Genomic DNA, 61925 nt, shown 5'->3' with positions numbered 1-61925 from the left:
GGGATGTGGGTGCTGGTGGTGGGGGGTGTCAGAGTTCAGTGGTGTCTGGGGCAAGGTGGGGTGGGGGGGTCAGGAGGGAGTTCAGATTCCTGACAGCCTGATGAATGAAGAAACTGTGTGACGGGTGAGTGGGATCACCTGTTGTGCAGAGGGTTTTGCAGGTGAGAAGGGTTCTATAAATGTCCTGGAGTGAGAGGAGAGAGACTCAGCTGCTCTCACTATGCGTTGAAGAGTATGTATGAAGCACCTTCAAAATATGACGGTGCACATGATGGGGGCTGAGGATCTGATTCTTCTCAGTTTGTGGAGGAAGTAGAGATGCTGCTGTGCTTTATTGGCCAGTGCTGCTATGTTTTCAGTCCACGAGAGATCCTCTGTGATGTGCACACCCAGTAACTTGGTGCTGTTCACTCTCTCCACAGTCACACCGTTGATGGTCAGAGGAACATGTTGAGTGTGCACTCTCCTGAAGTCAACAACAATATCCTTCATCTTCTCCACGTTCAGAGAGAGATTGTTGTAATGTCATCACCTGGCTTGGCAGCTCACCTTGCTTCTGTAGTTTGTCTCTACTCTGTTGCTAATGAGACCCACTACAGTTGTGCCATCCGCATATTCAAAACGTGGTAGGCAATTTGTCTGCTACAATGAGTGAATTTCCTCTCACTCCACGTTGATATGGATTCTAGAAATGAACAATTTGGAGTGAAGCGTCACCACGGACCGAAAGAACGTGTGAACTGTGAGTCCTCATTGACTGCACACCTTGATTGCAAGTGTTATTGCCTAAATAATATCTGTCGAAATGTGCTTTGATTATGAATGAACGTTTAATGAGCATCATAAAGAATATTATCATGGTCATTGCCATGATTTTACCTTGTCACCTTACCTTGAAGTTCCTGGATGCAAGTGGTGTTCATTAATTCTTAAAGGCAGGTGTGATTGGCAGAGCTGATCCCCTTATCAGTACTCTGTGTGCAGATGTATGTTTCCATATTTGAGAAGCTGTGCACATCCCCATGCCCAGAAACAATTCCAATCTTCATATAAAAATATGAAGTCTAATATGCACTTATAAAATATAAATAGAAAATATAATTTAAAAAATAATTTGATGGTCACTAAGATTAAAGTCCTAAAAAAACAAGTACCTTGGTTTCATTTTTGTATTTAGATAGAATATGAAGGTGTTTAACTTTATTAATTAATAAAAAATATTCACTGTTGTGTCTATTCAAGTGTGTAACATAGCATGTCCTTGAAATGGTTTTCTAAGTAGCAGTTCCGTTTTTGTTTTTTGCCATCTTTGCAGTTTTTCTACTCACTCTACCTCATTGGTCAAACTGATAGTCAGCCTTTGTGGTTCCATGTGTTTGGATTTGTGGAATTGACTCATGAAGTATAAGGAAGGTTGATGAAGGAAGGCAACTTTCACTTCTTTTTTTGTCTGGAGTTACATAATCATTCATTTCTGTCTTTTGCTTCACACAGTTACAAACACATCAGTTTTTATGTCCTCTGTGGTGATTTTGCAGGGTGAGAACACTCAGAGGAGAGTGAGTAAGAGAAGAAGTGGGGAACCTTCCTAACTGGCATTGATGATCTGTTTGTGGTGGTTAAATGTATTGCACAATGTCAACAGGATAGTGTGTATGTTAGTCTGACCTCACGGTTGCTCAATTTATTATAAGAATTACAAAAAAAAAAAAAAAATCAAACTCTGGACTGCAACTGAATTGGATTCCAGAATCTGAGTACGTTAAGGTAAGTTTTTACCTATTTTATATCACCTATTTTATATTCACTACTTCATTTAGTTTTCATTTTTTAAAGTTGAAATATTCCGTATTTTCTCTACATTAATATGGTCATACAATTGCATGTATTACAATAATTATATTTTTTATAATTATATTATTCATTCATATGTTATAATTATTATTCTTCACTTATCTATCTATCTATCTATCTATCTATCTATCTATCTATCTATCTATCTATCTATCTATCTATCTATCTATCTATCTATCTATCTATCTATCTATCTATCTATCTATCTTATAGAAAAGAACTGTTGGTTGTAGTTTTTTTCCAAATCAAACCAGTTGTGGTGAATTTGACAGCAATTACAACATGTGAATTTTCAGCATCATTACTCCAGTTTTTTTATTATTATTATTATTATTGTTACTATTATCATTATCCCAAATATATAAATTAATTTTTTTATTTTGCAAGGATTCTTTAAATTGATCAAGTGTGACAAAGACATTTATAATAAAATATTTCTATTTCACATAAATTTTGTTCTTCTGAACCTTCTATCAAAGAAACCTGAAAAAATCTACTTATCTACTTATATGTTTTCAACATAATAATAATAATGATAATATATATATATATATATATATATATATATATATATATATATATATATATATATATATATATATATATATATATATATATATATATATATATATATTTTTTTTTTTTTTTTTTTTTTTTTTTTAACAACAAGTCAGAATATTAAAATAATTTCTGAAGATAATGTGTCACTGAAGACTGGAGTAATGATGATGAAAATTCAGCTTTGCATCACAGGAATAAATGACATTCAAGTAGAGAGCAGTTATTTTAAATTGAAAAATATTTCAAAATGTTCCTGTTTTTGCTGTACTTTGGATCAAATAAATGCAGGTTTGGTGAGCAGAAGAGACTTTTAAAAAAACATTACAAATCTTATGGTTCAAAATCTTTTGACTGGTAGTGTATATATAATATATTTAAAACCCCAGTTTATTTTAATAGAATGATGAAAAAGTTGTTTAAATCACTGATTCAACGACTCACTCATAAACCTACTACACTTGTTTCATTACTGGATGAATCAGCGTTTTTGAACAATTCTCTTGAATTAAAAATTCATTCATTGACAAATAATTTTTTAAGACACTGATAATATAAATGACTGTAAGACCGAAATAATACTGTGTATTGACAGTTTGTGAAGATGTTTCTTAACCAAACATGCTGCTCTCTCTGTGTCAGCGGCAGGGCGAGCACAGATTTGAATGATCCGGTAAGACTTTGTCAAAGGTTTAACAGACTTGGGGAATCGTTGTCATTTAGAAATGAGATCGAGAGGGTGTCTGAATCGAGATCCCGATCTTTTAATGATTAATCGTGCAGCTCTACTCAACAGCTCATTCACAAACTGGTCCAGCTGGGGCTCAATACTTCACTGTGCAACTGGCAGTTGGACTTTCTTACTGGTAGACCTCAGGCAGTTTGGTTTGGCAGCAACACATCCAGCAAGATCACACAGAAAACTGGGGCACCCCAAGGATGTGTGCTGAGCCCCCTCCTCTTCACTCTGCTGACCCACGACTGCACACCGTCACACAACTCCAACCTCTTTATTAAGTTTGCAGATGACACAACTGTAGTGGGTCTCATTAGCAACAGTGATGAGACAAACTACAGGGGTGAGGTAAACCACCTGGCCAGGTGGTGGCATGACAACAATCTCTCTCTGAACATGGAGAAGATGAAGGACATTGTTGTTGACTTCAGGAGAGTGCAAATAACAGAGGATCTCTCGTGGACTGAAAACACAGCAGCACTGGCCACAGCAGCATCTCTACTTCCTCCACAAACTGAGAAGAACCAGATCCCCGGCTCCCATCATGTGCATTTTCTACAGGGGCACCATCGAGAGCATTCTGACTAGCTGCATCACTGTGTGGTATGGTGTCTGCAAGTCGTCCTGACGGAAGACTCTTCAATGCATAGTGAGAGCAGCTGAGAAGATCAATGGTGTCTCTGTCCGCTCCCTCCAGGACATTTATAGAACCCTTCTCACCCACAAAGCCCCCTGCACCACAGGTGATCCCACCCACCCGTCACACAGCTTCTTCAGTCTGCTGCCATCAGGGTCTCCAGGCCAGGACCAGCAGACTGAAGGACAGCTTCATTCATCAGGCTGTCAGGAAGCTGTACTCCCTTCCAACCTTGCTCCCCTCCCCTCTTTTTCCCCATGCACCACTGAACTCTGAACCTTGATTTTAGGCTAGACTCACCCAATTTTCTCTGGGCCCACCCACATTGTAATTCCTGGCTATGCTAGTGCTGGACACAGTCCTAGCAGGGCTCTAATACAAAAATGCACACTATGAATGGAAACTGTAGAAAACAAAAGCCGAATCCTGGACATTTTGGGTGATTTTGAAATTTTTTAAGGTGACATGTCCGGTAAAAAGAGGACATATGGTCACACTATTTTAACGTGCCAAGGAGCTTAAGACTAGCCAAAGGTTACTATTAGTTATCTTTAAAGATTCCCTTTTGTTTCCTTCCAGACATATTACTTAGGTGAGACTATCAAGTAACTAGTGCTGCTTGCTCAATACCTCTGTAGTATATGTTGAAATCACACCTGTACAAAGGTTTTTTTTTTTTTTTTTTTACTTGTATCTAATTTAATGCAACTTATGCATGAATTAAAGCATTTTAACCTTTTAGCACACGATGCATTCATTCTTTCCAAGTGAAGACTATTGATGTAATTATGACAATACTAGAGAAAAGTTCACTCTGCTTTTATGATTAGTGCAGTAAAACATAATGTCATGGAGTACAGCAGGTCTCAAAATTACAGAGAGGCTGTTATCATGACCATTTTAACAAATGAAACAAATGTTTGCTCTGCAGGATTTATCTTACTTTGTGAAATATTAGAACTTTAGCATATAAATAGCATAAATTAAGGATTTTACTCATCAGAGAACTTAGAGGAAACCATAAGAACCAATTCTCGACAGCCATTGGAATGCCATTAGTACCGACTGTAATACTGCTGTACAGTGTGCTTTTTTATCTGGCTTCAGGAAGTAATAAAAAGCTGACAGGTGAAAAGCTGCATTTGAGGTTGTTGAGTCCACTGAACTTTAAAGCACATTGATAAGCATCCCTCATTATAAATGATCTAGATAAGGAATGATCTCTAGTCTCTGCAACTTGTTCCACTGGCTCCACAAGAGACAATCGGAGGAACAGTAGCTTATTGAGAACCTCTTCGTCCAAGTTCTCTTCAAAATGAGAGGACTGTTTCTGCTGCTGCTTGGTAAGAGGTGTTTTTGTTTTATTTAAATTTCGATAAAATAGATTGGTGTAAAGGTCAGGAAGGTCATCGGGGCCATCCACATTCTTTAATGATTGTTTCCCCTTATAAATGTGTGGATTTTATGAAATCCTTTCCTTAAGGTTCCATTCAAAAATCTGGATATGCCTGTTTGAATTTGTGTTTCATTAAGGAATCATTTAAATTATCTCAGTGCTTAAATGAACTGGATAAGATGAGATCGAAAAATGCAAAGAGTTTGCAGATGAGTTATCAGTTGCTGCATAATTCCCACCCTGAATAATTTAATGCTTTTGAAGACTTCTCTATTAGAATTTAGAGATAATAAATAATGCTTATGTTATGTGCATCTAAATGTTTATATGTGCATAGAATTTTATCTAACACTTTACCACTCTAAATTTTAATGCAATAGAATTCTTAAAATGCAGAATGCACAATTTACTTTCTTTTTTTTCCACTGCTATACATTTTGCATTTTATAAGGAGCTTCAATGGGCTTGGCCTCCTGTCCTGATGGACAGTTCCAATGTGCTCATTCTCAAGTCTGTGTTTCCATGGAGCAAGTGTGTGATTTCCACCCCGACTGTGCAGATGGATCAGATGAAGAGTTCTGTGGTAGTTACTGTATTATATCATACACCCTTATTCTCATCCCATCAGATTATATTTTCCCTTGCTGATCACACATAGGCTACATCTTTAATATGAAAATTACAAAAATAGAATCCTGTATAACAGTGGCATTGCTTTGTGGTATTGCATTCAAATAAATGGAAAATGATAGCTTTACAATGTAATGCTAAATTCACAATATAATAAATATCCTTCCTCTCAGGCTCTTGTGACTTTGAGGAACATGCATGCGGATGGAATGATTCCAGTTATGATGAATTCAAATGGCGACGGGAGATGGCAAATGTCAGTTCTATCCCTGGTGTGGACCATACCACAGGATCACCATGGGGTAGGCCTTTGGACTAGGACAATCATTGGACTTGATTTGAAATCATGTGAAGTTTTATATTTAGACTTATGTATTATTTATAGGTGGAATTATGCATTTAGAAGGTGATAATCCAGGTATATGGTCACAAGCTGTTTTGGAGCACACACTTCCCCAGCCCACTGCACTCGGATGCAAGATAAGGTGCAAAGGCAACGCAAACAATTAGTTTTAACTCTAGGCTTCACTGCATGTTTATCTGTATATACTATAAGAATGAGAGTACAGCTTTGCGACTTTACATTTTAGCTTTTGGTATCATCTCCATGATGCTGCAAGTACCTCTTCCAAATTTTCCCTAAGTTTGATCCGCAACACTTCACCTGAAGAGTTATGGTCAATTAAAAAGGGCCAGACTGACGGTTGGGAAAATGCTTCGTTGTTAATTGGTAATCTTTTTTCGGGCTCGAAGGTAATGCACTGCATGCACAGTCATCGTAATCATGATCATTTTTTAGATGCTCTAATTGGGAGATTTGTTTGCATATACTGTTCTTCACTTGTTAATGATTTCTTATTCAATTTCAAAAACACAGCTTGCATTTTCTGTGGATCCTGTATACATTGGAAATCAGGATATCATGCTGGATGACATTACACTGACAGACTGTGCAGAGGGAGACATTCCTGCAGGTTCAGACCAGCTCAGCTGTGACTTCGAGAAAGATGACTGTTCCTGGTACCACGACCAGTCAGCTGACCTCAAATGGAAAAGAGAATACGGACAGAACCCTTCCTTTGATTATCAGGGACCTACACATGATCACACCACTGGCTCTGGTACATATACATATAATACTTTATATATTTACAGACATATGTTCATGAAAGCACCATTTATTTAATCAGAAATATAGTAAAAACAGTTGCATTGTGAAAATAACTGTTTTCTTTAATATATTTTAAAATGACATTTAGTCTTGTGAAAGTTTTGTTGCCATTACTCCAGTTTTCAATGTTACATGATCCTTCAGAAATCATTCTATCATCATCATCAATCATTTGGTCAAGAAACATTTAGCTGAAAACAGTTGTGCTGTCTAATATTTTGGAAAAATCATAATTTGCCTTTTCAGGATTCTTTGATGAATATAAAAGCTAAAAGAATAACATTTATTAGAAATTTTATATTATTTATGCATTATAAATGTCTTCACTATCACTTTAAATCAGTCATGCATTACTGGTGAATACAAGTATTGATTTCTTAAAAGAAATACTGACCTTTACATCTGAAGATTAAACTATTTTTTTATGTATAATTTATTAGGCATGCTATTTGTAAAATGTTTACTTTCTGAGAGCATTAATCTCACTTTAATGTAAACTAATATATATATATATATATATTTTTTTTTTTTTCATGCAGGCTATTTCATGTATATAGCACCACAAAGGTCCTTCAAACCACCTAAAACAGCCAGATTAATCAGTTTTCCACAGCGGGCCAAATGTGTCAGCTTCTGGTATCTAATCTACGGTGGAAGCATTGGTGAGTTAAGATGGCATCTCTCATCATGCTCTTTGATGAAGGAAGTATAGAGTGGGAATTGTATATATATATATATTATTTAATGATTTCAAGTCTATGGTCCTAATTAGTCTGTACTAACAACTACTAATCTAGTAATGATGGAAATTAATACTGAACACAAATTGTTTACACATTTGCACAAATAAAGGTCTGTGCCACCTTTACTTATCAACACATAATCTTCACCAAACAAAATCTCTAACTTTTTTGTGTCGGTCGGATAGATAGCTTTTGTTTATACTATTTATGTGCACAATTCAAAACTAACCAAACATGTATTTATGTTAAAGCATGTTATTACTTACTTGCATTAGAATAATTACAGTACAGTTCTAATAGTCCTTGGTTTTTCTGTGACTGTTGAAGGTTCTCTCAGATTCATCACCGAGCATGCTAATGGAAAACAGACGCTTATATGGATAAGGACAGGAACTCAAGGCAACAGGTGGCATTTTGTGGACCTAAGTTTCGCAGACACTGAAGAACCTATTCAGGTACTGAATCAAACATACTATAGCTGCATGGATACATACAGTATGTACATGTGTTCTCATGCATTGCATACAATAGTTTATATTTGAGGGCATCCTGGAAGGCACTGATGGCTACATTGCCATAGATGACGTTCAGGTGTCAAGCAGTATAAATGGGTCCTGTCCAGCTGAGCGGGAATGCACCTTCCAAGGCTCTCTGTGTGGCCTGAAGCCTGACCCAACAACAGATTTTGACTGGAACCGAACCAATGGAGAACTGGCCATCGGCACTCCCAGCCCTGCAGTGGACCATACTTTAGAAACCAATAAAGGTCTGAATATCCACCTTTGTTACAGCATAATAATAGCAGCAATGTGATGATAATTCATGTTGTTTAATCCATAGGCTTTTACCTGAGTGCACAGCTGTGGAAGTACCCAAAAGACAGCAGAGGCAGCATGCTGATGGATGTCAATCAACCGACCTCTGAGCATGGAGAGTGTCTGATGTTCTGGTACCACATGAATGGAAAAGATGTAGGTTCTCTTAACATCTATGTCCTGGAGCTACACAGTGCCAGATCTCAAATACCTGTGTGGAGTGCAAGTGGAGATCAAGGAGAACACTGGAGACATGGCAGAGCAACGATCATAAGTCCTCACAGCCCATATAAGGTGCGAGTAGATGAGTTTAAGGATGCACTTCATTTTTTTAAATATTGCTCTGTGCTTACAGTATTTTATCACCTGGGACTTAAAGTGAAAAAAAGTGAAAAGTGACGTGACATATAGCCAAGTATGGTGACCCATACTCAAAATTCATGCTCTGCATTTAACCCATCCAAAGTGCACACACACAGAGCAGTGAACACACATTGCCATTTATGCTGCAGCACCCAGGGATCAGTTGATGGATCGATGCCTTGCTCAAGGGTACCTAAGTCATGGTATTGAAGGTGGAGAGAGCACTGTACATGCACTCCCCCCATCTACAATTCCTGCCGGCCCGAGACTCGAACTCGCAACCCTGCGTTTGCGAGTACGACTCTCTAACCATTAGGCCACGACTTCCCCGGCCACGACTTCCCCAGTTTAAATTAGACTTTAAACTGACTAATAGCAATTATCATCTAAAACAACAGTAGTTAGGTACTGATTCTAGATTTCATTGCTTTTCAAGCAGGCATACATGATTAATTTATAAAAGGAGTGAAAGTGTGTAACAATTGGGTGGTTACAACATGAAAAGTTTAATATTCAATCTCCAAATGTCAGCCTCCATGTGGTGACCAGCTCCATGTAAAATTTTACATTTTTATCAGGCTATTGATTTAACTTTAAACACTTTCTGTAATTATTTACTTTAAATAATTATTTTGTAAATGTGCTTAAGTGCTCCTTTGTAATTTTACATATTTGCTTTAAAATGGGAGGTTTTGGCCTGTTGCAGTTGGCAGAGTTTTGATCATGGTTTCTGTTTGCTTTTAACAGCACATTCTATATAAACATGAAAAGTGTCTGTGCATACACTCATACAGACATCCTGCTAATATCTCTTTTAAAGTAGAGCCATAAACACAGTATGATATGTAAAATATTAACTTGGAACATTAAAAATCAAGGTCATACAATTGGTAGAAAGTACTGGTTGCACAATAATGCTTATTGGCCAATAATCTGAGCTGCGTGTGCAGTGGTGTGTAGCTGGTCATATATGTATACCCTTTATTAAACAAACAAAATAAAAAATCACTACAGTCTTTTCTTCCGGCCACTTTTTAATTTTGACAGAATGCATGCTGTATTTTTGAATGTCTGTCAATGGAGAAAGAGGTGTTTTGCTCACATAAAGTTGTAGTTACATAGCTTCTACCAGCTGGGTCTAAGTGCTAAAGCTAACCAGCAAATCTTGAATTCTGCACACAAACAAATGTGTAACTTTCATTCATGTAATCCAGTCATGTCTCAGCCTCTGGTTTTCTGCTTGGACAACAGGTCGTATTTGAAGCAGTAGTTGGAGAGGATCAGAAGCATGACATTGCTATTGATGACTTAACAATCCTAAATGAACCGTGCCCACCTCATGGTGAGTCCTCAACTTTCATAATCACAACATTATTCCATTGCTTCGGATTTTGAACCAGTAGAGAAATTCATTATCATATATTCACCTCACAAAGCACTTGACAACAATGTGACTGTTATACCATCTAAATTAAGCAGTGAACATTATTTTCTTCAGGGTTTTGTGATTTTGAGATGGACATGTGTGGATGGTTGAATACTCGTCTCACTGTCTCCAGTGTTGACTGGAGCTGGACCTCTGGGACCAGTGATGATTTATTTACTCCTGAGGTTGACCACACCACCAACACTGCCATAGGTAAATATCAACACTGACTTAATATTGTATGTATCAGGAAAATGCTCCCTTTATGTAATTATTTAATCAAATTATTTGAATCACACTCAAAGGCACATGTCCAGCAAAGGAAAGTAAAAGGTGCCAAAGGGTTGTAATACTTGGAGTGCCACAGTTTTAAACCAGCTGCTCTTATTCAGGTCTAACAACTCTTTAAGTGGCTGCTATATGTCTTGACATCCACTGGTTCTCTTCTATCCAGGGCACTACATGGCCTTTGACTCAAAAGCCTCAACAGATCATATTGCTCATCTTCAGAGTGAGGTGATGGAGCCTGAATCTCAAGGTTGTTTGGAGTTCTGGTACCACATGAATATGTGGGGCAGTGGTGAGCATCTTTGTAGAGAGCTTGAAGTTGCTTTTAGACTTTGCAATATTTGGTCATTTAAGCACCTGATGGAATGACAAGAGTGTTCTGAAAAAAAAAAAAAAAAAAAAAATATATATATATATATATATATATATATATATATATATATATATATATATATATTAGGGGTGTAACGGTTCACAAAATTCACGGTTCGGTTCGATACGATACACTGATGTCACGGTTCGGTTCGGTTCGATACGTTTTAGATACAGCAAAATGTAAAAACATCTCAACTTTTCAGAATGCCGCAAGCGCACCGCGGGTCATGTGACAAGAACTAACCAATCAGCTTCATCCTTTCCCGTAACAACGTTGAGAGCTCAGCCAAGATGAAGGATCAGCTGATCATAGTTGTATATGGATTGCAATTTTGAAATAAATTTAGTAGCAGAGCTACTGCAAGCGATTTTTAGAGCTGCAAATCCATTTATCCTTCGCTGAAATTTCCGCGTCTCATGGAGAGAGCACGTCATTGTTGCTTAGCAAAGACAGACGCCTCATGAGCGCTTCTGCCCAAGCGCTTTGGAAAGGAGGAGAAAGACGCGCTTAGCGTTTTCCATGCGTTTTTAGGCACGATATGTGAACGGCCCCTAAGGCGCTCGCTCACTCAGCACGCGCTGAAGGCTCGTTGCAAAATGTCGAATGCCTTTAACAGACCAGAAATATAAGATCCTAAAATAACCAACAGGTCTGGTGTTTGGGTTGGATTCCCTGTAAGCTATAGTGTCTAAATGCTGCAGGGATAGTTTGCTGCGTGCATGTTTCTCCTTTTTTTCGTCTTTTCCCAGATAGTACTGACGCATATATCCCAGATATTCCCGCTGGTGTTTTTTTTTTTTTTTTTTTTATTCCCGCTGGTGTACCCTGTCATGTTGCAGATGCGACATACCGTTGTTTTTTTATCCACCACTCTCTTGCCATCACCATTATAGCTTAAAGGGAATCCAAAGTGCACCCAAACACCAGACCTGTTGGTTATTGGAGGATCTTCTCATTTCTAGTCTGTTAAACGCATTGGCTATTTTGCAACGAGCCTTCAGCGTGTACTGAGTGAGCGAGCGCCTGCTGAGTAGCCTAACATAAACATATAAGATGGTGTTTTTTTCTTCTTCGGGAGTGTCAGGGGCGTTGCCTGTTACGTTGTTTGGGTTATTGGGCTACCTTGTTGAACGCATATCATTATATTTCTCTCTCTCTCTTTTTTTTTTTTTTTCAAATATAATTAATTACTCCAACGAACCGTTCGGTATACATAATGCGTACCGCGTACCGAACCGAAAGCGTCGTACCGAACGGTTCAATACGAATACGCGTATCGTTACACCCCTAATATATATATATATATATATATATATATATATATATATATATATATATATATATATATATATATTTTTTTTTTTTTTTTTTTTGCTACAGCAGTTAACAGTTTACTTCTACAGTCTTTGTTGCTGGTCCTAATAATTGAAAGATAGAATTGAGGGTTTTTAGAATTATCTAAAACAGTGTTTCTCAACTAAGCAAACTCCTAAGGTGGCCACAAGATAACTTAAAATTATTTCAATTAATGTTAATATATTAACGTAATTCAACCCTAATCCAAAAGTAAAATGCTAAATAAATAAATAAATCAAACACATAAAATCAACATGCAAACTGAAATCATATATACTGTATATTCATTGGGGTAGTCTATTCCTATGACTAATTGAGACAGTATAAAACCATAATTTTTCTTCCATTGTATATTTTGTTTTTATTGTTTAGACAAGCTTAAACTAGCAGTTTATGTAAATGAGTCTGGTTCTCTACGCTGTCTGTGGAGTCAAATTGGCAATCAGCAGAATGTGTGGCACCATCTCACTGTTGACTACAAATCATCTGAACGACACCAGGTGAGCGGCTGATACACAAAAACATGACAGTATACAGATACTTGACAGCAAGTGACTTAAACCTCAATGTTTGCAGATTGTGTTTGAAGCCGTGCGCTCATTCTTAGACTCTGGGGTCATTGCTTTGGATGACATCTATATCAGGAGGAACACACACTGCTCTGATCTAACCCCAACAACACCTGCACCCACAACTGAGCCCACCACACCACCTGTGTCCTCGATGGACTGCAATTTTCAGGAAGGTAAGAGACGAATAAGCAACACATGGATGTGCGCTATAGGTATATACAAGTGTAAATGTGTGTTTATCATGGGCCGTTTGCTAAATATTCCAGATGTTTGCTTGTAGGACTATGTAACTGGGTCCAGGAGACAGATGATGGATTTGACTGGACCCATCAGAAGGCTGGAGAGGTGAATGAGCCATTGCTAGGACCTTTATATGACCACACCATAAAAAACAACAATGGTAAGATTCTATTATACAGATTTCACAGAGCTGATCAGTCTGTAATTTTTTGTCATACATCTTCATCTTTTCTCTTGCAGGGTTTTATCTTATTGTAAATGTGTCTGGAGAACATGAAACCGGTGAAGCAGCTGTCATTTCCACGCCAATGATAATTCAGAGCACTGACGTCTGTATTGGATTCTGGTACTACATGTTAGGAGCATCTCTTGGAAGCTTAGATCTGCTAGTCGAGACGGTATTCAACATTGAATGTCTCATTACTTTCATTGCTTATGAATCTTAAACTTGTTTGGATGATAAATAACTTTTTTTAAGTTAAACTCGTATGAATATTGCATGCAAACTATTTCCTATGTAGAAATTAAACAGAGCATTTTCAATATACTGTAGCTAGCATAACAGTATACTTTAAAATTGCTTTTTCAATAGGTAGTTTTATCATTTCTTTTAAACACAATATTGATAGTTTTTTCTAGCAAATTTTTGTTTCAAAGGAAGTTCAAACAACCTTTTCTCAAAATCCAAAAAGTTGTTTTTGTTATGTAAAAACATGAGTATTGCTGGTTTCAGAAAACAATGGAAACCATCGTATGGACGAGAAGTGGCTCCCAGACCTCTGAGTGGCTGAACACACAGGTTTCCATTAGTACTGCGGATGTTGATCGAGTAAGAATTGTCCCCTGAAATGTTGTCTAAACCTCAATCCGCAATTATACATATTTACCAAAAAGTAGAATGTGATTATCACCTTGTGCAGGTGAAGTTGTCAGTGATCAGAGCAGCAGGAGGCAGAGGCTTCATAGCCATCGATGACCTCAGAGTGACTGCAGGAGCCTGTGTAGAGCACAGTGAGTCGAAGCATTCAGAGCATCTTATCCAAATATCAGCCATTCTCAGCCATTAAACCCTCCTGTGTGATATCTCCCTCAAAGACCCGTGTGGATTCGAGTCTCCTTCACTTTGTGGCTTTGAGTCCGATGTGACTGACAGCTCTATCTGGCTCCATGTGGACGGCAGCAGTGGCCATGCAGACCATACATATAGAACTGAACTTGGTGAGTAAACAACCGTTTTTGTTGTGAAAGGATATTAGTCATGTAATAACCCATGCTATGTATTTATGTCACATGACAGGCCATTCAATGGCTGTGTTTGGAGCCAAACTTGATAAACCAGTGGTCTCAAATCTTCTGACACCAGAGTACAGCCCATCTACAGAGTCCTGCGTGCAGTTCTGGTATGCTAATAATCTTATATTTGTCCATTATGGGAGAGATTTGTAGTTAAGCGCTTTCTCAGCCTTAACAATCAGTTATTGAATATTCAGTACGTTTCAGTATGTTTTGCCTGTTTGTAGGTATTGGCTGTCTGCAGGCTCAGGTGATTCTCTGTCAGTACATGTTCTTCTGAATGGGGAGCTGGGTCCAGCTCTCTGGTCTCTTTCTGGAGCATCTTCTGATAGTTGGGAGGTGGCAGAAGTCACTGTGTCATCTCCCTCTGATTTCAGAGTGAGTTTTTTTTTTTCATGTATTTGCTTCTAAAACAAAAATTCTGCTTTTCACTGATCATTTTTATACCCACCCCAGCCGAGTAGCAATTTGTCAATTTATTATTGAATCAGATTGTTTCAATAAAAGAACTGGTCCAAATGATTTGCTTTTCTTCTGTTCTTATTTTAACTTGAGTTATTTCTGGATCATAAAGAGTCATAATTTTTTTCTTTACCTGATTCAGTCTCTCCTTCCTGTGCTTTTTTTTTTTTCAAAATATTACTTTCAGAGTAACAAACAAAATACCTAACAGATGCGGTTTCTGCATTTTAATATCTTCACTTATGAAAGAAGTATGCAGTATGGTATGTGTTTTTTCTGCATTTATTCATGCTTTTGCATTCACACACAGGTGGCATTCAGAGCAAAGCTCAGTGCAACATCTGAGTCATTTATTATTCTGGATGATGTCTCAGTTAAAACGGGAGCATGTTGCTCAAGAGGAAGTTGTGATTTTGAGTCAGGAAAGTGTACATGGGTGAATGCTGGTAATGATGTCAGAGATGGACATGACTGGATTCATGCAGACGGTCACTACAGAGGTCCTTTGGTCGATTACACTACTCACACTGCAGACGGTTAGAGTTTACTCCTTTATCTATTGTGTTTGTTGATTATTGCAAACATTTTTCACAACTTAAATGATATATGACAGCTGATTAGAGACAACACATGATGATCATTGTTTTTGGTGTCGCTCTCTCAGGCAAGTTTCTTTTGAGCCCATCTCTGAGGAACACGCAAGGCCAAAAAAGCAGTTCAGTGCTGATCTCAGAAAAGATCCAGCCAACCAGTGACTCTTGTTTTGAGTTCTGGTACCATATAGATGGAAGGTCTGCTCTTGCTTTCCCATATTTTTGCTGAAGCTAAAGAAACCCTTTCTTCTACTGTTGGACTGTCAGCTGTGATTAATGCAGTTTTTCTGGTGCACTTTTCTATTGGCAGTGACCCTGGAATCCTTAGAGTGCTATTAGATTCAGGTGCAACAGAGCAGGAACTGTTGTTTGAAACACAAATCACTGGGAGCAACTGGAAAAATGTCTCTGTCACCATAGCTGAGACCAAACCCTTTCAGGTGTGAAATACCCATCTATTATTTGGAAAGCTTTTACCATTATATTATATCCATTTGTAATCATGCCATGTAACATTTGTAAACCTTGAATATCAGATTCATATAGAGGCTCAGACGGGCAGTGAAGGCTACATCGCTGTGGATGACATTAGACTGACGAATGGGCCATGTAAAGGTAAATGGCTCAGTGTTTTCTACACAGTGAAAAAGAATAGTAGGCTATTGTATTATAAAAGCATTATTTAAGGAATGGTTAATGTTTTGTATTGATTTACATTCAGTCATCAGTGTGGAAAGTGGAGTGTTTGCTGGCTGTGACTTCGAGAAAGGCACCTGTGAATGGAAAGATATCAGTGTTGGACAGTTTGTTTGGGAAAGGGACCAGAATGGTACAACCACCGCCAACACTGGACCATCAGTGGATCACACTACTGGCACAGAGCTGGGTAAAATCTTTCAGACGACAAAGATCCCAGAATAATTCTATTACCTTTTTTTTTCTAACCATTCAAAAACTTTGGTGTAGGTGAGTTTTTTTATATGTATATTTTTTAGGAAAATTATCTTATGTTCGTCAAGGCTGCATTTATATGATCAAAAATACAGTAAAAACAGTAATATTTTGAAAAAAAATATTAGAATTCAAAGTACTGTATCTGTTGTCTTTTGAAATCTTTTTCCTGTGATGTCAAAGTTGAATTTTCTGCATTATTACTCCAGTCTTCAGAGTCACACGATCCTTTAGAAATCCTTCTTATATGCTCATATATTAATAATAATAATTATACAGTAATAATAATAATAATAATAATAATAATACATTTTATTTATATAGCACCCTTCCGGTGCTCGCTCTGGTACTGAAGAAACAGTAATATTATCGAAGTTGAAAACAGTTTGACCACTTGAAATTTTTCTGGAAACCATGTTTTTTTTTCTCTCCATAATTCTTTAACACAATGGTTCTCAAACTTTTCATGTATACCTGTATATCATCAAAAAAAAAAAAAAAAAAAAAGTAAATGAAATGAAAATAAACTTAGGTAATTTAAAACTAGCAATTTCAGTACTGCCAATTGAAAATGCAAATCCACCTAACCATAAACCTACCCATCTCCACGCCCTGGCTCAAATGGTTACAAATCTTATACATATTATTGTTACAAAATGTAGTTTTATATATCCTGTTACACATTTGTACTTGCAAAACACCATTCAGAGGGTTGTTACATGTTTGTAGTTACAAAAGTATTTTATGTGTACTTACACTGTGGTTACATACTACATAAACATGTAGTTACTTTATAAATACACAGGTATTAGGGACACTTAATATAAAGTGGGACCATACATGTTAATAAAAAACTCTATAGACTGTACACACATAAGGCTTCAGAGGAGCATTTTAGAGCATATGGAATGCCACACTGGGTTTATGGACTGCATAATGACTTAAGGAATTGCTCAATTGTTTTCTCTGTAACCAGTTCTTTGAAACGAAATGATTCAAAGGATTAAGTCAGAATTCCCCTAATATATAATGCAAAAACAGAATGTTATCAGTGTCATATAATTAATAAAAGCATGTACTTGTTTTAGGCTGGTACATGACAGTAGAAGCCAGTCGTGGTGAGCAGAACAGCTATGCTGCTCTACAGAGTCCCACCATGAAAGAGGCCAGCAATGAGTGTCTATTGGAATTCTACTACCACATGTTTGGAGAGAGTAAGACTAGATGTTTTAAGCGTAACATTGAGACTTTACAGTATTTCTGGTACTACAAAAATATTTATTCTCTAGTTTATTGATCTGCATTATCTCATCTTTGCCAGGTATTGGGGAACTGAAAGTGTTCCTTCAGGAGGGCACAAGGAGGACGCCCTTGTGGTGGATGTCTGGTAATCATGGAGATGAGTGGCACCGGGCAGAGTTAAGTGTGGGTCGCACACATCAAGTTTTCTCTCTCCTCTTCGAGGCTACCAGAACCTACAGTGAGCTCGGTGACATTGCTATAGATGACATCTCCTTCTTCAACTGCACTCTGCCAGGCAGGTCACAAACACATCCACTTAATCTGCAGCAGTCATATAACTGTAACCTTAAGGCCCAAGACATTAGTCAATCATACATTATTTCTTCTTCAGGGCCTCAAGAATCTTGTCAAGAGGGAATGTTTACATGTTCGAACAAGGTGTGTGTGGAGCCGAACAGAGTGTGTGACTACAGTGATGACTGTGGTGATGGTACAGATGAAGAGCTCTGTGGTATGACTGTGGGTTATTCATGTCTGTTTGAATTATCAAAAATACAATTCTGTCATGGTCTCTTTGTTTTGTTTTTTTTTTAGCTTTGCAGGCACTTTTGAAGTCCAACAGGACAGTTACATAGAATGAATAACTACTGTACTGTTTTGTCGGTCTAGATGTAAAGGGTTTTACCCATCGCTGCAGTTTCGAGCATGGCATGTGCTCGTGGGAAAAGAGTGACTTGAAAGCTGGTTGGATTTTGCAGAAAGGAGAACAGGCCTGGCCTAAGCATGGACCACCAAGAGATCACACCCGCAACACTGCAGCAGGTACACTTAACAAATTCCTCCTCAAATTTAAGCGCATACACTACTGTTCAAACATTTGTGGTCTGTAAGATTTTTTTTGGAAGAAATGTATGATTTTATTCAGCAAGAGCACATTCAACTTATCAAACGTGGCAACAAAGAACTTTATAATGTTACAAACATTCTCTTCTTCCTCTTCTTCATCTATAAGGGCTGTTTTGTTGATGCATGCATTTCTGGTAAGAGTGATTATTCTTCTTTACCATGGGGAACACTAATGCATTTAAGATGTGTGTGGATCCATGTCCTCATTATTTGACACCTGATGACACACACAGTCTTTACATATTTTGTTTGATTGAAGAGCACTGCTCTCAGTTGTCTCTCATTTCAAGGAGAGAGGACAGCCAACAGCTCCCCAGAGGAAAATGAACTCATGAGCTGAAAAAGGGTCTTTCCCTTTCACACTCATTGACCACTGACGAGAGTGAGCTAGTGCTAGTGAAGAAGTTGAGAATGAGTCCTCCCAATCCTCCTGCTCAATGTATGATGAGCTGCTTGCGGTTATGGATTGCGCCACAGCAAGGCTTGACTTTGCATGGAAGCGCCTCGAGGCGCCTCGTGGTCGCCTCTACGAGCGTTATCTTTCTAGCCATAGCCCTCCAACTCAAGTGAGCCTTCCACTTCTTCCCGATTTCCATGTGAAGGTTTGGAAAAATCCATTCTCATCTCACATCCATAAATTTCAGCATACTAGTTATGCCAACATTGAAGGGATGTGTGAGAATGATTAAGAGAAGATGTCCCCTGTTTAAGAGATGATGGCCTGCTATCTCTTTGTGGGGGAGACATCTTCTCTTACATCTCATTTGAATGGCACGATGTATGCGGCAGAAGGTCTGGCTGCAGCCTGGTTGCATACCATGGCAGTGTTTCAGGCTTATCAGTCTGATCTGCTCTGGATAAAGTTCAGGGTCTATCCCCTGATGAGGTGGTTGAGTTGTGTCACACCACAGATCTTGCTCTCTGTGCCACTAAGCAGGCTGCCACTGCCATTGGCAGATCCATGGCGGCTATGATGGTTATGTAGAGACATCTGTGGGTGAATCTGGTGGACATCAGGTTGAAAGAGAAGGACTTTCTTCTTGATGGACCAGATTCCCCTTGTGAGCTTTAAGTTTAAGTTTAAGAAGGTCAAGACATGCTCGGCTGCCTTTAAATCCTTCATCTACTTTACTGCTGGTTTTTGTTCTGAGTTCTGCTAGGCTGTTGGTCAAAGGTGTTACAACTCAAAGGTTACATATGAGCATGTGTATACTTAACACACTAGTCATGCCTTAAGGAATTACCCATAGCAACGTCTAGACGACGCAGTGGTTCGTTCCCTCCTCAGGGAGCCATGGTTACATACATAACCTGAGGCAATTTTTTTATTTTTGTTTTATAGCAATATATAAAATGGTTAATGTACCACTGATATTTTATTTTATCGACAACAACAGACATATAATCAATTTATATACTCCAATAAGAGTAATAAAAAATACTATTATATAATCCTGGCATCAGTTGTGCTAGGTTTGGCCCTATTCATTTGTGCTGTTGTACATTCACATGCAACTATTTTAAGAAAACTATGGATCCATAGTAAACCAATTCTGTGTTATTGCTGGGTTTTTTTTTCCAGCTGTAAAACCAACAAACAGTACTTCGTATTGAGCTTATACAGAAGCCAGAATCATCAAGAAGACATTAAATTGGCTGAACCGTGTAATCAGTTTGTAGTTAAGAGGATAAAACAAATTTTGCATGTGCCAACAAATTATTGACAATAGAACACTCCCAACACATATGAAGAAAAGTACCTGATGACACAGTATTACAGATATGGCAGTTGTAATTTGGCTGTAGTTTCATTTTGAATCTTTCATATGGACTTGTAATGTACAACTTATATTATTGTTCTCTTATAATGAAATTGCTATGGCATGTTCCAGGTCATTACATTACTCCAGCACATGATCTGAGTGAGATCCAGACAGCAGAGATCATCTCCAGCACCCTGCTGCCCAGCACTGATTGCACCGTGAGTCACTGTGCAGTCTCGTGTCAATCAAATAATGAGAAACACAGCCTCTTTCATAAGTACTGATATACCTTGTTCTTGCAGGTGACATTCTACCACTATTCTCATAGTGACAATAGCACATCCGCCAGGCTTGTAGTCATATCGAGGACGCTTCTTAATGGAGATGGTGACCGTATTCTATGGGACAAGTCTGTGACACAGATCTTCCTCTGGCACAGAGTGGAAGTCACCTTTTCTACCTCAGTTAAGAGCAAGGTAAGAGATTGTAACAGTATATGAGTTGTTTACATAATGTAATGCATTAAATAGGCTACTGTAATCATGCAAAATAAATAAATCTGACTCAATTTTATTTTCAGATTGTTTTCCAGTATGTGGGAATGGGTGAGGCTCATGTGCCACAGACAGCGGTGGACGATGTTTCCTTCTCTGTGACATGTGTTCATGATCCTGATAACAGCGAGCTGCCAGTCACACCTGAGCCAACAATGACACCAGCTACAGCAACACCAACGACTGCTGCTCCTCCAGCTTCACCAACAGTCAACCCTTGTAAGGTTAGGGCATTTCAGATGTAACTCTACTGTATTGTATACACTGACTTGTGTATGAAGATGAAGTGTCATTTTTGCTTTATTCACACTTGGTTTGTCAAATTCAGGAGAATGAGTTTCACTGCTGGCGATCAGATGGTGTAAAGTGCATTGAAACTGGTTTTCAGTGTAATTATGTCCTAGACTGCCCTCTAGGGGAAGATGAAGAAACATGCGGTGAGTCATTCATTCATTCATTTACTTTCAGATTCTTTCCATTGACATATAATTTGTTAGCATAGGACATTATTTGGCCGAGATACAACTATCTGGAATCTGAGGATGCAAAAAAAATAACTTTTAAATTTGTCCAAATGAAGTTCTTTGCTTTGCATATTAGTAATCAAAAATTACATCTTGATATTCATGGCAGGAAATGTAAAAAATATCTTCATTAAAACATAATCTTTACTTAATATCCTATTGATTTTTTGGCATAAAATAAAAAAAAATCATTTTGACCCATACAATGTATTTTTGGGCTATTGCTACAAATATACTTATTACTGGCTTTGTGGTCCAAGGTCACAAATGTAAAACATTTAATATAATTGTCAAAATGTATTATACATTTTCTCTTGATCACATAAAACTTATATATAAAATTATATATAAAATGTTAATTTATTATACAGTATATATTATATTATTAATCATTATATATTAAATATTATATAAATAGTTTTTAATTATAGATACTATTTATTATTAATAGTAGTATGATTGTTGTCATATCTCTCTAGGTCCATGCAATTTTGAGAATGGACAGTGCCAATGGAGTGATATAAGTGTAGGTCCTAACAAATGGCAACGGGTGAAGGCCTTAAACAACACAGACCTGCCCACTGACCACACCACTGGAACAGGTAATTTAATGCTAGATCAATCCATGAAGAGTACATATCAAAATAAATACAATTCATCTTTTTTCACCATTTACTTCCCCTCAGGGCACTACATGCAGACATATATCATGGATCCATCTAAGAATGAGGCAGTGTTTCAGAGCCCATCTCTGCCTATCAGCTCTACATACTGTCAACTTCTGTGAGTTCATTTGTAATGATGATGTGCAAAATGTAATTAAAAAAAAGCCAAGTAAAATATTCTTGTGAAACAAACAGTTACTTCCATTACACAATACTAAATCATGTTCCTTGTACCCAATCGTCCTCTCTTGTTTATCTCTTGGACACTAGGTTTCACTTCCACATGGGTGCAGGAAGTGTAGGCAATCTCAGTGTGATCCTGCAGAAGGGAGAGGAGGACAGGAAGCTGCTCTGGTCACGATCCAGCAGCACAGCAACTCAATGGGTTCCAGAACACTTACCACTGGGCAAACAAGAGCAGCCTTACAGGGTATGCCAATGTCAAAGCACTTACTCTAAACATGCAATCATAAGTCTGATCCTTAGAGATTAATCCTTGAGTATCCCTGTCTCATATATTCAGACAAGACATATTTTTAATTTGTACCATTTAAGATCATTTTCAGCAGCCAGACCTCACTCAGACAGGACGATTCTAGGTCTACAACTCAGACCATGGCCCTGGATGATATCTCCTTCCACAACTGTGAGAAAGACTACCAGGCTCCAGGTGGGTTATCTGCTGAGAAGTTAGATTTGAGCTGTATAATGATGTTACTTCTTTTAAATGACACAAGGTTATCATGTTTTACCTTGTTATGGAATTAAACTAGAAATGAATAGTGTAATATTTTGACTACTTCTGTACACTAATATTTTAAAGTTTCAGGTCTGTCATTTTTTCAATACTTTCATTTAACAGGAACACATCAAATTTATCAAAAGTGACAGTAAATCAATTTATAATGTTATGAAATAAATCCATTGAAATTCCATTTTTCCTGAATCCTGAAACAAATTAATTGCAGAAATATGAATCAGCTCAGCTGTTTTCAACATTGATAATAAAAGTTTCCTGGGCACCGAATCAGCAGCTGTAATAAAAATTCAGCTTTGCCAGCAGAGGAATAAATGATATTTTGAAATGTATTAAAATAGTAAACAGTAGTTTTTAAATTATACAAATATTTCACAATATTACTGTTTTTACTGTATTTTGGGTCAAAGAAATGTAGCTTTTTTTAGGTTTCTTATAACAACATAAAAAAATTACAAACTCCAAAATGTTTGGAAGGTATACTTAGCATTTTTAAATGTGTAGTTTTATTATGAGATTGTGCCTCAGTTTTCCTGTACTCCAGACTTTTCCTTGGCCACGTGCTCCTTTGAGAAGGACTTGTGTGGGTGGATCCAGGGAGCTGCAGAGGACCTAGACTGGGAGAGAAGGAGCGGACCTACTGAGACCCCAAATGCAGGTCCTCCGGGCGACCACACCAGTGGAAATGGTAAGCCAACAACCATTATCACCATATCACTATCAGCTCTATCATCACATGTCTTAATTATGTGTCTCTTGCTCTATTACAGGGTATTATTTGCACATCAAGAGCTCAAGTAACAGCAGAGCGGGAAACATGGCTCATCTGAAGTCTCCTCTGTCTCCCCCAGCTGGACCTGATGGGTATTGCTTCACGTTCTGGTATCACATGTTTGGAGCAACAGTGGGATCACTAAGAATGTCTATACATGACATTTCATCCAACCACATCACATCAGTAAGACTGACAAAAATAAAATGTTCAGGGCATTTTTATGGGTTATTCTAATTTCAGATGTTAGAAATTTTCTTCTAAAATTTGCATTTTTATCAGCTTGCTTTGTTTAGGTTCAGTAATTTTACTTTAATGGCAATGTATAGGTCCTTTTCTATGCCATTAAAGTGAAATAGCTCAAAAAAAGCCAGAAAAAAACTCTAATTTTAGAAGAAAATTTTAGGCTTTTGCATCTGAACTCTTCAAATGCTGTTATAGTAAAATGTAAATGCTTTACTCTTATAGTAAATGTTTTACTATAAAATATGTTTTATACTTACCAGATTTTATTTTTTTTATTTGTTCCCCCCTTAAACTGTAGATGTGGCAAAGGAAGGGTTCTCAGGGGAACGAATGGCAGATGGCTCAGAGTCATGTCAAACTGACACAAGTCCATCAGATATTAATTGAGGCTTCAGTTGGAGGGCCGTCTGGTCATATTGCTATAGATGATTTATCTGTCACTAAAGGTGCCTGTGCTCCCACAGGTAATTAATAACATAGCTTAGCATTTGGTCTGTTGTTTTTCACACTGTCCTGTTGAAATGTCCTCCATGCTTGCTAGAGCACCACAAAAATTTGGCACAGCTGTAACATAATGTAGTATTTATCCATCTAGATGCCATTTTCAGTATCAAACTTTAACTGTCAGCTTAGTGACAAATTTAGGGCATTGATTAATGTCAAAAACAACTTCTTTAAAATGCAAAAATGTGAGCCTGGTAATTTGATTAAGGGAATCTTGACCGTAAACCTTTATTGCATTACTTTTAAATATTACACTTATGATAATACTTTATATAACTAGATTTAAGAAGTAGTGAAACAACAATATATCTTTGAACATTGACAGTTAAGTGTTTTTTTTATTATTAAAATACATGAAATATTGGTACTATATTGGTTATCTTTAGAGTTTTGTATTTTTAGATTATTTTTTTATATATTTAATCATGTATGCTAATTTATCAAATTTGTACAGTTAAAATTATCTTTGCCATCATCTAATGAATATTTAAAAACATTAATAATTTGATATTGCAGTTCATTGTAATCTCAAAATGAAAAATTATATATATATATATATATATATATATATATATATATATATATATATATATATATATATAAGTGTGTGTGTGTATGTGGCAGAACCTGATTTTACCAAGTGAGACATGTTCCTGGGACAACATCGTTGTTGACCCTGGAACAACATTGTGATTAACCAATCAGATTTGAAGAACCAGTTTATAGATTTTGTGAAGTTTACGCTTAAAATCAGTGTTTGGTGCTTGTACATCAGTGTCATTCATCTATCATATCCTCTGATTTTAGGGATTATTCATGGTTAAGGTTAGGTTTAGTTGTAGGGATATGGTTAAGAATATATTTTTGGAGTAAAATGTTGTTCCAGGGCCAACAAAATATGTTGACCTAGGAACACATCGAACTTGGCAAAATCAGGACGTGCGTGTGTGTGTTAAATTAATATGTTGTGATGCCTATATTCACTTGTTGAATTTAAAACATTTTTTATTATTATTATTATACATTGTTTTGGACAGATTTATTATATCAGCACATCCTTACATTTATAAATGAATGTTTTTTAATATTACCAATCCATAATTGTTTCAGATGGAGTTTGTGACTTTGAGGAGGGGGATTGTGGCTGGATACAGCAGACTGATGATGACCTGGACTGGATCCGAGTGTCAGGAAATAATGTCCGATCTAAATCTAGACCTGGTTTTGATCATACAACCAACACAGCGAGTGGATACTACTTTTATATGGAAAGTGCGCCTGCCCATGTGCAAGGACATACTGCTAGAATGACATCACAGCTTCAAACAGGCAAGAGAGAATCACGTCTCTTCATAACAACTGTGAAATGTTTAAACCATTACCTTTAGAGTCAGAAAACTTCCATGAAAAGAAACAATCCTCTTTCCCAGGGAATGCCAAGTGTCTCCAGCTGTGGTATTACATGGAGGGACAGGGCACTGGGACACTAAATCTGTATCAGCAGTTCTCAGACAAAGATCAGCCCCTGCTGGTGACCCAGTCTGGAGAACAGGGTGGACTGTGGAGGTTTGCTCAGACTCCTCTTACCGTCTCAGAGTCAAACTACAGGGTGAGTCCCTGAATCAGCGCTCTCTCTGATCATCCAGCACATATTTTCAGACTTACAGTCAAAGATTATTGCAAATGCTGGCCTCAAAGTTACATGCAGTTGCTGTCACTGGTCTGTACAGCAGTCACGGATCACAAGCTGCACATACTGTATCTGTTCACTAAACTACAGTCTGTACCCTTGAGTTTAATGATGTGGAACTGCAGGAGTGTCCTCATTAACACAGCTGTCTTTTCAGATTGTGGTGGAGGGGGTTACAGGCCAAACTGAACAGGGAGTCATAGCACTTGATGATGTTCAGGTCTCAAACTATCCCTGCACTGCTTCAGGACAGTGTGACTTTGAGGTAAACTTGTGCAGCTGGATGAATCTGTTGGAGGAGGATGATGCTGACTGGATGAGAGCCCAGGCAGGCACTGGAAACCACACACGACCCAGTGTGGATCACACCACCAACACTTCCACAGGTGAGCCGGAAGATTTCACCGAGCTTCCTTCAAATGTTAGAATTGGTTTATGAAGGAAGTATAGATATATCTGATGTTGTGTTTTCTGTGAATTGGGAAAGAAACTGTGGCACTGTTTTCAAGCGATCCGAGTGTCAAACTACACTATACATTTTGTTTTGATAAAACAGAGATAGATAGAGTGCAAAAAATCAAGTCTTTATTTTACCCAAAAACACTATGATAAACATATAATGTTTTTTTTTTTTTAATTTAGAGCTGTCAATGCGACAGAATTCAGTGGGAAGTGCATACACAATATAATTCACACACGTATGTCAGTTCATATCAGTACACAGAGAAAAGTTGCTTCAGCTGTGGATAGTGTGAAACTAGAAGTTTATTGTCACAGTAAAATAGCCAAAACAATGTTCTGCTGCAAAACACATGCAGTTTTATTTTGTAACCGCTAGATGGCCAAAGGTTAATATTTTAAATATTGTTACAATGGGTTTAAAAATGTTTTGTGCCACATTTGTTCTAGCCATAACCAAAGGTCATCAAAAAACACATGACATCATTGCCTTTGTTGTATAACACGGAAGGCCCTCCTACTCACCTGTCTGTTGAGAGAATTGGGCTTGAAAAGAATGTATTTCTATATATATTAAAATCCAGTTTTATTCAGTAGTGGCATTTTGTTTTTAAAACGAAAAAGTGATGACTGAAAACACTCTTGTTTATGGATTTGTAGAATACAAATTTGAATAAAAAATAAGACTTGGGTTTTTCATGTAAATGATACAGCGAGTCACCTAGTGGTTACAGGTAACAGAAAAAAGATCACTGACAAATAATGATTGACTCTAAACAGGTCTTTTTAGTATATGAATCAAAGACCACATTCTCTTTGATGATTTGCAAAATTAGCATTTAACACAAATATGCTTTTTTTATAGTTATCAAATCAGGGCCTTTGTTAAAATATAATCACAAGTGGTGACACTCATTTAATACACAAGAAAATACCAGTTGTAAACAGTGATGCTGGTATGTTTTTAGGTCATTACCTTTATATGGACAGTTCTGTGGGGGCCTGGGGAGACACTGCCATGATCCTGAGTGAGATATTCACCCCTGACAGCAGAGGACACTGCTTCACATTCTGCTATCATATGTATGGAGACAATGTTGGAACGCTCAGGTTATACAAAAATAACAGGTACAGGACTGTGGCCAAAAAAACATATTTTATGAATGTGTACATGGATCACAATTCATGGAGACGATTCTTTCCCAGGACCGCACATAACAGCGGAAATAAGTTTGGCCAGATAGCATGGGAGGAGTCAGGAGATCAGGGCGATGTGTGGAGGAAAGGCAACATCTATGTGGCATACCAAGAGCCTTTCTGGGTATCAAACTCCATCATGCAGCCCTCACAAGATCAACTCGAAACAAAACATTTGTACGGTGCATCATTGTTGTTCTCCTCTCTCCACAGTTTATATTTGAATACCTGAAGGGAGCAGGTCCCAAAGGAAGTATAGCTATTGATGATCTCCACATCATTCCCGGGCCTTGTGATTCATATCCCACCTCTCCTCCTTCACACCACCGTGACAGTAAGTATATGAGTGCATGCCAGTCTTACATAATCTCACAAGCAGGGTCCAAATGCACTTTTTACTACACCTGCCAATGGAGGGTGAATTGAAAATGTTAGTTGTTAATGTTACTTTATCATCACCAAAATATGTCTTATAATTGTGGCTTAAACTATGTACACATCCATTTAAAAGTTTGTGGTCAGTTACACTTTTTTCCAGTCTTCAGTGTCATACTGTATGATCCTGTTGTGCTGCTTAATGTTTTTGTGGAAAATAATCTTTCATTGATTCATTCAACTTTATTTAACCTCTTAAGCACAAATGCTATTTTGGGGATTTCCGTTTTTCATTTTCCTACCTAATTTTGAATGCCTGCCTATACTAATACTACAGTGTAAGCTCAGAAAGTTTGGTATAATTTCAAAGGAAACCCTTTGAAATTACATAACACTGTTGAAATTGATAAAAATGACAATATATGCTGTCTGTGTTATAATAAATAGGGAAAAAAACAAGGCGCTTTTTTATTTTATTTGTGTAAACTGAAGTTTGAAATGTTATAACTCAGGCATTGAAGGGGCTGGCAACTTCAGACAAATGTCTTGTGATTCTTCCAACTGTCTGCTATTAGAGGAAAACAGAAATTTCTTTCTATCCTAATCTATGCAAAAGTTATTCTATTCCAACTGAAGGAAGGAATAATAGCATTTTTGTATAAAATTTTTGTCTAAATAAGTATGAAGTCATCTTTTGCACACTTGCAGTATGGAATAATGTGATCTCTGTATATTATTTGACAGAAAACACTCAGAAGTTACATAAAAAGCTGCTGTTTGTGACAAATAGTATTATTTATGTTGTTTCACACATGATGAACCATCTCAATACATTGTGCTTTTTTTGTGTGTGGGTTTTCTGAACAGTCTTTGAAAGAAAATAATTCATATTTCACAATAGCAGCATGCATAAAATTATAAAAAATATCTGGTCTATCACAATCTAAAATAGAATCCACAATCTCCAGATTCAAATCGTTTCATTTATGTCTATTCTGCATCGTGTAGAGATTGAGAGACCTCGCCGTCTCTTTCATATTTCATATTTTGATTTTTTATCAGCGTGTATTTTGGTTTCGGTTTCTATATAATGTAAACAAGCTCCCCGAAGCTTTTGCGCGAACTTCGGAGCGTCAGCAAACTAATTTATGTTTATTCCCCCAGTACTGTACGGATTACTGTACATTCACTGAGATGCGGTCGAACACTGCACAGTTATGAAAATAAACATATTAGCTTATTGCTAGCGAAGCTTCCAAGCCTCAGAATAAAGAATCAAATGTATGAAAGCGAGTAGCACGCGTATAGGCTTACCAGATGCGCGTCCTGACCTCTCCACGGCGAAGGTGGCCACCCAGAACTTGTTTTATGAATATTATGCATTATAAATCCGTAGCGTCGGCCATTAGTAGTTTTTTCCTCGCGTGTCCTTTGTTTAGAAGCAGCCAAAGACTCAGTTTCCCAGAGACCATTGCGTCTCCACAAGCGGAAAAGAGTGGGCAGTCGCTGTCCAGTTCCAGCACCCCCGCGGTGCTGAATTCACACCTTCGATTGGAGGAACGACTTGTGAATGACAGCCATCATGACAAATAGCGCTTCACAAAAGAGGTCAGACGTCTATACCAGAAGAAAGGCTTTTAGACCCATCAATATGAGTAAGAGATCTTGTCAATCATACAGCTCTTGGAGCGCTTTTGCGCACTTGTACAAAACGCTTTATATCTCAGCAATGGAAGCACGCAGAAACGTAAAAATGGTCTTGTTTGAAAGAAGAGATTCTAATCTAAAAGATTATATCGAGTATATAGGTATGCGTGGCTGTTTGCGGCTGACTGAAGCGGTGCAAAATGTATAAATAATAAGGTGAGAAATTTTACATCGCGATTCTGTTGAAGATCATTCGATCTGTGATTGTCACACAATAAAATGATCTACATCATCAGATTCCTGAGAATGAGAGCTTTCTTGTGATATATGACTTGACTGTTTTGTGAAAAATATTTTAAATACACATTCTTACGAAAACGTATTCGCAATCGTTAGATGGAAATTTATGGGGGGGGAAAATATATTTCTTAGCTTAATTTGACTACTTTATGTATCATAAAACCCCAATTAATGGTATTCTTTGTAAAGAAAACACTCTAAGCTTTCAAATGAACCCATTTTTGGGCAAATGCCATATAAGGAAGGATATGCAAATGAGACACAAACATGTGGCATGCTATTTTCGGACCCGGTACCGGGTCTGCAGAGTTTAGATTCACTGATGAATAGAAAGTTCAAAAGAACATCATTTATTTGAAATAGAAATTGAACATAATTTTTGTAACATTATACCTAAATGTCTTATACAAAACATCTTACTGACCCCAAACTTTCATTTTGAACCCTGCTCATATGTTTGAGTAAATTATTTAAATTGTGCGGTAAAGTGTGACTTGTCAGATCCTACAGCATATACTGTGTTTTCTCAGATATTTGGTTTGTTTAGCTGTAGGTATTGGCGTTGGAGTGGGAGTGACACTTTTTGTCATATTTACTGTGGGTGCTGTCCTTTTTATGCTGCAGAAAAAAACTAAAAGGTATGTTCTACTCATTATATGAATAGTTTAATGAAATAAGAATGAAACACATCTTTGAAATGTTTTGTTTCTTTACAGGGAATCTATACTTGAAGATGACATTCTTGATAGTAACTTTTCTTACACCCACTTTGACTGCAACATGAGTGTGAGTATTTTTTCTAAGCTATAATCATACACTTATGCATATGGGGTTGTAAGAATTTGTCTCTGATGTTTCCTACTGCTATTGTTTTTACCAGGGTTTAACATCAACAGGAGAGGACGGCAACTCCAGTGACATACGGAATATTTCCTTTTCAGTAGATGAAAATGACATGTCTTTTGCATAATACGAAGAATCACGGACAGAAATAAATCCTTGTAAATATCATGTCATCTACTGTATATCTTTATTATAATGGGAAATAATTGCAGTGCTCCAACGATTTGGATTAACTGTAGCCATATGGCATTTAAATGCCTGACGGACTGAATCATTACCAAACACAGCACACACTTGAGAGGACACCATGTGATGTAAAACACAATAAAACAGCTCATTGACAATATATGTGTGATTTTTGCAGTCTCAAATATTATATAACTTCTATGTTTCTTTTATATACTTATAAATTAAGTTCTACCCTGTACCTTATTGACTTTAAATTCAAGCATATCAATTGTTCTCACTTTCTTTATTTTTAACACTTTTTTTATGTACCCTTTCACTTACAGCAATGATACTTTTGCATGTAGCTTCAGAAGCGTACTAACGTTGGCAAGCCAACTCTTTACAATTTACTTTATAAGGCTGAAAATATTATCAGTAAACACTAATGCAATATTTAGGGCTCTTTGGTTTTGTATTATATGACACTATATCAAATGACTGCACTCAAAATTTAGTTTACACAAACAACAATAACTTTTTGATGTACTAGAAATGGGTTTTGACCTTCAATAGTTTCGATGTGATGTAGTCATCACCGTTAGACTTCCTATATTTCCTTTTTCCAAACATGAAATCTCAGCACGCAGAGGCTTGAGTGGAATACATTGGACTTAAGCGACTTTATTAAACCCCTAAATCTTGAGTTGACCTACCATCATTCAGGAGAGGGCTGTCTGACGTTTCCAAACCAAAGGGTCAGAGAATCCTCTCAGCTCTATGAGACATGTCACACTGCCCTAATCCACTCATTTCTCACAGGAACCAGTTTCCTAACGGTGAGCCTTTCAAACGAGCACAGACACTCTCACACAACCACATTCGGCCATGCAAGCACGGATCAAATATCATTTAAGTGCTCAGATGAATCAAAATGAAAGGTGGAAGTTGATTTTCATGTCTGTAATGTCTCTGTTAAACTACTTTAAGGTTTCCTAAACCACTGTTTAATATGGCTCTGTTTATGCTGACACAAAGTCTGCTCTCAATGTTCAGAAGACATGGTTGACTCCGGAGTGATGTGTGGTTAAATACCTTATGTTTAAAAGTGTTTTTCCAATCGAAATTGCATTTTAGATTTCTGTGTTTCCTATTCTTCAAACACATCTTTAAAAATTTGTATGGAAGTGTGTAATGGTTCCTTCAAGTAGGCTACATTTAGGAGTAGGCCTACACCAGAGTAATGTTAGAATATGTTTGTCGTCTAAATGAGGTCCACACATTTTTATGCATATCCATTAGCCAACAATTTCACCATGGTATTATAGATAATTGGAACTCTACTGTTGAGGAAGCTTTCATCCTCTTATTTTTTTCAGTGACTGGTGGAAAATATTTTATTGTAAACTCTCGTGAACTCCTCACATGCACGTGCACGTCACTGGACAGTCTCGCGTGGGTGGTGTGTATGGAGCACACATTATGTGTCCCGGTCGCATGCAGTTCAACTTTTCTGGCTTCTCTCTTCATTTAAATGTACAAAGGAGACACATTAAATACAGTTGGTTATGGCACTGCCGGCAAGACCACATGTTTTCTTGGGAATTTTTGCAGTTATCCAGATTAAATTTACCTTACAGGAATTGCCATCCATTGGTAAGTAAATCTTTTTTTTTCATGTTTTCATTCAAAATAGGCTATAAGAGATACCTATAGTTATTTAAGAATTATTTACTTTCATATTTTATGCATTTAAAAATGTAATCTCATTACCTGCAAACTGAGGTAAGGTAGCAAATAACTGAAAAATGCTCATGTTTATTTTTCACTTAATTTTATAAACATTTATTATTATTATTATTATTATTATTATTATTATTATTATTATTTTGTGTCTTTTAATACCACTTAAGTCTTTGATGCTATTGTTAATTGTGTATTATTTTTATTTTGCGTTATGGCTTTTATGAAGCACCAAAATGTGTTGTCTTTAAATGTTTTTCAAAAATAAATTAAATTAAATGTTCAGTACCTTGTGTTCATATCTCATATAGACCACCTATATATTTGTAGCAGTTAAAAATATATTAAAAGCCTTTTATCATAGAACCTATGCGTTCAAGTCATTGACTGACTATGAATTGGATTTTAACACACTTTTAAGATCAAGACAAAAATATGTCAGTGGCCCATAGGCTAAATCATCTAAGAGGCATTGCACGCATTAATATTAATAAGAACAGAAAGATTATTGCTTGACTTTGTCATGAAGAAGCAGTCTAATTGTAATGAGTATTAATGATTTTAATAATCCAAAATCATGTGAGATTTTTAACTCAAGAACCTACCCATGCAGAAGATTTTTTGGCCCATGCACGCTCACTGTAGCCTGCGGTCTCTGTCAGTATGTTGAAAATAAATGTGATAGACCTGAGGGCATATCACATACTTACAATGCCAGACAGGAAAAGAACAGCACGCTGTGCTTGAGACACAGGATACATTTTTATTGGATTTATTTTATTTTATTTCTCACATTAGCATCAGATAACTCTGGAGATACAGTATAGAAGTAAAGTTGGCAGAATTCAAATGAGACGAAACTCTGTGTTACCCCAGTCAAAACACTGCCCTGCCCTCACACTCCCCCATCCAGTGCTATGAGGAATTCTGAGCATGTTTCACTCTCTCCTGTGAAAGAAGTACTTTGGACACACGCTTGTCACTGCAGGATGTGAAGAACTGTGTTTATTTGCATAAAAGGTCATTTTCATCAATAGTTGCACACCTGCTAAAAATTATCATCAATGTTACATTCTTAAGTTCTCTGAAGAGCTGAATATGTGTATTGTATTTGACGTGAACTTCTTCACATGCATGTAGGTTATCAATGATTCAGTGATTGTTGAGTAGAGTAACACAGACAATGCAGCCTATGGTATAATTAATCTTTATTCATCAGGGGTCTCCTGTTTTACCTTCGGAGGGCTCTCCAAGCAAGAGAGCGCTGGTGTAAACCTCAAGCTCTACAATAAAAGATGGAGAAGATGGACGCTCTCATCCAAACCAGTGGATGAGATCAGTCAGAACCAGGATCTGGAACGTTATGAAGAAAAGCACGGCAAACTGGATTCAGAGCGCTTTCCAGAAGTTGAGAGTCATCATAACTTATCCATTAAGGTGAACAGTCAAGAATGTATTAACTTTTATTAATAAAATACTTTCTCATGTGTGCATTTGTAAGTAATGTGTATGTTTGTTCATCAGAGAGATGTGGACCATATTTACTACACATCCAAATTCTATGGGCCCACAGATAGTCCAGACAAAGATTTGTGGGTAAATATTGAGCAAATGGACAAGGGAAGAGTTCATGGTATTCTTTCCAACACACATCGGCAAACTTTGGTACGATCATACAATCACCAACAAAGTTTCTTTAAAGTTTAGTTTTTTTATGCATTTTTTTTAACTGTTAATACTTTTTTTGGCGGCGGGATTTTGTCTTTACAGAAAGTGAATCTATCCTTCGATTTTCCTTTCTATGGACATTCTTTGAGGGAAATACATGTAGCTACAGGGGGTGAGTGAAAACTTTTGAAGCATACATTTCTTTACTGTCACTTTTGATCAATGTACGCATCCTTGCTGAATAAAAATATCCATTTCTTATATACTGACCCCACATTTTTGAACACAAGTGTATATTTGAAATATATTACATTTCTCTTCAGGTTTCATCTACACTGGAGATGTAATTCACCAAATGGTGACTGCTACTCAGTACATCGCTCCTCTCATGGCTAATTTTGACCTGAGCATCTCACAGAATTCTACAGTCATTTACTGTGATAATGGTAAAATGATATGGACTGAAAACTGAACGTGCCCTGATTTCTTTGAATTATTGTGTCATGTTTGAATGGCTGTTATAAATCTACTTTCTGTTAGGCACAGCTCTTGTTGTGCAGTGGGACCATGTGTATCTCCACGACGCATCTCATCTCGGCAGTTTTACCTTCCAAGCTGCTTTATACAAGGATGGCAGAATCACTTTTGCATATAAAGAGGTGTTTTTTAGAGATACTGTAATTTTTGGTTTTACAGCTGCCATTAATGTTTTGTTGATGAAGCCAGGTTTGATTGTATAATCTCATCTGCTTTTAGGTTCCCGTTGACATTAACAAAATCAGCTCCGTGAATCATCCGGTGAAAGTCGGGCTCTCTGATGCATTTGTGATTCTTCATAAGATTGAACAGCTTCCCAGTAAGTACTGTAACTCTTCTTAGAAGGGAAAATAATACTGCTCTTTTTTAAATTAATTCTGCCTTCACCAGTGTTATTTTAGTATTTATGGTTATAATTTTTTAAAAATTTATTACTATTTTGAATGAGCATTTTTCATTTTTAGTTTTCATTTTGGTCTTATTCTTTTTTTTTCTCAATATTTCTATTTAGCTTTATTTTAGTTTCAGTTATAACTTTAGCAATTATAGTACTTAAACTATTATTTCAGTTTTATAGTTTAAATAATGAAAACTATTTGAATAATTTTTAATTATCAATAATGATACCAGCCTTCCGTTCGATTGTTGTTTCTTTTATAACAGATGTTAGAAGAAGAACAATATATGAATATCATAGGATAGAGCTCTTAAAATCCAAGATCGCAAACATCACCGCTGTTGAGATGCTTCCTCTACCAAGTAAGTCCAAACTGCTGACAGCACTAGTTTAATCTCAGAAGGAATATGTTTCATGTATGGAAAATAGCTCTGATTAGAACTCTAATATCTTTTCCTAATATAAAGACCAGTGCTGTTTTCCATGACTGGACTTGAAAAGTGTTCATGTCTTTCACACGTCTCTCCTCCTGCCGTCAGCCTGCCTTCAGTTCTCCAGCTGTGAGACGTGTGTTACAGCTCAGATCGGCTTCAGCTGTAGCTGGTGCAGTCGCCTGCAGAGGTACACACTTGAATAGTCAAACAGATTCAGTGCAGTGTGCTTCAACTTTAAGGCTAGGGACTTAACAGCTGCAAATCATGTTTCTCCTGCAGATGTTCCAGTGGTTTTGACCAGAATCGTCAGGACTGGGTTGACAGTGGGTGCTTAACTGAGGTGAACAGATGCATTACATCCTCCACTTTTGTTCCTCTGTTCCACTATCTCCCATTTTTACTAACTTAATATAGTTGTGTTTTAAGATAAAGAGCCAGGGCTGTGACAGAAAGCAGCCTGTCATTAGAAGCAGCACTCCGGCGGCGCAGACAGGAGCGACGGATATGTCCATAACTACAACAACATCACCCACATCAGCTTCCTCAGTCACCACCAAACTCGCCAGCACACCCTTATTCATAAGAACCCTTCCCACCAGCATTCTTACTGACGGTATGTATCAGTCTTACGATGTCCTGCAGATCATTGAGAGGATACTTTTTATTTTTTTCATTATTTATCTTGCTTCCAAATGAGGTCTTAAAATGAGACTAATTATAAGAGCCCTACAAACCAAAACAAAACTGACACCTGTACAGCATTTTTCCTTAGGCCATAACCTTTTACAACGTGACACTTAATCCATAATGAAAATCTGACCTTTCATCTGCAGAATAAACTTCTAGTTTTTGTATATGTTTAACACTGAAAACTTGTGGTTTCTGTGCTGCAATGTTACTTTGTAATGAGAATTCTGTCGAATTCTGTTATCATTTACTACTGTACCCTCATGTGGTTCCATGTTTGACTTTCTTTCATCTTTGAAACATGGGTCTTTTAGAGATATGGAAGAATGTTGGGAACCAATCTGTTTTGGTGGGGAAAATGATCACCTTTTATTGTTCCACAGAAGAAATAAAGTCACAAAGGTTTGGAATGACATGATTTCTATCATCTCATTAAAGGGTTAGTTCACCAAAAAAATGAAAATTAGGCTGTGTTTTACCGCTGAGGCACTCTTGGTGTATATGACTTTCATCTTTCAGTCAAATCCAGTCGGATTTATATTAAAAATGGTCTTTGATCTTTCAAGAGCTTTAATTGCAGTCAGCAGGTGTTGCAATGCTTCAGTCCAAAAGAAGTTCACGGTTATAAAAATTTTATTATAATTAAAATTTTCCAAGGGATAAAAATCTACCACAGCTTATGCTCTAAATACTGAGCCCTTTAACATTAGGTTAACAACAGAGCCCAAACTGAAATATAATAACTATTTATTTTTAAATATAATTATCAACACGTTTATGCAAGCATGTAAATTGCTCATTATTCATTTTTTTAATTTTCAAAATTTGTTTTATATAAATTATATTTCATTTTGAGATTACAATTAATTACAATATCAAACTATTAATGTTTTTAAATATTCATTAGATGATGGAAGATAAAAATATAGTACCAATATTGCATGTATTTTAATCATTTAAAAAAACACTTAACTGTAACAACCCACAAATACACACAGTGGCTGTCATAACTGTTTCATAATTGACTTTTTTTTTAAACATACATTAAATAATTAAGACATCACTAACAGATAAAGTAAAATATAATATAGTCTAATATTTCACGAAATGCTCTTCTCTAGACTTAATTTCTCTTGCAAACGAATGAGCTGTGGACACTGATGACTGTCCTGAGGTAAATGAAATGCTACATGATGTTTTGTTTTGGCATCTTTCCACGGTTGAAACACTGATTGAGTGATAACATGAGGCATGAGATGTTCATTCATGTTTATTTCGCAGTTAAAACTAGTAGCTAAGAGGAAGGGATGATCACGCTCACTCGCGAGTGAACAGAGGCGTTTATTCAGCCGTCTGTCACGCCACATCAACGAGCGTCAAAACAGCATTTATTGTTTAAATTTACTGAAAAAATAAATAAATTGAAAATTGGAAAGATGAGACTTTGTTTCTTATTAAAAGTAACAACAGAACTGGACGTATCCAATGAAGTTTCACTTGTGCAGAAGTTAAAACAACACTGTTTGTTCAGTACACATATAGGTACTGGAAATTTTCATTATGGGTCATTATGGGTCATGTACCGGACCAATAGCAACCTATTAGTAACCATGTAGGAACTCCAGAACCCACTGCCACTCACATATCTTTTTCAGAAAATGTAAAGATCCTCTTGTGTTCTCTTTCAGACTCTCAGATGGACATTATAGAGAAGCAAACAGAGGAGCAGATGCAGACTGGTCTGCTCATAGGCATCCTCATAACTATGGTCCTCATGGTGGTTGCTGTGTTGGCCACTATATACATGTACTATCATCCCACCTCCAGCACCAGTCTCTTCTTCATCGAGGTGAACTCCATAACTAAAGCATATACAGCTAATGGAAATGAAAAAAATATTTTAAGCACATTAATATACTGTATACTACCATTCAAAAGTTTGTTCTGAATTTTTTTCTTGATATCTAGAGACGACCAACACACTGGCCTGCCATGAAATTTCGACGGGGTTCAGGACACCCGTCATATGCAGAGGTAGAGGCCATGGGACAGGATAGAGAAGGATTCATTGTGATGGACCCTAGAGGCAGTTTTCTCGTGTCAGACAGGAGAGAGAGCTTGTTTCTGACAGACCAGAGGGAAGGATTTATTGTGGCTGACCAAAGAGAACATTTCCTTATCATGGAACATCGCTAAAGTTTATGAATTAGCTCCTCTGTTTTTGAGAGGAAGTTGCACTGGATGCTGGGATGAATGTGGTATTTGTTTGACCTTATAGCAGCAAGTACTTGAAATGTGAGTGATCTATTGCACCATTACACCAAAGTGCAATGTAAACATTGTGGATACATAATGTTTTTTCCAACACAGTGAAGCTAGTGGAATTGCAGCGCTCAGAGAAAACCTTCACATCTGAGCTTTTATTTACTGGCCCCCTTTAAACCACCGTCTGAAAATGTTCCTGAGAGTCCCCTTGTTGGTTTATCTCTTCTAACCAGATGGGTCATTAAAGCCTTTACAAATTACTATTACAAACCCCTCACAGTACGTCCTGTGTAAAACAGGGAAGCCTGAACTATATAATTTTGCTATTAATAATATATTTATACTCCAAATTCATGTGGATAATGTTAAGGTACTGTTATAGAAGAATCTTAAAAACTTTGATAGTTCTTTAAAATATTCTTGATTCAAATATATAGCAGTGTATCAGAAACACTGAGATATATTTGAAGAGTTGATCGTACACACACACTCCTGGACACACATCCAAGGTAATCTCACCAGTTGCAATAGTAACCATACATACCTCAGTTAATGTCTTCATAATATCTGTGCTTTGTTTTCGTAATATGTAGTTTGATTTGTATGTTTGAAATATTCTCAAACAGAAGTATAGATCTCAACAACTCAAATGTTATATTGATGATTTCAGTAAATTAATATCATAACATAATTCTGTTTGTAATCAGGACAACTCAATTCAACAGCAGTAACAACAAACATCACAAAAAATGTGTACGAAAATGTACTATAATTAAAATATCAAACCAAAAATCCATTAATTTACACCGATCATTTACACTTTACAATAAATCAATGTCTTTACAGTAATTTGTATACTTCTCTATTATCAGCACATATACATTTCTGCATGAAAGGTGACACATGGCTAGAATAATCTACTCTAAATCAGAAAGATTAATCCAAGAAATATTTGGTCAGGCATTCAAATGAATCTATATAAGGGATAGTGCACCATCTCTTTCATCTGTAGAATATAAAAAAAAAACTTTTTGAGAAATGCCTTAAATGTTGTTGTTGTTTTTTTCCATATAATAGAAATGTTTTAATAAAACTGTTTTCGATTTTGAGTAAGTAAAAAAGTCCGGAATATTCATGTTAGGGTAAACTATTCCTTTTCTTTTTTTTTTAATTAAAGGCTTTATTTGATGATGAGCTTGATTCACAGTAATGGTCAAATATGCTAAAACAAACCCCCACATCATAGTATAATTTTACATTTTATTTATTATTTAGATTATTTATTATGAGGGGAGATAGGTAATAAAGCAATCAAGAGTTATTTGTTTGTGTAAAATGGCATCACTACAGAGCCCCGCACATGACATGCAGGAAAAAATATTAGGTTAAATCGTGTGCACGATTTACTAATTCATTCCCTCAATGTACTAAAACGTGCACACGATTATTATTGCATTCCCTCGATTTACTATTTCATTCACTCGATTTATAGATTATGCGCACGATTTAGCAAATGGAGGGAACGCAATTGAGCATCGCGTTAGATCAGTCAGGCCACGTTAGTCACACTTGCATCAGCTGACGGTCAGCCATTCCTAACGTGTACCAATCCAGTCTTGACACCTTTCACCTGCGGTCTATTTAAATTCCCATTCTTCAGTGTCTCTTCCATCGCATCGCTGCTTGCAATTAACTCCCTCCTCCAACCCCAACTCCACCAACTGAACTGTAATCCGATCTAACTTCTTTCTTTACAGTCTCTTCATTGGAAGCAGTCTCTGTCACATTCTGTTTACAACTCATGTAATTGTGAATTGTAATTATGTATGCTTATAATGGTTCTGTTCTGTACCCCAGGGGGGTTTGTCTTGCTGCTCTCCCCACTCTGTCCAAGCATGGCTGCATGGACAGGCGTGTGGAGTGTTGCCCAGAACATAACCATAGCGCCTACACTAACTGTATGTAATTATAATTGTCATAAATATACTTGAAGGAAGTGGTCCTGATTGAAATAGTAATCGTGTGCACGCTTTAGTACATTGAGGGAACTAATTAATAAATTGTGCGCACAATGTATTTATTTTTTCTTGCATGTCATCTGCGGGGCTCCGTACATCACTGCATGAGTGATACATCAGTTTATTTGAATCTGTCTGCTAGAGCTTGAGTCCATAAAAACTTATCCATGAGCCATGAGTTTCAAGGCACATGTGATCAGTGGCTTTTTAAGTTTGTAGTTACTTTGTGATGATGCTTGCTGATGTATCCCACTATCCTCTTTATGCTTCTTTATCTGAAATTTACAAATTAAAATCATTTTCAGCAACAGATGCATGTTTTTAACTATTTTAGACCTTTGATTTCTTTTGATAACACATTTCACATTTACTTACACTTTTTTGAATATGCCAGTTGTCAGTTTTGATTATGAGTAGCTCTTACCTTGTTTTGGAGGTGCTGGCAGTCGCCTCCTCAGTTTCCGAGACGAGCCAATGGTTTGTGTCTGAAACAAAAGCATTACGACAGTTATAGTCATAATGTCACATGAGCATTTAGGAATATGTGTATGAATATTACTTAAAATATGAAGACAACACCTTGTTTTTTGGAGTCTTGACCTTGGTAAATTGGGTCTGTGGAGTTACATTAAGACCTGCATTTTTCAAAGCAGCAATTCTTGAGCAAATGTCTGAAACCTAGGGGGGGAAAGCACAGATCAAAGCAAAACGATATGAAAATGACTGCTTTGATTGTGAACAGCAAGGCTTTGAGGAAAGACTGTTAAATGAAATGTTACTGGCAGTTTTAGGAAACCATGCTTAGTATGTTTGCATAATTTTATACAGTATGTGTAGAATACCGTATATACAGGTGTATATAGTATAAACTGTATTCAGGAAATCTACATTATTTTAATATTATTTTTATATTCTTGTAGTATTTATTATTTTTTTTATTCATTTTATCCTTATATTTTGAGTTTTCATTTAAATTTTAATTACAAATTTAGAAATTTTGTTAAGTTCTTTTGTCATTTTTATATATTTTTTTCTCAATTTTTTTCAGTTTTTTTCCCAGTTAATTTCCAAAGCAACATTTCTAATTTCCATTTAAGGTTTATATATATATATATATATTTATGACATAACAAATGTTTTTGTTTACTTAAACTATTTAAATTGTTTTCGTTATTTGAAAAAAAGCTCTGTTAAAAGGGCTGTCCGGTTCTTGTACAACCGGAGCAGGAGCTTGATCTGCATCGCCGGCAGATATTTCATATATATATATATATATATATATATATATATATATATATATATATGAAATGATGCATCTACAGAGCTACAGTATGAGATGCTGCTGCTGAGATTCAGAAAAAGAGAGAGAGTACAGCGCCCAGGCGGAACACACCTGGAGCTCAGACTGCTGCACCTGTGCTGCTGCAGAAGCCACCTGGTCCTCTAGATGAGCGAGCTCTCTTTCAGTGGTGGATCCACTGATGCAGCGCGCACACTCCTCCAGATCCCCCAGTTCAGCCTCAAGCCCGTACACTGTCCCTGCAGCCACATACACCTGCACACAGTGAAATGAGTTAGAATAAATTGAACAGCAACTCATAAATGACGTGAGAAATGCTGATCTCAGGAAGAATCTGTACATTCTCCTCCAGTCTGCCGAGCTGTTCGTCCAGTCTTTTGGCCTCATCAGGGGGAATGATCGATATGTCACTGTGGTCTGACTGGCATCGTCCATCTCCCACAGATTCGTGAATCAGATCCTCAGTAGCGTTCAGTACTTTTAGCACCTCAGTGGTGATGCTGCATAGTGATGCTGCTGAGTATTTCTATTCACGGTAAATACACAAAGGAAGGTACTGTAACTTTACACATTAACATTCACATTCATATAAATGGAAATTAATGGGGCATGGGGCAAGTCTAGTGTGACCACAACTACATTAGCAAAATCATAAAAACTGATTTTAATAAATACAGTTGACATTTACATGTTATTTTTTTGGATGGACCAAATGCATGCCATATATTTTATGTAGGCTATACATCTTAAACATGCTTAGAAACTGAATTAATTATTTATGTACCGGTAAGCCCATTACCAACCACATAAGAATGGTTTGTTAAATCTTAACTAGTTCTTAAAGTCACAATTAAAAGACAAAAAGGTCATGAGATTTACATTATAATATCAAATTTTTACATTAAAATATCTAATTTTTGACAGATTATGTAATGATTTTATCTCAAATATGACTTAATATGTCATAATTTCTACTTTTTTATCTCATAACTATGACTAAAAGCTTGAAAAGTAAAAATTATGATTTAGTCATTTATCTCATAATTTTTAATTCGTATGTCAGAATATTTACAATTTATGGTTGTTGTGTTTTTTTTTTTGGTTATGTAACAGAAATTGTCTTCCATACTTATTCACACTGTGTCTACATTTTGGTTATAATGAGATGATTTGCAAGTGAGCTTGCATTGAAAACAAATCTGCCGTTTGGAGAATTACTGAGTGGATTTAAACACCTCTGACTGGCCATTGCTTGGGCTCAATATGTTCAACCAACATATCCATGTTGTAAAAAATAAAGAAACCTTTGACCCAACTTGTTTAAATCTAAATAGAATATTATAATACACTTTTTTATGTGGCAGCCATAATCATGTAAATAATAACGAGCCCAGTGTCAGATAGCAGATGAAAACAGAAACGAGAACAAGAGAACAGGTTCAGTAGCCAAATTATGAGTGCAGAAATAACAGTATACTGTCCATATCAGCGTACAGTCATCACCTGCTGTAGTATATTGGAGATTAAATGCAGGTTTTTCTCTATGTCCAGCATGTTTGCATCCTAATAAAGATCAAATAGAGGCAGAAGACAAAGAAAGAAATAATAATAAAGAAGAGCTTCAGAGGAACAGGTTAAGCAGATTAAATAAAAGCATGTTAGTTGTGAGCAACTGGTTACTTCAGCCTGTAGTGTTTAGTATATTATACTGTAGGAAGTTATTACCTTGTAGATCTCCTCCGGTGACAGATACTCCTCCTGACCAGATGGGGCGCTGTGTTGAATTGTGGAGTCCCTCTGTTCTTCCATGTTTTTAATCAAGTCACCTTGACTATTGCCATCCTCCTCTTGATCTCTCTCTTCTGGTGATTTGCTGCATTGTTTGTCTTCTCTCTCCTTGGTATTTTCAATGTTGCTCTTTAGTGCCACAACTTCATTGATCTTGCCCTCTTCCTTCATTTCTTTTTCCTGCACCACCTTCGATTTTCCACCAACAAAGCATCCCTTATATATCGTGTCATCCGTTTCCTGTTCAGTAATATTCTCCTTCTCTTCCATCATCTCATGTTTCTCTCCCCCACTTCTCTCTCTGTCTAAATATACCCCCTCACTAGTGTAAGCTTCTATATGTTCTTCCATATCACCCAAAGCCTTCACTACAGTATTAATGATCCTATCAAATTCCATCTTTCCATCTTTACTTATCAATCTACTCAAAGCCAGTTCACAGGATAACACCTCCTGATCCTCAGTGTGATCAACCATCTCGGGATTCTCATCTCTGCTCTGCTGACTTTCAAATGCACTTCCACAATATTTTATTTCTGCATATTTCTCTTCAGTTTGCACTTCTCCCTTGTTCTTTTTCTCTTCAATTCTCTCTCTAACTATCTCATTTTGTGTATTTGTCTCATCAAGTGTCTGGTTTTGGCTCACAGAGCTAATTTCTTCTGACATTTGGGTCTCACCCGTGTCATTTTGCTCACATTTTGCCTGTTTTGCCACAGTTTTCTCTGATCTCTCTTCTTCTGATTTTTCAACCATCTCTACATAGTTTGGGGATTTCTCATCATATTGTATCATTTTGTTTCCATCTGTCCTGTCATCTCTCCCCAGCACCTCAGTTCTTATTGACAGATTTTTACCCTTGGTTTCAATTTGATACTCAGACCTGTCCAGTTCATCTTCAATGGAAGAAAGTAATGTCTCACTGACCTGACTGGTCAACTCTCTCAATTTGGAAGTCAGATCGTCTTCTTTCAACATCTCAGTTGATCTCATTTGATTTGTGAATTCAATTCCATCTGAACTTTCTTTTGAAGCAGCCTCAATCGTAATTGTAGCATCTCTCACTTTTTCTTTTGTTTCGCTTTCTTCATTCCACATTTGATACTCACACCTGTCCAGTTCATCATCAGTGGAAGAAAGTTGCGTTTCTCTGACTTGACTGGTCAGTTCTTTCAGTTTGGTGGTCAACTCTTGATCTAAAGATCCAACTACACCAAGAGCCCCATGATTGGAATTGCTGGGAGCATTGAGACCAAGTCCAAATGGATCGGGGGTCATGGCTCCAGAGCTCAAGATGTCAGGAGTAGCAGTGTCTGAAGTGTCTACTTCCAGACCATGATCACATGGTCTTTTTCCATGCAAGTCTGTGTCTTGTTTCACATAGCATCTCTTCACCAGAGCATCTGAGAGGTGGCTACTGGAATCCTGCCAATAAAGAATCAGATTCATGACATGTCAAAAATAATAAATAAATACATATTTTTTATATCATTCACATTATCTTTCACATGTTTTGGGTCAGAAAGTTTTTAAATATATATATTTTTCAGCAAGGATGATTTAAATTGATGAAAAAGATTTTTGTACGGTTAGAAAAAAAATTATATTTCAAATAAATGCTTTAATTCATCAAAGAATCCCAAATATTTAAAAGATTATGCAAAAATATTAAGCAGTAAAACTGTTTTCAATGTTTGTTTGTTTATTTTTTATTAGAATTATTTTAAAAAAGATAATGTCACATTTAAGACTGTGGCTGGAAAAATTCAGATTTGCCATCACGGGTATACATTGTACTTTCAAATAATTGTTATTTTAAATTGTACTAACATTTCACAATTTACATTTTTTTACTATATTTTTGGTAAGCATAAGAGACTTCTTACAACAACAACAACAACAACAAAAAAAAAACTTACCCCAAAATTTTGAACAGTAGGTTGTATATAGTGTCTATATACTGTATAACATACACAATCTTAATTATTTTTATTTTTATTAATTATATCAATTTTTGGTTTTTACATTCTGCTTTCATAGACTGGTCAAAAATCATTAAATAAACTGCACATTTGTTTATATAATAATAGCAAGAAATAAAATGGAACATGCAAAGGTTTAAAAACCCTGTTTTAAATCAAAGCCAAGACATGTTGTATAACAAACAGTCATTCTTACCGGGATATCCAAAGACAATACTGACTGTCCTTTCCACCCTGGCCCCTCTCTCTTATTTTTCCTTCTTCGCCGTGACCTCTTGATCCTGCTTTCCTCTAGTCCATCCTCGCTGCTTTCAGCCCCTCCTGGATTTAAATTTATATCCATGATATTTGGGCGGCGTGCGGATGAGGGTCGTCTGTGTTCTAGTGGCACTTTTCTTTTTAAAAAGGGCAGCAGAGTTTTCTGGGACCTGTGTAGTGGCCCATCTTGTCCAGCGGAGTCCTCAGCGTCACCATTCAAGGTTTGTGCATTGAGATGTTGTGCTTGTGCATTCAAAGGCAAGGCTGCTTGATGGCTGTAGGACTCTGGGTAACTCAACTGCTTATTGGCAGACATTTTATGCCGAAACTCTTCCAGTGCAGTGCCCCAGACACCATTAGCTTCAGGCTCTGTTTCTGAGCCCATCTCATGGTAAGCTGACACCACTCCAGACTCTCTTTCCAACACGCTGTAGACCAGACTTTTGCGCTTAGTTAAAAGGCCTGGTCGAGAGAGCAGGTTGCTCTGATAAGCAATCCAGTTACCATCAGGACTCTGGAACACTGAAGGCATACATACAGCATTTAGGCAGATAGTCAACAGTTAAAAATTCAAAATTATTTAAAATCTCTGTCATAAACAATAAGAGCTGATTAACTATAGTTAAGAATGATATGGATTTAAGTCAAGGATCTAACTGGAATTGTCCAATCGGTCAACACTCCTCCAGCTAGGCATGGCCTGGACAGACTTTGGTTTTTCTTTCTTCATTTCCAGAGTATGACTTATGACAGGGGATGAAAGTTTTGACCCAATGTTAGCATGCTGGTCAGCTTTCTCACCAGTCAAGAGACAGAAAGCTGAGTGAGACCTCTAATGGAGAGGAAACATTTCATTGAAAACACTGAAGCAAAAGAGCCAATCCAAAAGCATTGCCAAATTGAAGGTAATTTAGTCTTTAAAAGAAATAAAAAGTCACTGTACCCAAAGAGAAGCATCAAAGGCACTCTGGGTTTGAACAGGAGAGATTCCATCACTGTTCTGGTCCAGATTACATGCAGACTTCACCTCAGACAGATCCCTTTTCCGGCGGACAATCTGACATTCAAACAGTCCAATAAAACAAGTTTATGCAAACAGTGTCGGACTATTGAAAAATAACATGATCATTTAAAATTAAGAGAATTTAAAATGCTTTATAGCATATACTAATCATTTAAATGTAATATTATATCAACACGTATATTCCTATTCAACATAAGTTAAATAATACAATTCTGCATTGTCTTTTTGATGTCAAATCAAGAGTGTGTATATATACAGATAGACAGACCTTGATTCATTCAGATTAATGGATAATCTAAAATTATACATTTTAAAAGCATTAAAATAAATAATTTAAATATGTATTACATAATTATGCCTTTGAGCTATAAACAGTATAAAATGTGTAAAATATGTGTAAAATATGCTTACCAATATTGCATTTCTTTGATAAAAATAAAATAGAAATATTTAAATATTAAAAAAAATATATTTTGAAATATTATTATAGATTAAAATAGTTTTAATATATTTTTAAATGTGATTTATTCCTGCTATGGCAAAGCTGAATTTTCAGCAACCATTACTTCAGTCTTCACTGTCATATGATTCTTTAGATCATAGATTCCTTAGAAGGTTATAGTTATCATGTGTCACTCACTTTCTGTACTATAGTTTTGGCCAATTCCTCCATCAGCTCTTCTCTGTGCTCTTGCAGATATTGAGCTTTGTTCTGCTTCTCCTACAAAAACAAATGTCAAAAGCTGCCATGTCACACTTGCCAAGTTACTGAAAAGCAATGAATGGACAATCTTTTATCTATTAATAGGAAAGTCTTACTTGATTGTCAGTCTGGCTCTCAGCCTTAGCGATGGCCTCATCTATGGCCTCTTCTGCCACCAGCAGTGCCACATTAATAGTCTCAGCCATGCTGTTCTCTGGAGAGAGACATAATTATTTAAGTGTTTTCATATGCCCCTGTACAGTAACAAACCATATCTAAATAATGATTTGATCACAAACCTTCAATTTGCCTGTAGAATGTGGAGTCGCTCTCATACATGCTGCTCTCTTCATAAGTGCTGTCCTCTGTTGCTGCAAAAATGTTACATCTCATGTCAACAAAGAAACTTTATAACCTTTCATAATCTATCCATTTTCAGTTACAGAGAATGTATAACTTTCGAAAGTGTATGTTGCATGCTATGAATGCTTAAAGGGTTAGTTCACCCAGATAGGAAATTTATGTAATTGATAACTTACCCTCATGTTGTTTCAAACCCATAAAACCTCCGTTTATTTTTGGAACACAGTTTAAGATATTTTAGATTTAGTCCGAGAGCTCTCAGTCCCTCCATTGAAGCTGTGTGTACGGTATACTGTCCATGTCCAGAAAGGTAAGAAAAACATCATCAAAGTAGTCCATGTGACATCAGAGGGTCAGTTAGAATTTTTTGAAGTATCGAAAATACATTTTGGTCCAAAAATAGCAAAAAAGGCGACTTTATTCAGCATTGTCTTCTCTTCCGTGTCTGTTGTGAGAGAGAGTTCAAAACAAAGCAGCTGGATATCCGGTTCGCGAACATTTATTGAATCGAACTGTCCGAAAGAACTACTGGTGATCCGAAAACCGATGCAACCAGTTCTTCACTCGTGAACGAGTCAATCTTTCGTTCGTTATCTGGCTCGGCTCGGTGTTCATCTTCAGTTCTCTCTTCACAGCAGTTCAGTCAGTGTACTGTTTGAGTACATGAATTACTCCAGGATATTGATTTGTTTTAACTCAGAGGGAGTGTCAGCCACATTAAAAAAGTTAACAGCTTTAGTCATTTGTGGATTAATGCATATTAGAGATGTGAACCGTTTAAAACGATTCAGTTCGATTTGATGAACTGAATGATTCGTTTGCGAACCGGAAATCCAGCTGCTTTGTTTTGAACTCTCTCTCACAACAGACACGGAAGAGAAGACAATGCTGAATAAAGTTGTCGTTTTTGCTATTTTTGGACCAAAATGTATTTTCGATGCTTCAAAATATTCTAACTGACCCTCTGATGTCACATGGAATACTTTGATGATGTTTTTCTTACCTTTCTGAACATGGACAGGATACCGTACACACAGCTTCAATGGAGGGACTGAGAGCTCTCAGACTAAATCTAAAATATCTTAAACTGTGTTCCAAAGATAAACGGGGGTTTTATGGGTTTGAAACAACATGAGGGTAAGTTATTAATTACATAAATTTCCTATCTGGGTGAACTAACCCTTTAATGCCTAAAATGCCAAAAAATACATATCTAATACTCTTTTTTTCTGTTATGAAAATAAAATTATCAAGAGTGATAAAGTCTTGGCTCATTATTAGGTGCCAATTTTTCGAAATTGAGATGCATACATCATCTGAAAGCTGAATAAATACATTTTCCATTGATGTATGGAGAACCTGAGGGTGCAACAAAAATCATAATACTGAAAAAATCTCCTTTAAAGTTGTCCAAATGAAGTTCTTAGCTGTGCATATCACTAATCAAAAATTAAGTTTTGATATATTTACGGTAGGAAATTTACAAAGTATCTTCATGAAACATGATATTTACTTAATATCCTAATGATTTTTGTAATAAAAGAAAAATCTATAATTTTTACCAATACAATATTTTTGGGGGGCTATTGCTAAAAATATACACGACTTAAGACTGGTTTTGTGGTCCAGGGTCAAAAATTTGAAAAAAAAAATAAGTACAACCGCAAACATTAGTCATTTCTGTTGTAAGTGTTATTGACAAACTGTTCCTGTGATAAATTGAGTGATTCAACATCATTTCCAGTTCAGACACGTGATTTAATAGCAGTGTCGACAGGTTTTTCCTTTTTTGACAGACACCGTCTCAGTCTCAGAAAGCTGTTGGATGACAAAGCATTTGTTGAGTAAATACTGACATATCAATATGGCCTCAGCTCTACATACTATAGAGCCATTTAAAGTGCTCCCTTCGAGCCAGTAAAGGTCAAACTACCTCTGAAGTCACCGGCTTCCACTATTTGAAAACGCCTGCCCTTTTCCTTCAAGCCAGTGTTTACGCCTACATTCTGCTGAGGAAAGCAGATCAAAGTAATGTTATGAATCTAGCTTTTTCTATGAGATAAGCTGAAGACTGATGTTGCGGCTTAAAAACCTATCCTATAATGCTATAATCTTATCGTTCCATTCTTAGCACTTGTCCAATGTTACACTCAGACAGATTATCTCCTAGCTTTTCTCTGCATCAAATTTCTAAAAGCTTGACCACATAGTGCATTAAGTTTTGTAGCCAAAGCTCTTTATTTTTCATGGTCAGTATAATGGTTTTACTCTCCTCTACAGAGAGCTGTTGTTCATCATAGGGTACAGGGGTCTGCTGAGGTGACAAACATCCACATTTATGGTCATCCATTCTTAATGTGGCACTGGTCTTGAACTAAACTGCTTTCCTCTTGATTCTCTGCTCACAGACCTCAGCAAAACTGAAACAGAGGCTGGGCACAAATCATAACTCATTTAGGGTTGTGCCCCAAAAAAAATAAAACAAGCAAAGAAGATTTAAGATGACATGGAGCAGAAAAATAATTTTTACAAGATTATTTTAAACATCCAAACAAGGGTGCAGTAAAAATAAGGTTTACTAGCAGTATATTTTTGGCTATTACTTTCTTTATTTTCACAGTAATTTTTTTTTACTACAACTGTTTACTGTGATTTGCCAGTGAATGGGGAGTAGTAAATTATTACATTTTCAATTTCTGATTAATATCTCTCTGTACACCAGAAAACCATAATATTCAGTCTTTTTATGCTTGATTTTAATTCACTATTTAAATGTTTGGTATACAAGAGGGAATGGATTTATCAGGTCATAATCAAAGTACACAGCGACCCTTCCTCCATAAACATGAATAATTCTCATAAATCCTGCAGCTGTTAAACTGGATACAGAGGAGGCAATTCAGACTAGAGGAGCCCTGTCTGCTCTTGTTTTAACCCTCATGAATTAATGCTAAATACTTGCGTGCACATGCAACCATAAGCTGTGAAAAAGACAGAGCTAGGGCTTGAAGGACTAAAACTGACATATCCACTGAATGCAGATTGCATCTGAAATACAGCAACTCAAACATGCAACATGCAAACCAGCTCTTTTACCTCCAAAATATATATATTATAAAATGTCACAGTGTGAAAACATCCTTTATTTTCAAGGAAGGTCATACATAACAGTCCAGATGGCAAGTACCTGTAAGCTCCTCTAGCACTCCACGCTCGGCTGCATGCCTCCTGTAGAGGTTCTTTAACACTTTGGCACTGCCAAACCTTTTAAAACGCCTTCTCACATTATTGTAGAACCATTCCAGTGATTGGGTCTTCAATAGCCTGGAAATAAATGAACAAGGCCACATTATAATGCTTATTTAAGAGCATTCCTGAGTTTTTGTTTACACTACACTGATTAAAACCTTTGACAATGTAAGTGCAGAACATATGAGTATGAAGACTGTGACATTTGTCCTATAATCAAGCACACACACAAACATACAAAGAAAGGTCACTATATATACTGTACAGCCAAAGGCTACACTAATATTCAGATTCTCACTGCTAAAGGGATAAAGAGCTCGATGTTGTCATTGCCACTGATAGCAGAAGTCCAACAGCTTAAATTAAAATGAGTTTCTTCAGAGGAATTGCCTGCTGAGAACATATAAGATTATTGTTTACTTTGTATACAGTAGGGAATATTGTCAAAAAGAAAAATATTCTCATGCTCCAGGGATTATGCCAAAATTGCCAGGAATTTTAACATTCAACAATTATCAATCAATAATTATGTTAGCAACATTATATCAATAACCAAGTTTTAATAATCTGTTAAATAAATATGCAGAAAAATATGAGCTGTTGGTAAAGACTAGTGTTGTTTTCATTCTTAAAATAGCATTCTGTGTCCTTTTCCCATAATGTACAGACTCTCCCAGAGGGCAAATTATATTTTTTTCAAACAGTATAGAATTTTACTTTAAGATGGACTTAAAATGGAAATTATTTGTTTATTCATTTATTTTATTAACTAGACAAGAAGCCACATGTACTATATACCTGTTCTGTCTATAAGCGTAGCATAAATGTAAATGGCCCGCTTCCATTCAGTAATGATATAGTCTCGCGTGTAGTCAAACCTTCACACTGAAGGTCTGGAATCTCTGGCAGCTTTTATTGGCCAAGGCAAACAACCAATCACAGTTCGTTTCGTTCATCATCATGTTTCGAGGCGTAGAAATGTCGCCACAATAACAGACCTGTGTATAAAACTCTCATATTTTAGAGATTCTATGCCGCAAACGTAAAATATTTAACATAGTTTTGAAAATGCAGCGTTTAGTTTATCCTGATAAGCGCTCGTCGTCACAGTTGTAAACACAACAGCTTTCTTCTTTTGTGAGTGGTTTGGCTCATGGTATCTCTGTTTTCAGGTGGAAATCCTGTATAATTTAACCAATCCGATGACGACTTCGACACTCCTGAAGTGTTTCACCTTTTGTGTCCCATATGCATCAGACATTTAACCAACGGTCCATGGGCGTGACGTCTGAAGCTGAGACTATTAATGATCTAATGCACAGATCTTTGCTATGAAAACTGGAATGAGCATTCATTTTATAATGTGAGGAAAGAGAAAATACGCGTGGATGTTTATAGTATCAAAATTCAATTCCAATAATGGATGTAATCTCTGTTCAAGAGTGAGTTTGTATGTATAAGACGGGAAAGACAAGGAATAATCCTGCTATAAATAAATAAATAAATACAGTGATGTTTTGCACAGAATTGCAGGACTTCTGTAGGACATATTGACCTTCCATGCACAGTGTGTGAAGCGTAAAGCTCTTGGGTTTCATTAGCACTTCAGACTCACATCACATCAGTAGAAACACCATAATAAGACAGAAGGTCACCCAAAATGTATCTCTGCCTTCACTTGTTAGCAAAATCAAATTGGTTCAACCTAAATTTAAGGTTTCAGGTTTGCAGGCCAGTACGCAGTAAGTGTGTATGTAAGAAGTGCAAATATATTTTCTGTCTTGGTTCAGTATATGATTCTGACCTAAAGCTCTCTGTGACATTTACAAGGGCATTTGAGCGCAAGCCAACTCATGCTCTATACTTGTATTATACATAATAATCCTGATGACTGTCTTATCAGTGTTATTTGAACCCTCAACAAGAATACTCCATTATAAACAGTTATTTTCTTTCATTAAACCATGAGTGTAAACAAACACACAGACATAGCTCACTAATGCTCAAATGACTAATAAGGTACTTTGAAAAATACGTGACACACAACTCATATGAACATAAATACAAGCACATTTTCACAGTAGAGTCAATTTACAGAACCAGACCTGAAATTACAAAAAACAATGACTTATTATCTTTTGTGAGTAATTTATCCAAATTTGATGTGCGATTACTTTAATCACCACATCATGTAATTAATTACATTAAAAATTGTAATCGCTTACCAGAACTTATATATATAATATTTCTCTTTCTTCTCAGTCTATTTATAAGAGATGAACAAATACAAAATTTTTCGATGATATTCTATATTTGTCTTAATAAATTAACAAAAAATTGCTAAAAATACATTTAATGATAGAAGTGAATTTAGGCATTGTAACATTATAATGTACATCATGAAAAATGGATATTCATTTTTAGATTTGCTAAAGATTATATTTAACCGTGTTATTAAATTATTAGTGTTTTTAAAGATTCACTTCAAGTGAGAATTAGACATGGTAAAGGTAACCTAAAGATAAAAAAATACTTTAAGACAAATGAGCATGCACAATTAAATATCCAATACTGACTGATACCACCAATTAAAAAAATATCAGTACAATTATTTGCAAAACATCAGCAAATAATCAGTACAGTGCCAATATATCATGAATCCCTAGTTTTTAAATCCTGATAACAACCAGAAGCATCAAGAGCCTTTAACCTGCAGGTGTTTCCTTTGAAAGCCTCCTGACGGAGCTCACGCTCACAACAGCTCTGGAGAGCGCGGCAGAACTGACCTGGTCTTCTGACAGGCGGAGCACAGCCAGCCTTTGTCCTTTTTACTGTAGGTGCAGCAGCCCTTGCAGACGTTGTAGCAACAGTCCAGGCAGGAACGTGTAGGGTTGAGCAGAAAGGTGAAGGGAGAGCATGAGAGGATGCAGCAGCGCTCATTAAACCTGTGCTGCCGTGACAGCAAAACAGACCGACTGCCCTCCTCAACCAGTGCCTTCTTCATCTCACTGGAGCGAGAGAGAGAGAGAGAGAGAGAGAGAGAGAGAGAGAGAGAGAGAGAGAGAGAGAGAGAGAGAGAGTTGAAAAACAACTGTGATATAAAGTATTCAACTAAAATATTTAGTACTAAATAAAAACTTAAACTGATGCATATTTGTCTGAGCATTAGGATGATGCATTAAAAACATACATAATTCATCTCTATGTAAGGCAGGCTGTAGTGCCCTATAAGTGGATCATGTTCACATGACATCTGTGTGTTGACAGATGTGCTGCATTTGCCCTTCAACGTTTTAAATCTGCCTGTATTTCCAGCCGTACTGCACCCTCCAGAGAGGAGAGAGCAATTCTGAGCAAAATTACTTTGACATTTAGCAGAGAGACAAGCGACCTAACACTATTTAATAGAGGTATGCAACCAGCACATTTTGTTTGTGACATTAGATTTACGCTTCCTAATTACACCAATGTGACCTTAGGATATGAATTAAAATTCAGAATTGTAGGGATTATAGGGTACAGTTAGAAGGCAACTGATTAAATCAAAGTCAATAAGAAATATCTTAATCAGGAAAAATGCATTAGTGATTTTTCAAGTAAATCTTCCTGAAACTACATTGATATGCTAGTAGGTGACAACAAGTGACTACATTTCCTTGTGAGTAACTAACTGAATCGATCAGTCAACTGAACTGTTCCATTCAAAATGCGGATTTATTTCACAACAAAACAAGTGGCTGCATCCAAAAACAAGGACCTACCCAGAGATTATTACTTAGTGAACATTAAAAACATTGAACATTTTTTATTTTATATATATATATATATATATATATATATATATATATATATATATATATATATATATATATATATATATATATATATATATAACAAATATTCTGGATGAACTACATTCATCATGTTGTCATTGTCAAGCGATCTACTAACATCAGTTGCAGTGTTGCTCATTCACAAATCCTCTCCCCATGGCCTTGTGGAATAGTAAAATGTTTACTGAATGCACAACCTCTTTGGAAATAGCAGGTAATCCCTACTTACAAATCGTTAATTTTGCTTCAACTTTGGTTGGAAATATTTTCTTTGGCAGAGCAAAATTACAATTTCTAATTGTGCTGCTGGTCTTAATATAATCATGGCTGTGATTTCCTGTGATTTACAGATGTAAATAAATATTAAAGGTGCTGTAGGGAACTTTTGTAAAAAAAATATTTTTTACATATTTATTAAACCTGTCATTATTTCCTGACAGTAGAATATGAGACAGATAAACTGTGAAAAAAATCCTCTGGCTCCTCCCAGTGGTCCTATTGCCATTTGCAGAAAGTCATGCGCTCCCGGTAAAAAAAAAACAATCAGAGCTGCGGTCCGTAACTTTGATTGTGTTCAAAATGTAGAAAAATGAACATAAGCGAGTACACCATGAATCCATTTTCCAAACCGTGTTTTTAGCTTGTCCTGAATCACTAGGGGTGCACCTATAATAAGTGTTTATATTCGGACTATTTTAGATTGCTTCGGGGGTACCGCGGCGGAGTAACCCAGTACCTTTGTGATTCTTCATAGACATAAACAGAGAGAAGTAGTTCCGGCTAAGATGTTCTTCCGCAAGACGCATAGTACTGTTTATTAACCGCTAGAGCATCAAAAGTTCCCTACTGCAGCTATAATAGCCATTGTAGAGTGAAGACATAAGTGGACAAAGAGGACATAAGTAAACAAAAGTGAATGGTTTAAATGAAATTTTTTAATGTAATATTGAAATTTAAATCAATTTATATAATGTGTCATGATACATACTGTTATAAAAGCAAACCTGTGACTCATAGAGAGAGGAGCTGACAGAGAGGAGCTGACAAAGAGGAGCAGAAACAGGGATGAAAAAAGAAGCAATGTATTGAAAATCTCTGCTTGAGGTGCGGCATTTACTTTGTCTCTCCAAACAATGCCAACAGGAAATCATTACGAATGATTAGAGCCACAGCTTGAACGGATCAGCTCCAGTGAATACTGAGAGAGGGGAACTGAGGATAATCTCAGCAGATTAAAAACAGACAGACAGGAAAGAGAAAAGAAATGGAAAAGAAAGAAAACAAAGGCTGGAATGACTTAATACACATGCAAGGGTGGATAATGCATTACAGTAATGTTGATTTTGTAACTGTGGACTTGGTAAATGCAAATTTATAACACTGCATTTTTGCATCTTTGTGTGCACAGAAATAGTTTGCTGATAAATTTGTGCCAAAACCTCCCTTTGAGGACATTTTGTGCGTGCTTGAAATCAGTGAAAAACACTGCACTAAATCCAAGATGCATGTAGTTTGTAGATTAATCTCTAAAAGTGACATTCAGACCACAGAGATACAAACCAGAGATTATGGACAGCCTTCCACCAGTATGTTTAGACTGAATCAGTGGCAAGATGCATTTAAAGTAACAGCCAAAAAGCACAAAAGAAGATAATGGCTGAAAAATTTGTACAGACTGAACAGGATTGATTTCATGTCCATACAGTCACCCACAGTGATGATACTCAATCAGGGCTCTGTTCAATGAACTTATAATTGGATACTCAGCAGGCCATTTCCACCGAGTTCTCAGAAACATGGTCTGTTGTTTACAAAGCAAGCCGTTGGCAGAGAACAGCAGAGGCGTCTTGTGCCAGTAGGTGCAGATCCAAGCAAAAGTGTCTCATGCCAAATAGCCAGACTGGGCGCAGGTGTGATGAACAGGGGGTCAACCAATGCCAATATTTTTTACTAAGTCATCTGACACACCAGTATCTATCACGAATGACAGGTTATATATAATTACAATCTGCAACTGCAGTACACAATTTAGCATATCTTCTTCTTTTCCCATACCTGTTATGCAGTTTATGTCTATAATACGTTTTACAGTATCCTTTATAAAGTTACTAATGCAGTCAAGTTTCTAATGTTTGATACAAATGCCACTGTTTTATTGGTCAATATTTATTGTATATCAGGTGATATTATATATTTTATTAGATGGTGGATTTACAATTTTTACGCTTAAATGAAGTGAGCATTAGATGGCAAAGGTACAGTTTGCCCGTACAGGAACGTGTAAAATTTGGATCAGCTTTAAAGTGCTGGAGAGAACTCAAGGAGCGGGAAGGCTTTGCTTTGCTTCTTCTCGATACGTACGTAACATTGGTTTTGCTTTGTTTCACAGAACTAATATATGCTGGCTTTTGCTTTAATATGCTTGTGTGTCATGTTCGCTTATTTGTTCGTCTGCAATCATACTGTCATTCCCTTCAGCTATGATAGAGACAAATTCATTTACACACCATATAAGAGTGGAGCGTATAAACCAGATTCCGCCAAGATCATTGGCTGGATTGTGTACACATGTGTGCACAGTGGTGCTATCAAAATAGGAGTGAAATCCTTTTGGGGTAGGTGTTTGTTTGTTTTGGTGATTTGAAATATCAACATTGGCTACCAGAAATCACTTACCCCACCTTTAAATTTAAGGTTAGACTGTAGTTTAAGGTGTCCTTGTTACAGTGTAATTATACCTTTAAGTATTGAGTAATATTAATAAAATACTTGTACTTATATAATTAGGATTAGGGTTTGTTTTACGGTTATTTATTAATGTATTGTTATTATTATAGTAAATAGTAAATATAAAAGTGCATGTAACGTGTGCAACAAGGACACCTTAAAATAAAGGGTTACTAAATCTAACAGTATTTGTTAAGTAAATCTCATAAAAAAATTTAAAAAAACATATTTCCATGAGGATTGAGAGGTTAACACACAAGGGAGATCAATCTCAAACCAAATCTACTTTTGTGTTATAGCGCATTGTAACTGAGACAGTGGTGTGCCAACTGCTACAAGGTGTTCAAGCAGTGGCGGCACCCCTGCTCCGGATGTACCGGCCGATGGAGGCGTGAAAAAATGAAGTGACGTGCTGATGAAGACAAAAAGTTGGTGTTTATTCCAAAATGTGAAAAACAAAGATTTTCCAAAATAAGTCAAATTATATTTACAGTGTAACTCAAAAAGTAGAAAAACATAAAATAAAAAATAGAAAAAAAAAAATTGTACAAAGTTTAAATGTACAAACAAAACTTTTGGCTATGTCAATAATTTTACCCAAAAATCAAGCAAGCAACTTTTCCCCGACTCACTCTACGAGCTCCTTTTACCAGACTGAGAGAAACACTTAAAAAGTATAAGCCCCTCCCACTAGGACTAAACCATTAAATAATTGATGGTAACCAATAAGTTCAAGAAAGACAAAACAATTAAATAGCAACTTAATTGTAACAAAGGCATAACTATTAGAACTAAAAACATGCAGAAATATACAACCATTTCAAACAACACAAACTAAATTCATTATTATGGTTTACCAAAGCATCAAACAAACACCAATCTCCCCCTCCGGCATGAGACCAATTAAGTGTGCCTTCTATTGGCGGGAAACAGGTATTTAAAAATGGTGGCAATGTGGTGCCTGGGTTTCTTCTGTTTTTTATGAGAAAATGTTCCAGTACGTAAGTATGACGGTTTACTTTATGTAAGTGGATAATTGAAAACAATAAACATTTAACATGTCAACCGGTTTTGTTTGTATTCTTAACAATACACAAATTAACAAAAAAAAAAAAAAAAATTGACTCACCAAGTGTTAACCTAAACAAAAAATGGTGAGAACAGGATCAACACTTAAACAATACACAATCAATTACATACACACACATACCTGGTGTTAACTGGTGTTACATTGCGCAAAACAAATATGTGTTGTTGTATGAAAAGTCTATGCATGCCTAGTGTGTTGTGTTCTAAGTCCAGTGCCAGTCTCTAGTCACAGTGCCCCACTGTGACACGCATATATATGCTACAGATCTGTACCAATTACATGACCTATTGCTGGAATATCTTGTTAACATAGAACAGCAGTGTTATTTCAAAATAATAACACATAGCAAACAAGATTTGGTACGCTGGGAATGATTCACTTTAGAGCAATGCAAGAGAACATGTACTAATCAGGGTTTGTTAAACTGTTGTATATGAATAGTTGCTAGTCTTTCTATGGAGATTCAGCATAGAGCTAGTTCTCTAATTAAAAAAACACTGAGATGCTATTTACACTAATTGCAAATAGCAGAATCTTTTTGTCATGACTTAGGTCTGAGTTGCTGTGTTTTTGTCTTGTTGGCTGTGTGCCTAGTCTCTGAACACATGGGTTTTAATTAATTCTCTTAATTCTCTTTGTTCTGTCACACCTGTAGCCACTCTTTCCTCATTAGCTCTCCTCTATTTTAGTTCCTCTCGTGCTCTGTCTTTTGTCAGACCATTGTAAGTTGCGTAATGCTTCGCTGGTGGCCGTGTTGTCCTGTTTGCCTAGTCCTGCCTTATGTTGTTTTAGGCTCCAAGTGTTTTTTGATTTTGTCTGGAACTGTTTCCTCTCTTCCTGTCAGACTTGACTGGTTCTGCCTCCGGTCCTTGCATCACTTTTCTGTTGGGATCCCCCAAGACTTGACTCCAGCTCCCCTCTGCACTCTATCCTCTCATTCAGGGAGTTCGGTGGGCCTTCGACACTCTGCCCCAAGGACTCTCAGATCAGTGTGACTTTGACGTTGCGTCCCCAATGACGCTCTGGTTGATGTGACTTTGACGTTGCGTCACAGAAGACACTAGGACCTGTCCCTGCTGAGAGGTTTCTTTTTGCCCTGTGGGGTGATCATTCTTTTGTTTTCCCTTTTTGCACAGTGAGGGCTAAATAAACTTTTTGTTACTTTCAACTGAATCCTGCGAATCCCTGACACTTTTAGTGATATGCTGTTTACACTAAGTGCAAATAGTTATAGATTCTATTTACACTGTTACTACTTATTGCAAATAGGGGTAATTATCTGCACAGATAATAGTACATTGAAAAAAAGGAAATACAATATTAAGTTATTGAGGGTAATTTGAGTTAAAATTATTAAATGAATGCCACCTTATTGGGCCAATAAAGCCCTCCCTACACCTATCCTAACCCTACCTGATACTTTTTCAACTTTTTGATTATATTCTTCATTTTCATTGAAAATTATTTTCTGATGTGATTAGAAATTCTAAAATGGAGAAAAAAGTTTCAACCAACAAGGCAGGCTATTTGCATTTGCTCTTCAAGTAATGGATTAACAGGGGCCTCACAAAAACGACAGAATCTGCCATCTGTTTATGATTTAATGAAATGGATGAGTGCGTGGATAGACAGCAGACTCTAGGGTGTCTCTCTAGATTTTTTCTAAAGTCTGATTTAAATAAATGTAAACCCAACCAGGGCTTTTCGTACCCCAGGAGCATTAGGAAAAAAACATAAAATGGATTTAAAATTTGTAAAAAGAATTGTGAAGAAGAAATATATCATACACCTTTAAGTACATCTATAAGGGTTATGTTATATATTGTAATGGAATGGAATGGATATATGATGCCTTAACGCATTTAACTGGTTTTCAGTTTTTTCTTTATTACTTTGCCAAAACAAATGCTTTCCTACAAGACGGATCCCCTAAGAATTTTTTTTTTTCTTTTTACTTTTTAAATCCCTGTATATTCCTGCCTCTACTCAGAGGGTCTTTTCTAATAATCTTGTTTTTTTGCTCTTCCGTTCTCTGATAACTCATTCAGTCCTGTTTGAAATTCAGAGATGCTCCTCAGGTGTTAGAGAGAATATTGAAAAGCTAGATGCATGCAGGCAGAACACACTTGGGAGAAGAAAAACATGCTGTCTGCATAAAATTAGATGGTTTAAGGTTTTGTAGGGACGTGAAACAGGATTGTGGAGCTTAGGAAATAGCAGTAATATTAAAATAGAAATTCTCTTTAACTCATTTGAACTACAAAAGTATGAAACAAAAATACCTGACAATTAATATAGGGGTGTATAGTACAAAAATAACAAAGTTTATCGGCTAGCCAATCCCAGTGCTCTTAACTGGACAAATAAAAACCGGTATCCTGGAGCTGGAACTGTAATATTATATCTCAACAGCTCTGTCTACCTGATATTAACATCCATCTTAAGTGATTGAATTACTGTAAAAGTGAACATCCTACCTAGACAGTTCTTCCCACCGGCCATTAACACACATCTAAAGCATGTCTCCTGTAAGCACCTGTGATCAGATTTTGAAGGGAAGAGTCTCTTTTTGTGATTACATACATAAAATAGTCAGTGTGTTTCTGCATTTCTTAGTTACAAACTAGATGCCAAAAAGCTTAAAATGCCTAAAATGTTTGTTTTTTTCCAAATACATTTTTGTCCCATTATTCCTACTGTACTTCCTGTTCCAGCACACAACAATTTTCAAGAATGTGAGAGATTAGAGCGGCCAGGGTGTTTCTCTGTCAGCCGGATAAAATTGAGGTG

The 61925-nt window shown here is 36.5% G+C and overlaps 4 protein-coding genes across 4 annotated transcripts; 3 read left to right on the top strand and 1 right to left on the bottom strand.

The window, feature by feature from the left end:
• The first annotated feature begins 4542 nt into the window (after positions 1–4542).
• On the top strand, positions 4543–31248 carry si:ch211-106h4.4 (MAM and LDL-receptor class A domain-containing protein 1). Its single transcript, XM_026206315.1, has 51 exons — positions 4543–5128; positions 5633–5764; positions 5985–6113; positions 6197–6296; positions 6402–6564; positions 6689–6932; positions 7522–7644; positions 8053–8180; positions 8257–8491; positions 8566–8834; positions 10155–10245; positions 10402–10542; positions 10784–10909; positions 12722–12849; positions 12926–13094; positions 13202–13321; positions 13402–13559; positions 13895–13990; positions 14082–14172; positions 14257–14379; positions 14459–14561; positions 14682–14832; positions 15227–15452; positions 15581–15707; positions 15820–15949; positions 16046–16124; positions 16231–16395; positions 17549–17674; positions 17782–17997; positions 18094–18213; positions 18372–18524; positions 20501–20589; positions 20674–20847; positions 20952–21149; positions 21254–21362; positions 21929–22051; positions 22136–22232; positions 22385–22544; positions 22670–22784; positions 23416–23559; positions 23642–23829; positions 24188–24353; positions 25504–25722; positions 25824–26002; positions 26241–26469; positions 27511–27670; positions 27749–27863; positions 27953–28073; positions 30609–30699; positions 30778–30847; positions 30942–31248. Exons 1-51 carry the CDS (start codon positions 5101–5103, stop codon positions 31029–31031), a joined length of 7227 nt encoding a protein of 2408 aa, XP_026062100.1. The 5' UTR covers positions 4543–5100; the 3' UTR covers positions 31032–31248.
• Positions 31249–32066: 818 nt separating this feature from the next.
• Positions 32067–35439, top strand: LOC113045717 (plexin domain-containing protein 2-like). Its single transcript, XM_026206313.1, has 7 exons — positions 32067–32725; positions 34032–34249; positions 34337–34477; positions 34583–34652; positions 34804–34926; positions 35021–35139; positions 35237–35439. Exons 1-7 carry the CDS (start codon positions 32638–32640, stop codon positions 35357–35359), a joined length of 882 nt encoding a protein of 293 aa, XP_026062098.1. The 5' UTR covers positions 32067–32637; the 3' UTR covers positions 35360–35439.
• A 503-nt stretch (positions 35440–35942) lies between these two features.
• Positions 35943–54489, bottom strand: myripa (myosin VIIA and Rab interacting protein a). Its single transcript, XM_026206312.1, has 15 exons — positions 54272–54489; positions 51424–51560; positions 48173–48244; positions 47990–48087; positions 47811–47891; positions 47090–47203; positions 46804–46978; positions 46085–46668; positions 43844–45331; positions 43622–43681; positions 42459–42644; positions 42212–42373; positions 41398–41496; positions 41243–41303; positions 35943–36027 (listed from the first exon to the last, which is right to left on the bottom strand). The coding sequence occupies exons 1-15, from the start codon at positions 54487–54489 to the stop codon at positions 36005–36007; spliced, it is 3558 nt and encodes a 1185-aa protein (XP_026062097.1). The 3' UTR covers positions 35943–36004.
• LOC113045719 (plexin domain-containing protein 2-like) lies at positions 36250–40473 on the top strand. Its single transcript, XM_026206314.1, has 3 exons — positions 36250–36461; positions 38224–38384; positions 38504–40473. The coding sequence occupies exons 1-3, from the start codon at positions 36353–36355 to the stop codon at positions 38729–38731; spliced, it is 498 nt and encodes a 165-aa protein (XP_026062099.1). The 5' UTR covers positions 36250–36352; the 3' UTR covers positions 38732–40473.
• Positions 54490–61925: the final 7436 nt, after the last annotated feature.

Source organism: Carassius auratus, chromosome 27 (assembly GCF_003368295.1).
Source record: "Carassius auratus strain Wakin chromosome 27, ASM336829v1, whole genome shotgun sequence".
Classification (NCBI taxonomy): Eukaryota; Metazoa; Chordata; class Actinopteri; order Cypriniformes; family Cyprinidae; genus Carassius; species Carassius auratus.
The sequence above is the reverse complement of the archived record's forward strand: the minus strand, read 5'-3'. Positions and strand labels throughout refer to the sequence as shown.

Coding starts and splice junctions, on each gene's coding strand:
- si:ch211-106h4.4 (XM_026206315.1), top strand. CDS start 5,101: ATGAGAGGACTGTTTCTGCTGCTGCTTG. Junction 5,129..5,632: donor ACTGTTTCTGCTGCTGCTTG/GTAAGAGGTGTT, acceptor GCATTTTATAAG/GAGCTTCAATGGGCTTGGCC. Junction 26,470..27,510: donor CACCACCAACACTTCCACAG/GTGAGCCGGAAG, acceptor GTATGTTTTTAG/GTCATTACCTTTATATGGAC.
- LOC113045717 (XM_026206313.1), top strand. CDS start 32,638: ATGGCACTGCCGGCAAGACCACATGTTTTCTTGGGAATTTTTGCAGTT. Junction 34,250..34,336: donor ATCATAACTTATCCATTAAG/GTGAACAGTCAA, acceptor TTTGTTCATCAG/AGAGATGTGGACCATATTTA. Junction 34,927..35,020: donor AGTCATTTACTGTGATAATG/GTAAAATGATAT, acceptor ACTTTCTGTTAG/GCACAGCTCTTGTTGTGCAG.
- LOC113045719 (XM_026206314.1), top strand. CDS start 36,353: ATGTCCATAACTACAACAACATCACCCACATCAGCTTCCTCAGTCACC. Junction 36,462..38,223: donor CACCAGCATTCTTACTGACG/GTATGTATCAGT, acceptor GTTCTCTTTCAG/ACTCTCAGATGGACATTATA. Junction 38,385..38,503: donor CCAGTCTCTTCTTCATCGAG/GTGAACTCCATA, acceptor CTTGATATCTAG/AGACGACCAACACACTGGCC.
- myripa (XM_026206312.1), bottom strand. CDS start 54,489: ATGAAGAAGGCACTGGTTGAGGAGGGCAGTCGGTCTGTTTTGCTGTCA. Junction 41,304..41,397: donor TCAAGACTCCAAAAAACAAG/GTGTTGTCTTCA, acceptor CTTTTGTTTCAG/ACACAAACCATTGGCTCGTC. Junction 36,028..41,242: donor GCCAGCACCTCCAAAACAAG/GTAAGAGCTACT, acceptor GTACCTCTGCAG/GCGACTGCACCAGCTACAGC.